At 36.9% G+C, this 72089-nt stretch overlaps 4 protein-coding genes across 13 annotated transcripts in view; 2 read left to right on the top strand and 2 right to left on the bottom strand.

Moving 5' to 3' along the window:
• LOC134530187 (uncharacterized) overlaps positions 1-6584 on the top strand; it is a 154924-nt gene extending 148340 nt beyond the window's left edge. For all 7 annotated transcript variants that reach the window (XM_063364843.1, XM_063364839.1, XM_063364842.1 and 4 more), the window contains exons 2-3: positions 1149-1395; positions 2735-6584. In XM_063364843.1, coding sequence (XP_063220913.1) covers positions 1165-1395; positions 2735-3097 — 594 coding nt within the window. In that variant the 5' untranslated portion in view covers positions 1149-1164 and the 3' untranslated portion in view covers positions 3098-6584. The remainder of the gene's footprint in view (positions 1-1148; positions 1396-2734) is intronic.
• Positions 6585-24552: 17968 nt separating this feature from the next.
• Positions 24553-51220, bottom strand: LOC134530184 (protein halfway). Of its 4 annotated transcripts, none has more exons than XM_063364835.1 (9): positions 47854-51220; positions 42328-42391; positions 40926-41151; positions 39337-39592; positions 36606-36819; positions 32466-32657; positions 28694-28852; positions 26722-26898; positions 24553-26156 (listed from the first exon to the last, which is right to left on the bottom strand). In XM_063364835.1, the coding sequence occupies exons 2-9, from the start codon at positions 42361-42363 to the stop codon at positions 25947-25949; spliced, it is 1470 nt and encodes a 489-aa protein (XP_063220905.1). In that variant the 5' UTR covers positions 42364-42391; positions 47854-51220; the 3' UTR covers positions 24553-25946. The 4 variants fall into 4 exon arrangements, with proteins under 4 accessions (XP_063220905.1, XP_063220904.1, XP_063220902.1 ...); XM_063364834.1 differs by having other exon boundaries at positions 49358-51220; XM_063364832.1 differs by having other exon boundaries at positions 49588-51220.
• LOC134530183 (alpha-aminoadipic semialdehyde dehydrogenase) lies at positions 51219-63325 on the top strand. The gene is made up of 8 exons (XM_063364831.1): positions 51219-51462; positions 52354-52570; positions 54952-55169; positions 55966-56181; positions 56927-57106; positions 57978-58160; positions 58715-58921; positions 60937-63325. The coding sequence occupies exons 1-8, from the start codon at positions 51295-51297 to the stop codon at positions 61147-61149; spliced, it is 1602 nt and encodes a 533-aa protein (XP_063220901.1). The 5' UTR covers positions 51219-51294; the 3' UTR covers positions 61150-63325.
• Positions 63326-67871: 4546 nt separating this feature from the next.
• Positions 67872-72089, bottom strand: part of LOC134530182 (protein deltex) — a 19888-nt gene continuing 15670 nt past the window's right edge. The window contains exons 8-9 of the mRNA XM_063364830.1: positions 69241-69595; positions 67872-68036 (exon numbers count right to left, since the gene is read on the bottom strand). Coding sequence (XP_063220900.1) covers positions 69244-69595 — 352 coding nt within the window. The 3' untranslated portion in view covers positions 67872-68036; positions 69241-69243. The remainder of the gene's footprint in view (positions 68037-69240; positions 69596-72089) is intronic.

The raw sequence follows: 72089 nt of genomic DNA, 5'->3' as shown, positions 1-72089 counted from the left end.
TTCATATTTCTTTATAAAGTAATGCCTCACATTTTCATCTCCATTTCTCAAGGGGTAATCCGACGAAATAACACCATTTCATCCTAAATATCACTGTATTGCTGTTTCCTTTTCGTAATAGCATAAAACTTATTCATATTAAGAAAACTTAACCATTTTGATATTTAAAAGAATAATTTCACTTCCAGCATGTAAGAGTGAAGGTGCAATTTTTTTCTTCTATTTCCCTCTATGATTATTCTTTTAAAAAAAAATTTCTATAATACCTGCCCTTACTTTGATGTTTTATATATTTTTAACACGCTTTTATTAGCTTCACTTGAAACTATGTAATCAATTCTTGTAAGTTGATTTTAATCTAATTCTAACTGTCTTATCGATTTGAAACTTTGCAAGTACATATATGTAATCCGGATGACAATATAATTTCATGACTATGACCTAAAAAGAGAAGGGGGAGGGTCACAGGGGCAAAAAAACACTACTTTCAATCTATGGGCAAAATAACATGCTATGGGCAATAACCATGCTTTTCATCTATCCATGAGGCCGGGGCATGGTGGCAAATTTGCCCCAAGTCGACTGCTCTCCTCTGGGAGTGTCAAAGCCACAAAATTTAAAAAATTTCAAAAATTGATTCTTGTTCGATTTGGAGTGTTTCCAAGCCATTCAGGGTCCTCAACCTCCCCCCTCCCCATCATCAGGGGAAAGGTCATTTACCCCTGATGGTTTGAAAGTCGGGATAATTAAAGTACGTTAGTTTTGGAGTGCTTCCTGGGCCTTTGGGGAACATAGGACCTCCTCGGCATGGTGGGGGTCAATTGCCTCAAAATGTTTGAGACTTTGAAAACTAAGTTTGCTTTAGAATTCTTTCCCTTTTGCTGGTGGGGATCAGGGGCGCAACACCGGGGGAGGGGGGGGCAAAGGTATTTTGCCCCCCCCCCCCTCCTTCTGAAACCTTGAAAGTGGGGGCAAAGAAAGTGCTGTGAAATCAATTTTTAGATGATAAAACTGCTTTAATAGCACTGTTTTCCACCTTGAAATATAAATTTTCCCGGGGGAGGACCCCCTGGACCCCCGCTTCAATAGGGGGGATGGATGATTCCCCTGGCGGGGATGATGAGCGAGCGTGTGGTCGTGTGCCGCAGGCCCCGGGAGGGCCGGATGGCGGGCCCCTCGGCGGAGGTGGCGCGGCGCTCCCAGCGGCCCTACCGCTACGGCATGATCCTGCTGTGCGTGGGCGCCCTCATCAACTGGCTGGGGCTGGCGGAGAACTACGTGGAGCCGGTGCGCTACGTGGGCGTGGCCTGCATCGTGGCGGGGGCGATGCTCATCTGCATGGCCATGTGCTGCTGGCTGCAGCGCCCCGCCTCGCTGCACTACGCCGCCCACCAGGTGCGCACAATGGCAATGTCCGTTAACCAAGTAAAAACGCTCGTGCCCGATGTTTAAAATAAAACAAAAAAACTGACCACACCTTTTTTTTCACCCCTGTTTTCGGCCGAATGTCGAAAAATATGTACGTTAATGTTGCTCAGTTTGTTACCTCCTGCTTAATTTGCTTGGAGATATAATTTATTACAATGAAAATCAACTTACTCACCCCCCTTTTCTTACCCTCACTTTTGAATATTGATACATTTTTAATATAGATATTTTGTCTTAACGAAATTTAATTCAAATAAAATATATATAATTTTTCCACAATTTGGAATTTTTATACAACACCACATAGTTACAACACCCCTTACAGTATACTCCTAAGAGCCAAACTTGTTTTAGATTTTCATTGCAAAACCTTAGACATATAAAGATCAGGTATCAATATTACATGAAAGTACTTAAGTAATAATTTAATAATAAATGTTGAAGTTTCTGTACATCCATAAACTGATACATATATTAAACTCATCAATATTTTCTAACAAATTTTTTATTAGCATCATTATCATTCAAATAATGTTTCAAAAGACTGATACATATATGTGAAACAATTTTTGCCATCCCTAACCACATTGCAACACGCAGTGCAAGTCAGACATTTGTTCACACACAAAATAAAAAAAATATATCAGTATTTCATCTGTAATTAACTAACAAATTAATCATGCCTTCAAATGATTAATGGACATGAATAAATGGATGAATAAATGGTTAAATACCCTAAAATAATTTGGACCTTAAAATGCGTTAGCGTACAAAATTAAGCAACATACTTTTCAAATTAAACATGCAATTTTCTTGAAAATGGCTTAGTTGAGCAAGTTCCATCAGATACCTATTGGTATGTGTAGCTTTTCCTAGTGAAAATGGGGTTATTGCAATCCTCTAAAAATTAAACTACTTATCATAATATTTAGAGACCGGAAAAATTCGCGAATTCATTTCGCGACAGGCTAAAATACAAATAGTTATACCTCAGTGCTGCCTCTGCTATTGGCTCACAACTCACCTGGATGACTCCGGGCCGATGAGAAACACCCAACCATAGCTTTATCGAATCACAGGCTGCTACGTTGGGACGTCTCACAAGACAGCAGCCAACGAGTGGGTGACATTTGACGGAGTGTACGTAGAACTATGGAGTTTGTCCTGCAGGTCATTGAACCCGCGAATTTTTCCGGTCTCTAGTAATATGTTCAGTTAAATTGGTTTGCAAGCCTGGCTGTGTTTTCAATTGGACGATGCGGATGCTTGTAAGCTGAAAGCGGTTGTGTCTTGTCCGTGCTTGCAGTCCGCGCTGGCGACGGACCACATCCACGTGATCGAAGTCCCATGCCCGAGCGCGGATGGCGCGGCTCAGCCCAAGCCGCCGGACTACGACAGCGTGGCGGACACCCCCCCCTGCTATGAGGAGGCCATCAAGCTGAGCCCCGGCCAGCTGCTGGCCGACAGCCGCGGGGCGTCGCCCCCACCCGCCGTCCCCAGCACGCCCCCCGCCCGCCGTCCCCAGCACGCCCCCGCCACCCTACAACCCTGTCAGATGAGTCCCCGGAGCCCGGCCGTAGCCTCCTGTGTCTGGCCCACCCTCTTGCCGCTGAGTTGCACGTCGCGTTGGGAGCGAGACAAGTTTGTACCACTCTTTGCACCACACTAAAAATATCTTGTTATTTCCCCCCCATCTCAAACACATGATAAATAACATCAACGATATCTGCGGTTCTGAATTTTCGAACCTCAAATTTTTCATTCCTCTCGAGTTCAAGATGTCGGCTGCAGACGGTGAAAGTGTACGAATCCAGACAAAGACTAAACGAACTGCCAGTTCTGAAGATTCATGTGCCGCCGAGCGCTGCAAGTCGGAAGAATAAGTTTCAGGAGCACGGGACATTCCGGGGCAAACAAATGCAAGGAAAAACTAGAAGATGGTGGTGGCCCTGACGGCTCGCATTCTGTGGATGATGCAAGCGAGACAAGTTTTGCTTTCTTTCTAGTCATGACCTTGGAACCGAAAAAAAAAAGTAAGTAGTTCTAGTGCAAAGACAAGGGCTAGTCAGGAAAAAAAAACCTCTGCAAATGTGTTGAGTACATAAAATGTTTATCAAGTGATGTACGGCGATATATGCGTAGTTATTATATACCTATGGTTGTGTAATATGTTCTACGATAGTGTGAATACTGTTAGCGAGTAGATGGTGACCTATACTACGTGCCTCACTCAACAATTTGTGTGAATATTTAAATTTAAAATGCAAGTAATGCATTGCTCATTCAACTTAGTATGAGTAACAGACAAGAATGCATCGTATCGATGCACACTACACTTATATTTATAGATTTAACTTACAGTGTGTCACATAATACAAAGGTAACTAGGAGCCGAATTAATAGTCTTGCTATAGCTGAGAACAGCACTTAAAAATAGTCTTGAGAACATAGGCAATATTATATGCACATTTTGATGTATTTTGTGAGACTTGCAGATCTACATTTCAGCAGTGTTTTTTTATTTTAATTTTTTATTTTACAATTCAGTACCTTTTCTTAAGCCTTACTTGTGCAAAGGAACATTCACTGCTTATGAACATTTGTTGTCGCTAGTTATCACTGAGTCAGAAACTTTAAATAAGTTTGTTTCAAATACTTATAGTCAGCAAGTTAATTGAGAACAAACACAAAAATTTATGTAGTACATACTTGTTTTCACAAAAATTGAGTGAGATTTCATGTTTGAATTTTAACAATTACTCTGTGATTTTTATACACTGCTTTATTTCATCAAAAATGTAAGTAAAAGAATAATATATCAGTATAAAATTGAAATACAAAGTAATAAGTTGTTAACAGAAAATGCTCTCAGCAAATAATTCATAAAAAAAATTCACACATGAAAATGTGTGGAACTATTTACAAAAATTATCAAATTCAACAACAGATAACACAAATTGTTACAACTTTTTCTCATGCAAGATTTTTTTTTAAATGAATAAACAGCATGTCACTATATTGTAAATGTTAAAAATTAAGTGCAGTGTTGGTGGACACATTCATCTGAACTATAAACAGCACTAATTATTTTCATTTCAATGATTGCACGAATACATACTGAAGTCATGATTACAAAGGATATTTCTAAGAGCAATCAGAATAATAAAACAAACAGAGAAATAATGAATAAAACAGAATATAATATATCTCAGACCTAATATGTGCAAAGGAAAGCTTGCGGCTATTTTTAACCAAGTATGTATCTAAATCTAACCATTGACGTACGCTTGTCTTATTTATGACTACAATATTTATTCAAGACTTGAGTCAAATTATACTATCTCAAGTGTAAATCTGCATACATAATGACTATTAACACGGCCCTAAAGCATTTATTTTTTTTAGAAACCCACTAATTTAATAACCAGAGTGAAAGTTTGAATGCACCCTGAGAATGATTTTCCAAGAGTAGATTTCACGTGACAGACTATGTAAAAAAATGGATCAATGTAACCTTTACATTTGTTTACAAAAACTATGCTTTAAACATTTCAAAACCCAATTATTATACCATTTCTCTCTATGTACTTAGAATTGAAGTTCTTAAATGTTCACACCAGTGTACCATTTTACTAGTCAAGTGCCTAAGTTACGGCAAGCTTGTTTGCTACTCGTAAAAGTTATGTACTATCATCTCAGGAAGCACCGCCCATACCACTAATGATTTTGATGTTTATATTCTATCCTTGTAATTCACGGTTAGGGCTAGTTATGTTTTTTTTTTTAGTAGGACTGACAATATAAGGCAACCAATTTAGAAATTTAGGCTAAGTTTGCAATGAGGGAAAAAGATCACATAATATTCAGACAGAAATTTTTTGTAGTTATGAAGATAAATTTCTTCCCTACAGCAATGTACACACAATGTATTCATTTAAATAAAATATAGCTCAATTAATTTATCCATGCCTCATAATAATTTTAACCTTACTATATGTTATAATATTAAAATACTTTTTATTTACAAGTACAATACTGCAGGATTAATTTATATAAGTTACACAAAAAAAACTTTGTTAGACTATTTTCTCGGTGACCAATTACCTCCATGTCAACTCGGTTACTAATGCTCAGCACACCTCTGGGACCACAATGCAATTGCACATTTATTTCCCGAAGCCTGTTGGTGGGCTTGAGGCGTTAATATTGGCCCAAATGCTGAAGCTTGCCATGAGCACAAATCAGATGCTGACAGAGGTTTTCAGCAAATAACAAAAAATAATAATAATAATAATAATTACGGTAAATCCGTAACCATGGAGGTTGTGGGACTAGAAAGAAAAATGTCAGGTTACCCACCACTAAATATATGTAATTCAATCAATGCTGCAAATACACGAGACCCGTGTTTTGGAAAATGCTTTTCCTTGCAAATATCACGTGATACATTATAGCTTCTGCCATGTGCCAGCATTTTTCACATTCTAATGTTGCCCATCTGGAAAAATTTATACAAAACAGATTCCTACAGCTCTGACCTAGGATATAACTATTCCATCAAACAACATATTGCCAATGAAGAGAAAAAATTTGTAATATATATTGCCTAGGTATGTGTAATCCATAGCAATTGTTTAACATTATTTATACTTTATGAATTCAAAAAAATGATTAATGTAGTATTTGGTTTAAAGTGTCTGTAGAGTTGAATCCTGCATCTAATTTTCATTCCAGTTGCATATATAACAACATGCTCAGCTTAAAAATAAAACAAAAAAATTTCCATGTCATATAACAAATTTCAGTAATTTGTCAGTAATAAAGTAGCAGAATATATCAACATTTTGAAAGAAAAAAAAAAATTGTATAGTTATATTCTAAGTATGGGCATGGAGGCTACTTTAAAGAAATGTGAATTACAAAAATAATCACAATTTATTTAAATGTAACAAAGTATTTTAAAATAATAATTTGTATATTTTATTTTGCAAAAAAAAGACTGTAACAAAAGACTTAGCACTACTTTATACTATCTATAACTAATGGTTGTTATGGAAATTTGTAATGTATTTTGTACTTCATCAACTGTAGCTTTGAGTGAAAGTTATAAATTATTTTTTCAATATTGTACTTTGCACTGAATAAACTATTCCTAAATTAAGTTTTGAAAGCCTGTTAATTTATACTTAAAAAAAACTGCAACACTGTTAATAATGTAAGGCTGAAATATTGGGAAACAGAAAACTGCCCTCAAAAATTAAAAAACTAGCACACAAGGTCCAAGGAAGTTGCAACAGTAATATCTGCTGCTTGACTTGAGATGCAAACAGTGAGTCTCTAAGGTGTTCTCCTCTCTTTTAGAAGCCGAGCACACAATCCAAACATCACGCAAGTGATTTTTAAAATATTTTACATTAATTTCAAACTATTACTTAGCCAAATAACTATGCCAGTGGTCGGCTTGAAAATCAAACCAATAAAGGTTTATCAATCACCATGCTGTTGAATTGGGCCAACACTAGAATTCAAAAAATTGCAAAATAATTTTCACTGGCAATTTATTTTGCTACCATAAACGTACAACTGTTCTTACTCAATGCTTATCAACTGTGTACTGGTATTTTCATTCACAACTCTATTATTACCAATAAACTTCCCCAATACCATTATAAAAATAAGAAATATATAAAAAAAATATTCAACAATTTTCTCATATATTTTTATAATTGATAACCAATACTGAATTTTCTTGGCACCAGGATGTATAAAATATTTTGCATGAATAAATTTGGATTCACCAATAACATTCCTAAAAAAAGTTAACAACAATTTGTTAATAACAAGGAAAGAAGTCATCATAAAATATTTCTTAAAAAATTTCTTAAAATAGTTTATAAAAAAATTTAAAATGTAACAAGTTTATTTTGGGGTCCCTTGAAATATATTCTCTCAAAAGGCAAGTTTAACCACTGTCTTTATTAACAGTATGTTCCTACAAAATATAGCAGTTTCCTTCTTTAATGAGTGTAATCACAATCGTTTCAAAAGCTGTCCAAAGAGGAGTTTGCTAAGGCATCATAGTTTCTCTTCCACAATCAAGCAAGTGTATTTATAGCCACACTAATAATTCCTGCCGACCAAACTACAAAAAAAAAAAAAAAAATTGAAACAGACAGTACTTACAGTTTGTTGCGTCGTATTTGCAAAATCGAAACTTGTAGAGCTTCATCATCGTCACCGATAATGAACTATTTAAAACGAAAGCGGCCTGTTTCACGTCCTGCAAGGCTGAGCGTTCGTGCTCCCAAGCCTTCGTCTGCCTCCACACGCACGCCGCGGCCGGTCAGCGAATCCCTCCAGCCGACCGCTCAGCTCTCTTCAAGGCGACCCGACCGCACTGCGCACGCGTCGACGTCACAGGCCAGTCCGCTGGGTCCTTCTTGCATGCAACACATCGGCCACTGAAACCCGCGCGTGTACCGGCTCCCGAGTCTGGCCGAGAGCGGGCAATCCTAGCTGCCGCGACATTTCGCAAATACACTTTTAGTGCGCTCCATCCTAGGCGCTGTCCACTCAACTGAAAGTCGCACTTACGTTAAAACTTGCCAAAAGTAACGTTCAGCCTTTTACTTTTAAAAATCTTTAGAACTTTGCTTACAAACAATGCTAACTTCAGACTTAAAATAAATCACGAAATTATAATAAAATCTAAAATCATAAATGATGGAAAATTAAATTATATTAAGGAAAAAACAAAATTCCTAATAAGCACCACACCTAGTGAACCAATTCCACAACCACAAATTTTTTCAAAAAAATTCTCTTACAACCTTTTCTATATAAAAGGGTGATATTTTTATAAAGCCAATAAGTAAATTTAAAGTAGAGCAAATATAATATGAATTAGATCTACTATTCACACTGAAACTTATCAATTTTGAATTTGGAGGGTTGAAATTGTCACAGGCAAGTTAAATGGGAATTCTCTAGCTTCTCCTGATTTCTTAAATTTTTGACCTTCGTGACCAGAAGACACCCTGCTCCCACTTAAGAGGCCTACCAGTCCCAGGCTCACTCATCACAATGCTCTTTGCCAATCACGAACACAACAAATTAAAAAACAATATATTTCATTACCACACTTCTATCAATTCTGAGTCATAGAATTGTTTTTTTTTTTGCATTAAAACAATTTATGTGCACCCATGATATGCAAAAAAAAGATGCATAGTTCTTTTTTTAAATAATATCTCAAAATTTTGTAAAATGAAGAGGAGAAACAAAGCACCAAAGTGTCTTATTGACAACAACTCTGTCCATATTGAGAGATAATTGAGGTGCATGTTTCTCTCCTTCCCAAAATGATGTAAAAAAAAACTGCCTTTTAATCTTATCTTTTAAGAGAGTTATAAATTTTGTTTTTCCTACAATGTATCTGACGATGGAGACAATAATAATTAACTCTGTATCTGTTTTAGCGTTCAATCAGAAATGATGCAAATACACAAAACAGCCTCCTCATGAGCATGTATCCTTTAGTTGAATAGTATGAGACATACGTCTCTCACATGTTCAATAGTCCAACTTGTAGGAAGCAGTTGTTGCATTAGACAGTGTCAGTGTGTCAGTCTGGTGTGAACAGGCGATCATTGTAACATTCCCACCACCACCACACTAGAGCTGGACTAGCAAACCACTGCTCTAGTTGGCTTAATGATCTCATGTTTACCACCGTTTTGTTTTTTTTTTAACCCAGGATGGCAATGTTTATAGCTTTACTGTCTCCTGCACTTCCTGAAACAACATTAATGCTATTTTCATATTTTCAATAATGAATCCTCAAGTTAACTTACTAAAACTAATTTCAATTGTACCGGTATTATCCAGCATTTTATAACATGGTCGACTTTTGAAGTCTGAATGAATTAAAGCAAGTCATTATTATATGCAAGCTATTTGCATTACATGAACAGATCTAAATGCAGATATTGTAAAAGGCATATGTAGTTATGTTCCCAAAGTAATATGTAGTTTGAAACTGAGGCAATGGAATGACATTTTCAAGAAGGATGATGAATAAAACCGAACATAATATAATAAAATATTACGCACTTACGGAGATTATGGAAGAAGCAAGACTGTAATGGCGCAGACATGTAGAGAACGCGAAGTGAAAAGTTGCCAAGAAGAAGTCCGGAGGACTTGAAATACATGTGGAAAAGTCCTCAAATTAAGTGAAGGAAGAAGTGAGAATAGGCAAACAGGAATTTGAAATAGACATTAAATTAATTTTATTTGGCATTGCTATGCCTCTTTCAATATTTTTTTAATTGGTTTGAAATAGGTACACATATACAAAGCATCTCTCTCTCTCTCTCTCTCTCTCTCTCTCTCTCTCTCTATCAATCTCTATCCATATCTCTCTATTTATGTGTTTCTATATATAGCTCATCTCACTATCTATATTTCTTTACACACACACACATATATAATATAATATATATATATATATATATATATAAATGTGTGTAAAGAAATATAGATCGTGAGATGAGCTATATATATATATATATAGAGCTCCATGCTTCTATATCTCTATATCTGTACATCCCTTTCCCTATCTTTCTATTTCTTCCTATCTACATATTTATTTTTACTAAACAGAAGACCACATAAACACTGATTGATATGTATTTGCCTTTTAAGCTGTCACAGGTGAGACATATGTATATAAAAGCACGCATGTATTAGAATGCAACATTGCGTCAAAATTTCAAAACAACAGGTAAACAACTTTTGGAGATTTAAGATTTTGAACGAATGAACGTTTACATTTTTATTCATATGGATAAATGTCTCGTTGCTGACGAGGTCGTTAAGAGACCAGGGACATTGTGGAAGGAATCACAATCAGCCATGGTCTGAGGTGTCTGAGGCGAGGAGCTATCCCAGCGTTTGCCCGGAGTGATTTCTGGGAAACTATGGAACACTGAAGTCAGGATGGCCGGACTGGCATCGAACCAGGGTCCGCTTGGAATGTGAGTCCAGTGTCTCACCACTGCGCCACCACTCTCCATTGCATACGTTGCAGATTCGGAGGAAGCAGTAGCAGTGGAACCTGACCCCGATTTGCAAACGGGCTAACCATGCAATTTGCCCAGAGCACCAGTGTTTGAGGGGCAGGAGAATTTAAGGTGTAAAAAAATAGAAGGAAAAAAAAATTGAGGGATGGAAAAAAAAAATAAGAAAAATTACTAGGCCTTAACCAATCACTTTAGAAATACATTTAAAGCTAGTTTAACAACATAAAGTGTACTATAACTCATGTTTTATTATGGTAGTTATAACAGCCGTACAATACTGTGACAACCATTCATTAATTTAAATTAGAAAAAATCCCTTTCCGCACAGCTTACAGGCATGGGTAGATTTCAAAGTAACTATTTTTCTGCTGGAAATGTTTTGGAAAATTCTGTTAACTCCTGGAATATTTTAAAAACTTTTTCTCATATTCCAAGCAGCAAAAATATTTTGAATGTTTTTAACTTAATGCATCCAGTATTGAATGTCTTAATGAATTTCAAATTATGCCTACTATGCAATTATTTTTGTCCTCCAAACATTATTTTTTATCCCTTGCACTAATACATGGTCGTATAAATTTTTTTGTATAAAGGTTTAAGGTAATATTAAGATGGTTATTAATAAATTCTGACGAATTGATACGAAAGTTTTTTTTTTTTAAATTTAAAACCCTGTTTTTATGGTAATAGTTAGTTTCATCAAAAATTGTTTGAGGCAAAAGATTCAGAAAAAGTTTAGGAGTTTTAGAATAAATAATAATATTTTTTTAAGTATATCAATTAAAAAATGAATTTTTTTTGTCTTTCTACCCTTGTTAATTTCACCCCTGCAGAAATTGATTTGTTACATAAATTTACTTCAAATAAAAGTTTTCAAAAATATTTAAAAAAGTAAAACCAAAATAAACATGTTTCATGTATTTTCTTCTTTCAAGCCCAGGTTTTATCAACAACTTGCAGTAATAGTTTATATTATCAAAAATTGTTTCAGACAAAAGATTTTAATTAAAATTACAATATTTACGAACAATATAAATGGATTTCATAGTGTACCTACTAAGGGAGTTACTGTTTTTTTTTTTAAATCCAAACACTCTTTTTTCAACCCCCCCCCCCTTTTTTTTTATTAGATAAAAATGATAATATTTACGAACAATTTGATGATTAAATTTTTTGTCCTCCAACCCGTGTTTATTTTATCCCTTGCAGTAATGGTTGGTAGCATAAAAAATTATTTCAGATGAGAGTTGTAGATAATTTAAAGTTTTACAATAAAACTGAACAGATTTAACAGTGCACATGGTACGTAAGTTGTTCTTCGCCATCGCCGCGAGAGGGAGCTGAACTCGACGTAAACCGGACGTACCGCGGAGTGTTTATTTGAGTTACCTTGTAGAGTTGGGTTCGTAAATAAGCGTGTGGACAATCTGTGTGCGCGCGCCCGTGACAGCTCAGTGCTACCACGTGCATGTTGTCCGAGTGCCGGATCACGTGTTTGCCTCCTCGACGTCTGGCGTGTGAGACGCCCTAAGAACCCACCCATCTAATCATCAGAGCGTGCCCGGCGCTGCGATCGGGCCAGGTCCAGGTGTCGCCGAGAACTGCAGCAAGGGGGTCGAGTCTCCGCCGGGTCCGTGCCCCTTGACACGGTGGCGCCCGGTAAACTCGTACGTCTCATTAACAATACCCCCGACCATGTCAAAATCTACCCATTTATTTTTTTCAACCCCCTGCAACAATGATTCGTCATATCAAAAATGGTTTCAGACAAAAGTTTGATAAAAATTATAATATAAACAAACATTTTGAACAGAATTGATCGTGTACTTACTCAGGGAGTTATGAATTTTTTTTTAAATTCTACCCCTTGTTTTTTCAACCCCTTTGCAGAAATGGTTCGTCTAATCAAAATATTTTTCAGACAAAAGTTAAGTTTAAGATAAAACTTATACTATTAATACAAAATTTACACAAATTTGAGGTTGTTTCTATGAAGAAAGTTTTTTTTTTGTCCTCAACCCTTGTTTTTCCAACCCCTTGCAGTTTTGGTTGGTTGTATCAATAACTTATTCAGATAAAAGATTTTGGTATTACTCCGAGTTATAATACGTTCAAACGAATGTGATATTTTTCCATATTATGGGAGCTACAGCAATTTTTCTGTATTTCAAAAAACCTTCCTTTTTTCTACCCATTTGGTCGGATATTGCTCATTAATGAACTCGACTGAGATTTTCCCTACTAGATTTTAGGTAGAAGTTGGGAAGTAATTTGTGAAAAATTGCGACAGTTATAGTATTCACAAAAAGTGACGCATGCACGCACACACTCTCACTCACATATACGTACATACACACACACATACTTTTGAGTTTATGATGGTTTTGGAGTCAATAGACCATGAAAAAAAAAACTGTATATATAAAAATTTTCCATAATTTGCACCATAACAGCTACAATAAGTAGTATTTCTTTGAAATTTACGGAAAAAGCCAAACAGTCTATATTTTTGAAAAACCTTAGTATTTAGTTGCATAATGTGCTGTTTTAAAACTGATAATATATAAGTTTGAATTTGTAAAATTGTATAATGTTTGGGGTGATTGGCAATGAAGGAGAGGGAGGTGAAAGAGGCAGGCTAAAGATATCTGCTCTGAAATTGGGGCCTGTGTGAAATTGTGCAAAGATAGGGACAAATTACTCGCTGACCTAGGAGTGTGATTGGAACAATGATAATTTTCTAACTTAAAGAAGAAAAAAAAAACAGGGTTCTAACATTTCTGATTAAGGATTGTCAACTTGTTAATTTTCATTCCAGAAAATAGGTAAAAATGTTTAAATATGAGCCAAAGCAATGTGTAAAGCTATACACTGTCCCGTTACTCCACCTTCATTTTCATTACACAACGTGGCCATGAATCAACGGTAAAAACCATCATGATGTCAATCATTTTCATGATTTTTTTTATTCTTTGGGCATGTAAAGTTCCGCTACTCAAGAATGCGCATATCACAGATGCAGCCCATGATACTGGAAGTAAAGACTCAAACATTAATTTTCTCAAAAAAGGAAGGCTAATTGCACAAAAGTCTGAAAATGTTTATTTCCCACAATGTAAACTGTTATAACAACATATAATCCAACATTATATAAACATGCATATAAAAACACCTTCTTGTTTGTAGAAGTTAAAACACACTTCATAATACCTATATATATACATACATACATACATACATACATACATACATACATACATGAAAACAAGAGCTACAAAGACTTTATCACATTATCACCTAGTTCAGGTATCTCACAATAGGTACATAGTTGAAAAATTCCAAAGCTAAAGAAAAATAAAATATGTATTCCATCAAAATCTAATTCTTCACTCAATGACAATAATTTAAAAAAAAAATATCATCTGCCTGAATTACTTAAAACCATCAGGAAAATATAATTTTCTATCAAACAAGAAAAAATCTTGTTGTTGCTCCCAAAATATTTTCTGAATTTTTGGGGATTCCACAAAGGCTAACAGAATAATATCTATATCTTAAAGTAATTTTAAAATTAAAAATATTATTTAAATGTTTGAACAACTTAACAAGCATGGTCAGTTAATCTGTCACAAAGGTTCTTTATTGCATTACTATTTAAATATGTTAAGAGATTATTTCACCACATTTAGCTGTAAAGCAACAAACTTAAATACGTACATAGTAGGTAATGAAAACATAATATTAGTATTTTTTTATAAAGCACCCTTAAATCTGAGCCCACACCTGTGGTAGACCTTGGAAGGAAGGAGGGAGGGAATGGAAGGATTGGAGGGTTATCTGTGGCTGGAATACCTTCCAGTAAAATATGGTGTCTAATGGGGTGTCTGAAAGTTAAGGAGAAAAAGCCTGTTATAAGTAGAAACAGGAAAAATTCGCGAATTCATTTCGCGATAGGTTAAAATACAAATAGTTATACGTACCTCAGTGCTGCCTCTGCTATTGGCTCACAGCTCACCTGGATGACTCTGGGCCAATGAGAAACACCCAACGAAAGCTGTATCGAATCAAAGGCTGCTACGTTGGGACGTCTCACAAGACAGCAGCCAATGTGTGTGTGACATTTGACCGAGTGTACGTAGAACTATGGAGTTCATCCTACAGGTCATTGAACCCGCGAATTTTTCCGGTCCATAGTTATAAGGCTATTTTAATGCATTTATGACATCAGGGTAAAAAAAGGAGTTAACCAACAGTACTAAAAAAGTAAAATAATACATTATTAAGAAAAAAACAATCCTTCACCAATTTCAAAGGTCAGGTGCGGTTTGAAGTACAAATAATTTTGTTCCTCAATCCTTTTTTTTTTTGTTCTGGAAGTTATGAGGAAAAAAGTTGAAGGGGGGGTGTCCCCACCACCTCTCATTAGACCACCACTGCCGTACGTCATACGAAGGGGTAATTTATACAAAAAAAGAATTGTGTTGTTTACTTCTTATCTATGTACATACTAATGAACAAAACAGGTTTGTATTAGAATCTGCCACTAATAAATTCTGAATTCATTGAAATAATGACAATGAGGCAGCAATGCACATACAATTAACATCTTAAGGAAATTCAGTTGAAACACGCAGCCAACATTTTCAACACTTAGAAAACAATTGAACATTAACAAACATGACATTCCCTACAATATTACAATCATCGAATCATGATAATATTAATAAACTATATCGTAACAACAGTAGTATGAAAATTTAAAATGCTCAAGTCTAATTAACATCTCTAACGAGAACATTTATTTTGCCCAAGGCAACATTCAAGGCACAACCAGCAGTTAGGAATTAAGATCAATAATAAAATTACCAATTCTGGTAGGTTTTAAAAATTAACTACAGAATGTCAAAGGACTTGTGAAGTGTTTCATCTGACATCGAATTAATAGTAAAAAAAATGCACAATTCCAGATTGCAGGTGTACAAAAAGAAAGAAACACAAAGTCCAATATAGAACCCTTATGGCCACACTGGGACTTTCGCAGGTCCAAAGAAAAGAATTGATAATCACACAAGAACTAGAGAACTATAAAACCATGGGCAAAGAAGTGAAGCAACTTGTTTCTATTTCTTCCTTTTTGATGCATGCATTACATAATAAATACATATAATAAACTAGGAACCATACTGATTCATTAAATAACTTGAAATAAAATATGCTTGTAAGATTCTTAAAACAAATTAACTAAACATAAAATGTACAATAAAATTACTTATAAACAATCTATCATATTTATAAAATGAATAAAATTTAAATCGTAAAAAAAGACAAAATTATAGAAACAAAATAATTTAGTAATCTACTACCTCCTTAAAACAACTAGAGTAGCAGATAAGCACATAATTTATTAAATCTTTGCATGTGTACATTTTTATTAAAGTGAGTCAGTTACACAGTAAAGCAATTTTTTTTTTCCAAAGGCTGTACTTGGTTCTGGTTGCATGCTTAAAACATATTGCCATACATACTTGGTGTGCTTTTTTCTACCTGGAAAGAGGAGAAGAATGGAATAAAGTGATGGAGATGGGGACAGAGGAAGATGAAGGATTTTACTTTGCTGACCTGGCTGCACGCTGGAACCAGATGATGATTGATGATAATGGATGATTATGATGATGAAAATAATGATGTACGACACAATGATGTATCAATACATTGCACTTGTCCTGTCAATGAAATACACAGAATTCACAAGTCAATAATTTCTTCCCAACAGACTGCAGTGGTTCTGATGTGTTGTACACTTTACTTTTTGGTGCATATATTAATTCTTATTTTTTTATAAAGAAATATAAAATGTAACTTTAAATATGAGAAATTATAAAAAGAACACACAAAACTTCCATGAAAACACTTTTACTTAGTTGAGGCATGTGAGTCAGCCTTGCCATCTAACAGAGGCAACTGAAACTACTCAGCCACATCCTGCTAGATAGCAACCCTTCATGTGTTACTTCAGTTTACCTAAATAGAAATTATCATCACCACAAAATTATTTTAAAGTGTAAATCACATAAACTATGTCATTAGTCTCATATGGATGTGTAGATCCTAAAAATTAAATAAATGTACTTCAGACTCAACAACGGTCCTTTCACACACACATCTACATATCCTAGGTTATGCTTTTTATTACAATTTTTCAAATGGTAGATACAACACACAAAAAAATCAAGCATATCAATTATTTTTAAAGCATGAATAAAACTATGAATAACAACATTTCTTCTAAGAGATTATAAAAAATGAATTTAGATTTTGAGTTTTTTTTGTCAACATTGAGTGCCATAACGCCAGTCTCAACAACAAAATATCTAATTACGTATGTACAATCTATTTGACATGAACACATAATTTAGTACACGTCAGTGAATGCTCGTAATCCGTACAGTTGCACCAAACTACGTTCTGTCCCTAAGCCCTTCCTACTTGCCATATAACATGACACAATGATGGTGGCAAATCCCTAGTGTCCATCCCAGATGCGTCCTATTTGATGTCAAAATATTCCCGAGATCATTCACCAAGAGCACAACTTGCATATTAAAAGCAGTTCATTTGAATGTGATCAATACTTTGACATGTTGCACTAATGTTGAGAAACTGAAGATTAAAATTTTTATTGTGAAGCAAGGAATACAGGATTAAAATTGGTATTCCCATTCTCTCTGCTGCCCATCAAAGGATGCAATACAACTTTGATACTGCTCTGACTAAAAATAAGAGTAAAAAACAACGTTATGTTGGAATCATAAATGCTCGAAAGATGTGATGCAAATAAAATAATTTTCTAACCATTCATGTTCAACATATCTATGATGTCAGAGTAACTAACTTTCAGACTTAAAAGTTATTCTATTTGTGTTGTGTTGCTGGCACTATATTTCTGAAATAAGTGTGATAATTTTTGTCCTTGAATGTTGGATGAACTGCTACATTCGTAAGACAATTTATTATTGTTATTATTATTATTATTATTATTGTATTGTTTTAATTTATTCAATAAATTGTTTTGCAAAATCTCTGAAATATGTTCCAGTACAAAAAACTTGTAAATAGTGATGGCTGTCAAATCGTCGCCTGAGAATTGGAGTGTTCTATGTCATTTGAAGTAGGAACTGAGATATAAGCATTTGAAAGTTCAAATAACTATGAGTAGCATGACGTAAGAGCAAAATAATATTGATCTTATATTAAGAACAAACATTTTTATGTGCGTAGACGTGTGTGGATATAGTACAAATGAATACTAATATTAATTTCGTGTCCATAGCATAAAAAACCTAAAAAGTGGACATAGAACACTCCAATACTCAGGCGGCGAAATGTGGGTTGCAGATTTAATGGCAAGAAACATTTTACTAAGACTAGTGGTTTGATTCTATTTGTTGCACAGTTAAAAACAGTAGGTTAACAATAAAGTTCTATTCTGACGTATTACGAACTTCTTGTCGCAGTTGTCATGTTATTGCAAAATATCTTCAAACAACAGATGCAAAATATTGTATGGCAAGCCAAACAAGTTTTCATCAGGGTGCTCAAGTGTGTATTACGTACTTACCAAATTTTGACTGACAAGTAATCAAAAATACATATCGCTCAATTATATACAAAAATCAATGTGATTTTTGACGAAGCAATTTACTGGATTAATTTTTATATATTCTACTAGTAATCTGTAGGAATCTGTGCGTATTCAAAAAATATTTAGTGTTCGTGAACACGTAATTTAATTCAACATATAAAATAAAAATTTTTTGACCAATTTTTTTTATCAATCATTTCTAATACATAGAGCAAGTAGAACACACTCAAATAAAAAAGAAATAACATGTATGAAGCTTAAAGAGGATATAATGAGATTCTGATTTGTTTTCTGCAAATTCCACTCATTAATTGTGATTGAAACTTTTAAAAATACAATTTTTTTTTTTGTTTATATCAGATGGATAAACAAAACTATTTACAAACTTAACATTTAACTGGGTTATGAAAATGCATTGGCAGGTTATTTATTTTCTTACATTTTAAACCACTCTATTACTGGTTATTAGGGATGTGCGAATCCTTGATTTTCAGTTCGTTTCGAATCAGATTCGAATCCCTGGCAATATTTGAGATATGAATCCGATTCTGAATACTAAGCACAGATTAATTAAAAATAACTGATTAATTTTAAAATAATGTGTGTTCTCTTTTTTCTAACTGTAACTACTGGCAATTATTTATTACACTGAGATTGAAATGTTTATAATTATGTAAACTTAATTAATAATAAACACTTTAAAATATGAAAACCAAAACATATTCTATTCTCTAACTCAATCGTAATAAACTGCACGCCACAGGGAAATCTCAGTTTTATAAAAGTTTCAGCAAACGAAACCATTTTTTCTCCAATAAAAAGCAAAGACTTTTTTCTTGTAGGTATGTAATTGTTTTTAGTTTATAGTTTGCTATACGACAAAATTCGTAATTATAGTTTAAGCTCTCGAAATCTCGAAATCTTTTAATGTCACTGTGTTAATTATTTAATTTACATATCTTTCTTTGATACATCATATTATAAATACTTACATAATAGTAGCCTAATTTTATTTTTCACTGCTAGTATTTTTGAGCCATATTAAATTTTTTATAACTTTTGTGAATATTCGTAATACTGTTCGAATCAATGTACGTACAATGATTCTGGGTTCGGGTAATTGTGGATTTGAACCTTACCTGAAAATATCGGGAACTCGCACATCCCTACTGGTTATATATATATAAGTAATTCTCTCCCTCTCCCTCTTTCATTTGAATGTACTGTTCAACATGGGCGTAGCCAGATTTCAGTTTTGGGGGGGGTTTACAAAATAAAATGACAAAACAATGCAACATTAATATACACGTGAATAGAAAGTGCATACTGCATACACAATTACACTTATAGAATTATTCTTCTGTTTTTCATTTTGAATATGTCCACTACTTCATCCGCATCTATTTCTGCCCCATAGTGTATATTCATAAGAGCCAAACCGTTCAGTCTGTTTTCACTGGTTGTGTTGCGTAAGTAGTTTTTCAGTCTCCTTAGGCTTGAAAACGTCCTTTCTGGGGTAGCAGTGGAAACAGGTATGGTAGCCAAAATTTGTAGCAATGTGTAAACATTTGGATATAGTTTTTGATCGCACTTATCTAGGCATTCCAAAGCAGATTTTGGAGTAGGGGAGGTGTTTGTCATCACTGCTTTCCACACATCTAGTTCTGCTTTGACTACAGATGTACTTCTTTCGGGAAGCACTGAAGAGTACATACAAACTGCCTCTTCAATTTCAGAACTGGCTGCGAAATTTGATGGCAAGATACCAGAAAGTGCAGTCACTACTTTACGGTGCTTCGTAAACCTTTCGTTCAATTGTTGAATGGTATGGTCAAGGAATGGGATGAAGAAATTTATTTTGTAATGCGAGCATGTATCAGACGCAGGAATGTTTGAGCGGTTCAACTGCCTTCCGACTATGCGTGGCATCTGCAGTATACCGCCATTTTCTTCGAGCAAAACCTTTGCTTCTTCAAAAATATGAGGATACTCGTCATCAACTTTATTCCTCAGAAGTTGCAAGGTATTAATAACATCATCCACATGGCTGAATGCTGTAATCAGGTCGGTGTTAGCTGTTTGCAGCTGTTTGGATAACGACAATGTATAGCTCATGACTTTCTCAAGAATCACTAAGGACATCACAAAATTCGAAGATCGAAGTGTGTTAAGCATTTGGACGGCTTGTTGTGATGTTTCCTTATTATGGCTAGATTGGAGTTCTTCGAGAGCATTGACAATCGCTGGATAAATTTCTTTGAATCTCATGACAGCTTCATGCTTGTTGACCCACCGTGTTTCGCACATTACAAGCAGGCTTTTTTGGTGATCGGCGGGTAACAACTCTCGAATTTTGTCTTTCAAAACAGCAGTGCGTTGAGCGGAATGTCTGAAATACGAACCGACAGACTGTACAATCCCAACACAATTTCGGATATCTGCTTGTGAACATGAGTCAGCAATTGCAAGGTTGAGAGAGTGTGCACTACAGTGTACATAAAGAGCAAGAGCACATTCTCGACGAACATAAGCTTGGGCCCCGTGCAAATACCCACTCATAGCTGCAGCCCCATCGTAACCTTGACCAACCACATGAGAACACTCAAGCCCATGCTTTTTCAGAGCTGTAATAATTAGATTTGCTAGGCCGGATCCTGTGACATCAACAGTAGGAATGTACTCGAGAAACATCTCCTTAACTTTATGATGTTCAACATCCTTCAAATCAACATATCGCAAACACAGCGAGACTTGCTCCACACGCGAGATGTCAGTAGTTTCGTCAGCGAGAATAGCAAATAATCGGGCTTTCTTTACTTCTTCGATTATCTTATGTTGAATTATTTCACCACAAATGTCTATTATTTCATTTTGGATCTGAGGGCTTGTGTAAAGAGCATTCTTCTGAGAAGTGGCCAAATGCTCAGAAAGATCTTTATCCCCAGACTCAGCTCCGTACCGCAACAGTGCCCGAAAATTACCATCATTCTGCAGTGGTTGATCAGGCTCTGGTACAATCCGCCCAGAATCTATTTTACCTCTTAATGGGATGCCTTGTTTACCGCAAAAAATTATTCCTTTTACGATAGGGATTAATTTCTTTCGGTTTTCTTCTTGCTGCCTCTTTCTCTCAGAAGACAACTGCTCACTGACTGAAAAAGCCTGCAAAGATGTTACTTTAAGAAAGTTTTCTGCAAGTTCCAAATTTCTCTTGTGATATCCTGTTTTTGCATGAGTTTCAAATATTTCTAATGCATTTTTCCACTTGCAGAATGGCTCGGTTACAAGCTGGCCAATTCGCTGATGGCTGCCTTTACCTTCAAGTGAACGTCCCATTACAACACAAATTCTGCAGAATGCTCCACTTTTATATTCAGAATATGACAACCAGGGGAATCTCTCTATCCATTTAAGTTGAAAGCGCAAATTTCGTTTTGTGGAAATGGGAAACTTATAATCTTTGGGTGGGGTCCAAGGGACTTTTAAAATTTGGACTTTTATATATTCATTCACCATTTCATCTTGATTCGAATAAAAACCAACGTCCAGTTTAGCTACAGGATGAGATGATGATGAAACAGGCAAGCTGGTCGGTTCCTGAATAAACGTAGGCTGGTTGGTCGTACCCATTAAACAGGCTGCAGGCACCACTGACTCGAATTCGTCGTTAGATACTGTAACTGAGGTCACAGGTGCCACTGACTCGACTTTGTCGTTCGATTCTGTAAATGAGGTCGAAGGCTCACTTGCCACCACAGTCTCATTACCAGCAGCGCGCAAGCTTGTTGTAGTTTCAGTAGCCAAATGTGTTTCCTTACTGGAAACCGCTTGACCACACCACTTTTTCCAGTAGTCCATACCCTTAAACTTATCGCCTTTTCTTTTTTTTCCCTCCATTTCTCGACAACATGAAACTCGTACCTAGAAAGAAAAATAAAAATTACAACTAAATAATAAGAGTTAATATTAAAATTAATGTAACTGAAATTATTCATTAAGTACATTACAGCAACAGTGCTATGTGCTAACCGCGCGAGTCGTCTGAATTGAATTATTATATCACTGAATTATCATTATTTTGTATAATACAAAGAAGGAGTAAGTTGTAAATTACATTTTTTTCGATAAATGTAACATTTATTCGCACTCGTTAATTTTAAGGTTTTTTTATTTTTGTAATAAACAATGTAAACCACGACAATGGAAACACTCGGCTCAAACGGAATGGGACACTTTTTCGTTCGTGCAGCCAGCGTTCATCGAGGTATAAGACATTATCACGTCAGAAATAACATTAAAGAACATTGCATTTGCTATGTATACTATTAATTAACATTCAATATGGAAAAAAAAAGAAACTTTTTTTACGACATCATTACAAATCTTTCTAGAATTTTCTCTACTATAATATGCATGTATAATACGGCCAAATATAGCTTACAAATATTTACGTCACCGAATCATGAAATTTCTTGCATTAATTTGTGCAGCCAAATTTCACTTAACCCGCACTGTTTTACTGTATTTTGGCATAACAAACCACTTTTCACATATTATTTGTTCAAAATTAAGCTTCCCCTAATGCGGGAGACGCTAAAAGTTTCAAAGGAACAAATCAAAACTTTTTGATGTTTTAAAGTCTCAGCATGCCATGGGCCGCGGCACTATTAAGCTGGAATCACAATGCCACGACGGGTCCGACACGACAGGCCCGACAAACCGTCGTACAGCATTGCAGCACGACAGATTTAATAGCCTAGGGTCACAATGCCACGACAATATTCAACCCGACGATTTCTGATTTGGCTGTCGGCAAATCGTTCCAAACAAATTATTTTCATAAAATAAAGTATATCTGACGTTTAAAAAAATAATTGAAAGAGAAACAGATGATGCTATTACAGCCCATGCTTTTTTCTCGCTATTTGTTAGGATAATTATGGCAGTTTTTCAACCTAATGCCTTACAAAATAGATTCAGCCTTAACTTTATTAATATTTAGTTATTCGCTAAACTCATTCATTATTAAATTCAAACTTCACCAATCTACAATAACAACTTTAACCATAAACACGATTAAATTTGTACAAACAGATGAAGGCAAGATATAAAACTCACTCGCATGTTAAACAAAATTACGAAGTAGGTAAATATTTTTGAAATTTAGTTCCGTACTGTTTCCTTTCCGTTGCCGTTTTGTTTTCTGTCGGGCCGTACGACACGACGGAATTAGAAATAAAATCTATTCGTTGCGGGCCGTCGGGGTGCGTTTTCTGACGGAGTGACGTCACGGTGACATTGCATTTCATTGGCTATTGAGCTTGTCGGACCTGTCGTGTCGGAGCCGTCGTGGTATTGTGATTCCAGCTTTATTCAAACATTTGAAATGCCGCCCGCCGCGACGAGGACCAGTCACATGCAGCGAGCCCGAAACTCCAAACAAAGCCGTTACTGATTCATAGTTTTACAAAACACAAGGTTATAAAAAACGTAATTTTACTCTTATATAATTAATATTAAAATAGAATTAGCAAAGTTTTCTAAGCGAAATCAGCAAACAAAAAAAAAATAAAAATTTGATGTAAACAAAACAACTTTCTAATCCACGATGGCTTCTCGGCGACTGGAACTGTTCACCGAATGAAGTTTCGAATTTCTCTAAAGGTGTATATGTATATTACGATAATATACCCTTACAGCCTTAACATAAGTTGAGTAGTTTAGAAGATCTAGGCGTACAGAGTTGCAAACTAACAGCTATAGAGACAACCAGACAAAAGCGGGAAGCGAATTAATTTTATAGTAAGTAAAGAAGATTACAATTTACTTACTCCTGTAATATGGCCAGTGGCCACTTAAGTTACTCGAAGTGAAATCACAGCCAGAGCAATGATCACACAAATAACTATGTCCAATTGTCCACACTTCACAGTACACGGTACACAGATTCAGTGATCGGTGGCAAGGGATCGGTGGAGACTGGCGATAGCCGAGCTGATTGCACGCAACGGATGCATGCGCGGCGCGGGTTACAACACGAAATCAAGTCTAAGGTTACCAAACGAATACGATGATGCGGGCAGTGTCATTGGATAATCGGCGGCGTGCGGCGGCAGCGCGGCATGTTCAAAACATTGTTGTAATAGTGAGCAATTACCGTGGAACAAGTGTTAATATTTCAGTATATATTAATGAGATATTTTGAATATTTCGGGGGGGGTTTGAACCCCTAAAACCCTCCCCCTGGCTACGCCCCTGCTGTTCAACAATTTTCCTTGTTTCACTGTACATACAAAAAAAAAAAAAAAAACCATGATTTGCAGAAGCCTAGTAAGCTGCGTAAGTATAAGTCCATCATGCTTTATGCCTGAAACGGGCTGGCAGTTAATAATTTTGGAATTTTGTAATGTTGTTACTATGCTAAGTCAATGCTAATATGTAGAACCACACAAGTTTTAATATCACATTTATAAAAAAAATATAGAAAAATTATCTATATTCCTGCTTGAAAGGCATCTGAAAATGTATAGTTAATTAATAAACACTTTTTATCAAAACACTGAGATCCAGTAATGGCTAGTCTTCACATTCCTTTTCGGCTGTTTTGAATAAAAAAATTACATTCGTAAACTTAAATCATTATTTCTATTTAGTATTTGTACAAAACTCTCATATTCATAACAATATTCTAAAAATATATTTTTGATATTCTCTTCGGAAGCACATCAACCTCTCATTTACCAAAACTACAAAAGTGTTACTATATATTTACACAATTACAACAGTACTAACATTGTACTTTCAACACCAATTAATCCACTATTTTAATTATATACATGGAGACTTAATGCAGTGGCATTAAAAAAAAATGCACACCAAAACATAAAATGCATGTTTGACATACATGTACTGGCAAGATACGCTAATGCATAGTGGGATAAAATTTACTTCATAAAAAAAACTACAGAGATTCATTCGCTTACAATTGTTCACTATGCAGACTGCACAGAAGTTTTTCACATTTGCTTGTGTAATCTCAGTGCCTCTGGTATTCTTATAACTTTTGTTTTGTATTTAGGTACATTGTAGACGTGCGAACAGATGAAGATAATGGCATGTAGACCTGTGCAAAGCTTTGACTAAGTGAATCAATCAAAGCTCTTTTCATCATTTTATTTGACTTCGGCAAGAAATTTGCTATTAGATTAATTTGAAGCTTCAGTTGTGATGCAAAGCTTTGCGTTTGTTGCAAAGCTTTAGAACAATAAAACCTAACCTCATTATAGTATTTAGTTCTTTTAGTGTTATAAAAACAAGGCACTCTGTTGCTTTTAAGAATGCTCATTATCAATATTATGCATGTTTATATTATAATTTTTATTGAATGATGTTATATATCGGGCCCAATTGGTTAATCACTTAATCAGTTCAAACATCACAAATGTAAAAACAATTTTAATTTTTTTTTTTACTTCAATCCTGCATTTTTAAAATAGGTGTAAAAAGCTTTGCCGAGAGCAATATCCGCAAATTGATTCAACTTCTAGAATATTTTAAATATATAATTTGATATTCGCTCCACATTCAAAAACTAGTACTCTCACAGGCCTAATAGCGTGCAATAAAAAATTGCAAGATTAGGTTTAACTGCAGGTAATGGTATTGCTATACAATGGAAGGTAGCAAGCAATTTAAAATTTTCACCCACAAAGTTAACAACTTGGCAGATCACACGAACAAACGTGATGATATATGGCACAGAGCTCCGAGGTACACTCCTACTCAGAGTGGGGTCATGTTTCGAAAACCCAGTCGCATGGCATTTTGGGCATCTTGGACGCAATCCAAGGCAGATATCCGGTGGACTTGAACACCCAGTAGTCGTAGAGAAACTTGCCGATCAAGAAGACCAACAACACAACCTGGGCTGCAATTATGTAGTATATGTAGTCTGTCCACTTGCGCTGCGTTGCACAGACCACGCTGCGATCCAGGTCTATCACCTGCGAGAGGAAATCATTAACTTTGCCACATCACTCCACAGAATGAATTCATGAAATGAGTGATTCGGACTTGAAATCCCATCGACATCGGAGACCTTAGAGACGATAAGGGGTCCGTAAGATGAGAACGGAGCATTGACGAAAAGTACCCTGAGACAACTCACGGATCACGGGAATGTCCACCACGTTCCCCACTTGTGAAAAGTACAGGTTTGATCCTGCTGGAAATACAACCTGTTTCTATTGTGTGAGGCAAGTGAACCGACCACTCAACTACAATGACACCATGACACGGTCACCTTCAAGATTAACCATGCCAATCACCTCATAGATTTAGGTCATGCCGAGGGTCAAGATCAAAACTGCAACTTATCCTCTTGAAGGTGACAGGTGAGCAATCAGGGCTATCGAGGACCCATAAAGAAAAAAATTAAAAATAAGCAATTATTTCAAATGCTCATCCTCATTTTTTCCACTTTAATATCTGAAAACAGTAATTCATGAAGAAATATAAAGTGACCATACACTGAGTTATAAAATAATTCAAGTCCCATCTGGACCTTACCTTCCCGCCGTCTTCACACTGGATATCGTTGACATCAGGAATATACTTCTTGTTGGCAACCAACCACATCTTCACAATCTGTGCCGTGGTGCAGTCACAGTGGAACTTGTTATAGCCAAGGTTGAGTTTTTTCTCATTAACACGGTCAAAAGAGTTCGACAGGATGTAAGTTGGCAACTACGGAAGAAAAATAAATTTCATAAAATGGAACTAGCAAGGTGCTAAGTTCCTACTCGTTCCTACCATACTTGAAATGGATTTCTATTATTGTATTTAAGTTTATGCAGATACTTTAAGAGACATGCCAAAAACTTAATTACAATTGGGAGTGATTTTAAACTACCTGACGGAACTATATTAATTGATTTTGTCACACAATCTTCAATCTTGTAACAGCTTTGAACAAGCCTATTATAAATTAGTATACTAATTACGTAATAATTTTTCAGGTACCCAAACTTGTAGATTTTTAACATTAATTTCATGTGAGTCAAAGGCAAATATTCAATGGAACAAATGGAACCGTCAGGATGGATAAAATACCTTTTTAATACGATTCTATACTGTTATTTGAATACATTATTTCAGCAGAATTACTGTAGTTTTCAAACAGATACACTTGACTTTTTTCCGCCTCTTAAGATAATTGGCTGGCTTCGCTTCCTCCAGGCAATCGAGCAATGGAAAGGAAGTCGAGACTTAAATCCAGACGGTGATTCATCATGGATAATTAGATTGTTTTAAAGGCTTTGAAACACTTAGATCCTACCTTATTAGCAGAAACTAGAGCTAAAATTTTACTGCTTTTATTTTTTATGAATATTGTACATGTTCTTAATATTGTGCATAAATGTATAAAATTACTTCAATATGAAATTTATCACATTTTATGTATCAAAACAAGACCCCATTTATTTGGAGTCTCTGAACTCATTTAAATTTTTCCAGTGACAAAGTAACAAGGAAGAAGGAGATGGAGGGATGGGTGAAGGAGGGAGAGAGAGAGGAAAATAGTATATTTAAATGATTATGTACGTGGCTTTAATTTTTCTGGTGTTGACATAGTTTCAAATTTGGTGTTTATACTTTATCACAGCCTTATTGTTACAATACTATTAATATGAAAACAAAAAAATCAATGTGTAATGTTGGAAGCTCAATTTCCTAATGCATTTATGTCTTTTAATGTGATGCATCAGATATTAACAGCTTCTATTTACTTAACTGATAGTTAAGTTTTTATTATTATTTTTTTCTTAATTTCTACTGTTTCAATATACATACTTAGAATAAACCATACACTGAAAACTAAATAAATAAATTTTGGTACACAGCAAATAATTAATTAATTTTTAAAATAAATTCCAAAACTAAAAGTTTACGTTGTAACATAGCACAAATGTAGTTACTGTTTAAAAATATATATATATTAACTGAAAAAGCATTCTTATTATAAAAGTGAATACAGAGGCACAGGAAAGGCCATAGTATATGAGCAATTCCAGTATCTGTTAACACATTTATTAAACTGTTTTTCAAATGAAAAAAAAAAAGAACAATTATATGTGCCTGTTTAGACTTTTGTGATTTTTTTTTCTGAAACTGTAGGAAATCATCTGTAAAACACATGTCTGCGCAAAAGCTTGCACGAGCAACCTTAAATCATTACATTTATAATTTAAGTTGGATGTTTTGCTATTAAGGACACACATATATTACTAAAACATTAATTACAATTAATACAACATTGTTACAGAAAACCAGTAAAAAAATTAAACTGCACTCTGTTGTAGCTATCTAATAAAGCAAACTGAAATCACGAAGATTCCTCCTTCTTAATGACAAAACATTAAATGGACATGATAATTACCAGTAACTGACAGTAACACTTTAAGCAGCAGTTAATTAAAAGCATAAACATACATACAAAACCCACTGCAACATCTGAAGATGACATTCAGGAGAAACTCACCGTCTTGAGGTTATTGCGCTTCAGTCCAAGGATGTCGAAACTGTTAATGAAGTTGGACCCTTCCAGGTCCATGATTGAGGAGATGTTGTTGTTGTCTGCTATAAAGATACGCACTTCCTTGTATGCTGGATTGCTCACCAAAGGCGCCAGACTCGTCACCTGAGCACAAACTCCACCTTACAAAGAAGCACGCTGGGAAACACACTGATTCCAGAAGGAACATGGATATAACAATTCTACAAATTATTTTAATCTTAAAAGTATTCTAAACAATGTTTCAATTAAAATTTTTTAACTACTATAATACAACATAATCAGTAAGTAACAAAGCTGAAGCATCATCAAGGTTGTCAAAATAATCCCAGACTTTTAGTCGACACTTCAGCCGCTCTCTTCAGGGTGGCAGTTGCCCTCTGAGCTCAGCCAACCAGGAAACATGTCCTACCCAGTCAAGGATATTTCTAGTGCTGGGCGAAGTTCGAAAATTTCGAACGGAACCGAACGTAAGGGTTCGGTTCGGTTCGGTTCGAAACCTCTTAAAATATATTCGAAAAACCAAACGTTCGTTTAAAAAAAATTACGTTTTTATGATTTTCTAACCCCCATTTGAGACCATCCACAAAGCAGCACAACAATATTCCATTACTTTTAATATTCCGACTTTTATTGCATAATCGTTGCACCAACTGTTTCAAGCGCTGACAAAATAAAAAAAAAATTCTTATTAATCATCGCATAACCCGCATAGCATTTTTTCATATAGGTGCACTTTGTTTTTTTGTTTACTGTAGAGAATTCTGTATGCATTTCTCGTACTACGTAATATAAACTATCGTACAAATGCCAAAGGTCTTGTCTCTTGTATATTATACCTTTAACTATAGTGCATGTACGAGAAGTGTTGTAAAATCACCAAAGATTGCGTACCCCATATGTTAAACTAAAGCGCATTGTACCGATACACGGCCCACATGTATACAAATGGTCAGTAGGGCATATTTAAAGACATATAAACGGTGTTTGAGGGGGCCTAAGCAACAATGGTCCGCTGTGTTGGTAAATATTTGGACGGTGCTGAGAGCCAACTTTTGAAGTAATAGTGTGACGGCACATGCGCACCAGCGCCAGACCGCCTTCTTTCCCGCCGCCCGCCGCCAGATTATTACTGTTGATATTAATTTAAAGTATTTAAATTACAGTGGAACTTATATTCAATTTACGTTTTTACGTATTTTGGACGTAATGAACTACGGAACTCCCGTTAAGAAATTGAGTTGAGAATTCGCGGCAATCGGTAACCGCCTGGACTTGAAAACGGGCCAATAGGAGAGGCCGCTGGTGACGCTCTGCGGAGGTATAAAAGAGCCGCCCGGCGTTTTCTCGGGGAGTCCGGGCTGCGGAATCGCGACATTTACGTTGAATTTTCGATATTATTAATACTGACAGCTGAACTGGAACTGTATTTATCGAATTCGCCAACGCGTCCGCGGTCCGGGAAATGACGATGCGCGCGCCGGAACTTCGCCTCGTGTGAGTGCTCTGGTGACCTAAAGTGTGTGGTGCATACTGGTGCATCTCAACGCACTCCTGGGGACAGCCGTCACGCAGACTGGAGACTGCTGAGCCAGCGCAGCATTCGCAAGGTAAGGCGTGGTCGCCTTGAGGCGGCGCCAGCGCATTGTTGGACTGCAAACTCCCCTCATCTTACACGGTGATTCCCGCTACGAGACGTTGTATAGCAGAGACTGTGCAAGCTAATAGTAACTGTCCGCGGTCCCCCCAGTGGTCCTGGGGGTAGAAATAGCCTACCGACAGAGTTATAGCCCGGAGCAAACCCCACCATTATTTAATGTGTAGACGGCATCTACGTGTTGTGTTGGAGACCAAAAACAGAGACTGTGTTTTGATTTGGACTGTTGTCAAGCCGGGTGCCCATCGTAACGTCCTGAATCTTAAATAACATTTTTGCTAGTCACATTGTGCCTGTAGAGACTTTGAGAACTTTAACAATTGTCAGAACCTGCCAGTTTATATGTAATACTAATGTTATGTTGTTGTTTTGTATTTTTTTTCCTAATATTATTAAAATCTCTCGGAACATCACCCTTTGTTATTATTTATTTGTCGTGTTAGGGACCAGATTAGGTACATTTGCACTTGTGTGTTGACAACTGTCATTTGCCATTCATGCAGTCTTGTGTTTGTAAACAAACTAAGTGTTTGTTTACGTTTGGATCCCTTCAGTATAGCATAACATGGTCGTGTCGTAGTAGCATACTGTACAGCATGTATGAGAACTCTCGTATTTGGGCAAAACTGACGTGATCAAGTTAACACAAGACAAATGCGGTAGGAAATGATTACGTAAATTATGTATTTTAAATTACTGGGATGTATTTATTTTCTTTGGCCTTTTTGGTTATAACAGTACTGAAAATATTAATTTAATCTTGTGTATTAAAAGTTCTGGTCCAGTAAATTTTACAGTACAGTACTAAGTCGACTAGTGTAGTCGCTACAGCCATAATTATTTCTCGTGTTTTCTTTTTTCCGACGCAAATTTCTATAACCACACTTCTTACGTTACGTTTACAATAATATTGTTCTTGAGGTGATTTGCGATGAGCAGGCTTACGTCGTTTAAGTTTTCCAAATTGAGAAAAGATAATGACGACCCAGATGACCCAGAACCACCCCAAAAAATGTCTAAAGTTTCTTCTGACGAGCAGCATTCTTCCAAGAAAACAGCAACTGCAGTCAGCGGGTTTTGTAATGTAGATAGGTAACACATTCAACTTTTTTTTTAATGTCTTATTAAAAAGTTTTACTTATTAAAAATGTTAGGGTATGTCTACCACAAAAATATGTTATGTGGCCTTATGCTGAATGTTCGTCATCTTTATAGTATTATATATTTTTTTAATGAAGGTTAGTGTACACTGAAAAAGGAAGATAGTTTTTTTGAAATTTAGATGGAACTTCTTCATGAATTAAAAGTTGGTGATATGATTTTCTCTAAACTGTTTTCTTTTCTTCATTATTTATTGCATAAACTTTAATTATAAAATGTTTTGCAATGTTTTAATAAAGCTAAGCTATATAATGTTTTAATTTTATATATGGCTGGAGAACCTTTCTTTCTCACCATTCAGTTAAAGAGCAAAATGCTGGTTATCGGTTCATTTTAAATCAAAACAATTATTTCTGAATGAGGTTCAGTTCGGTTCGGTTCGGTTCGGTTCGGTTCGGTTCGGTTCGGTTCGGTTCGGCTCGGCTCGGTTCGGTTCGGCTCGGCTCTGTTCGAAATTTTTTTGCTATAGTTCGATTCTGTTCGGTTCGAAACCAGAGAACTGAGGTTCGCCCAGCTCTAGATATTTCCCAGTAGGGAAATGTCACGTTCGACTGAAACATAAGCGATCAGTACTTGAAAAATGCCACAATTGAAAACCCCAAGCCTAGCCAGTTCATATACAAAACATGTACAGTGAACTCTCGTTATTTATTAGTGGAACGACTTTATAATGAACTGTTAGTAAATGTAACACCTCTAATAGGGATCTGAAAATGTTAACATTGAATGAAGTACAGTAAAGGTGTATTATATTCCAGTTCATTTAGGACTTTGGCCATGCTGGAGTAGCACTTTTGCCGGATTTTCGAACATCAAAATAGTTGGAAAGGGAATACCGAAGAAAGATTAATAAACAGCGCAATGACGATTGCTACAAGTTTATTGTCGGAGACGAAGACGTAGCCGACCGACGCCACTCACGTGGTTGTTGGTGATGTTGATGACCTCGGTGTTGGAGGGCAGGGATTCCGGCAGCTGGGTGAGGTTCCGACCGGAGCAGTCCACCTCCACGAGTAAGTGGGCCAGCTGGTTCATCTGGTTCTCCATGGTCACCAAGCGGGCGAACTTGCAGCTGCAGTTGTAGCTGTCCCCCCGCGGGCACGTCTGCTCCAGCTGCCACCAACACACAACCAGCATCAACACAACTGTGCGACACAAGTACCTGAAAGAAAGTGGCCACGAAAACAATGACATGGACGAGAAAGAAACCACCTATCAATTTGTCAATTTTATTTTTGACGTGACAACTTCTAATAAATCGATGAACGCCAGCTGCACGCACAAAAAAGTGTCCCGTTATACACATTGTCCCGTTACGGTCATTGTACGCTTGTGCCGCATCTATCTCTCTTCCACTCGATTGGAACAACCACCGATTTTACTTTTTCGAGGTACATTAAACTTCAAACACTCCCATTCGTTTCCTACTTTTCCTATCATTGTCCTATCCTTACAGAATAACACAGATTGGAAGAAGTTAAATAGCAAACATGTATAAAAGTTATAGTTAAAATAATCTCTTCGTTAAAGTAATAAACATATTTCAATTAATGAGTGCAAATAAAAGTAAATTTATCAATTAAATTGTAGATTTCATTTCACTCCTTCTTTGTATCCATACAAAATAGTTATACAGTAGAATCCCGCTGATGGGACCCCTCACGGTTTCCGGAAAAACGGACTTATAAACGGAATGGTCGCAATAGAGAATTCGGGGTGTCACCGCGTCGTCGGATACACCATGTGACTGTCGCTCGGGCAGTGTCTAGCCGAGCTCGGCGCGTCCACTATCGCATGAAAAGCCGTCTCAGCTGTCATGTTATCTTAAACCCGCCCGCACGAAAAGCCGCTGTGGTAGCTTCTGCGACAGCGTTAGAAACTCGTCCGGCCAGACTGGCGGTAGCGGCGGCTTGACGTCAAATGTGACGTGACGTGACGCTTACCTCTCCCATCCCCTGCTAATTCTTCAAGGCTCATCCCTCCCAGAGCCACAAAACATGTAAAAACACCCTCCCCCCCTTTTCCAACTAACATTTCAACACATTCCTTCCCTTATTTCAACCTTCTGCGTGAGAAACTTTCAGCATCCTCCTCCCCTCCCACACCGCGTGCGACAAAAGCCAGGTTGTACAGTCCATACTCGGTAAAATAAATATTTTTATGGGCTTATGCGACTGTCTTTCGCCATTAATAAATACTTTATAAGTTATTATGATACAATTTGTTTATTAGTCACACAGCACTTTCTGCTGAAAAATCACTAATACCTCGAATTTTATTGAATAGAAAAATTTTGCAGGGCCGTAAATATATTTATTTTACTGCATAGTTACTGTACCGTCTGCATTCCAACGATTTTTTTTTTAGTTTTTTTTTTTACGCTGTGTGAAGGGACATGGAAAAGATAATTGCTTGAGCTGTCACAATAAACATCGCTGATGGCAACGGCGGGAGTGCATCCTGTCGGTCTGTCGCTGTGATTATCTACTCCATAAACATGTCACAGCATTTCGGGATAGCATTGTTCTTATATCTTTAGTTTATAGCCGAAGGTTTTCTATCTGATCCACACAAGTTCCTTCGCCACGTTTTGAACGAAAATAACCACCAGCCGGCTAGCATAGCCAAACTCGCGTGACGCGAATTCACGTAGCGCAAGTATTTATCGGAACCCATTGTTCGGGATATGCGAGTCCGAGGTGTATAGCATAATTCCACACATTTTTTTTGTTTATCTGCGCATGTGCGAAGTCAGCGATGTTATAGAAAAATAGCAGAGAACCAAACACCTGGCGACGTCGTTAACACAGTGAACACAGCTGTGTGTGGCCAGTGACACCTGAGATGCAGCTGGCAAGATCACACTAACCAGTCGCAAGACAAGGGCACGGGACCGGGACGGCAATAAGATGCTATCAGGTGATGCGCGCAGATTACCGGTATTGGCTAGCGTGGATAGTCTAGAGGGGTGGTATCTATTTTTAGCAGTCTTTTGTATGCCTACCTGCTTACAGTACAGCGCTCGCCAAGATAAACGTGAACACATAGCGCCCAACAAAGTGTAACAGAATTGTTTTTCAGCAGATTTTACTCAAATTTTCGACTTTCTCTGCTCAAATTTTTCACGGTTTCTCAAAAAAAGGTCGTATAAACGGAATGGACGCATCAGAGGGGGGTTGCATCGGCGGGATTCTACTGTAATTCAATAAAAATTATTCATAAAAGTATGCAATCATTTCATCAAAGTTTTGTTATGACGTCACGTTAAACTATCATCCGTAAACCGACTTTACAGACAACCAATTTTTTATGCAGTGTTTGGAAAAAACTTACAAATTGTAACTTGGCTCAATTTCAAAAACCACTTTCATATTTTCTTAAATACAAGTACAAATTACTGACATAAATTAAAATGTAATAAATTTAGGTAAATGTTTACTAGGTTACAATCACGAATAATTCTAACAATGGTAATAACATTTCAACGAGAGTGGCAGTTAACAAAAAAATAAATACAGTAGAACCCTGTTATAATGTTCCTGCATATAATGTTTTCCTGCTTATAATGTCATATTTTTAAAGTCCCAATATTTCCCCCATAAGGACAATGTATTTATTTCCTGCATATAACGTTCATAAATAGTGTAATTTCCTGCTTATAATGTTTGCTTTCTAACATTCAATAAATGGGGAAAAAATGTTTTAAAACCAAATTATTCCAACACTTACGATAAAAAGTTTCCTTTATGTATGTTAATGTTTACAATCACTGCCATACAATACATGAAGTTTGTTAAAATACAATTTTATGCAATATACTGAAGGTACACAATGTTCATAGTTACGTGTCAGTTGGCACCCTTAGTCAACTCTTCTCTTCCTTGCCATTACAGTGGGTATTCAGATGCACGTACATAGTCCTACGATATTTAAGTTGCCAACCATTGAGCGAGGGCATAACTAATTTTTTTTTTCTATTGCTTACAAATAATTTTTTTTTTCATTCATACGTAGGAATCCCAAAATTAAACATTTTCAGGTGGCGAAGGAGTAGACGTTCTCACTCTTAATGTTGTCATCATGAATCGTGAGACAATTTTACAAAAAATGTGGCAGTGTTTCTTTAAAGACAAACAAAATTTAACCAGGGAACAAGACGAAGTTGAAAAATTGTTGGCTTGTTTCAGAAAATTTATGTATCAAGTATACTATCTTTTGTTTTAACACTAAAGTTGTTTACATAGCTTGGTGAGTCCATTGGTACAAAGCTCGAACATTGTTAAGTGCTAAATTGAGATTTCCTGCTTATAACGTTTTCCTGCTTATAATGTTTTTTTCTTGTGCTCCCTTGAAAAACATTATAACAGGGTTCTACTGTACTTTTTTTTTAGCTTAAACACTTAACATACCAGTTTGTTTTGACACATAGGCCTATATAAAAAATTACTATTTACACAGTGTACATTAGTTTACTTTGTAAAACACAAAGCACTTTATTAAAAATAAAGGAAAAAAACATTCAGAATTGGAAGAAAAAAAATTTGAGGGGAAAAAATTTAAATTCACGTGCAGTTCATATAGCAACATTTTTTATGTATTATGAAAAATACATAGTTGCATATAGAACACAGTCCCTTTGGTGAGCCTCGCTAACTGAAACATATTTTTTTCTTATTCTATAAAGGGTTTTAACTGGTGTGTTTGGTGGGAGTACAAACTTTAATTTTATCTAAGGATTCTGGAATAATTGATTTTTGAGTTTAGAGTCTGCTGACACTTTCACAATAACTGGTTTCATGGCTTTTTGTTGCGATTTTAATAATTTAATCTCATTATTTACTACTGTATCGAACATCGCCACACATTGCAGTAACGATATTACTCTGAGGTTTAGTAATGTGTTTTTTCTTTGAGTAGCAATCTCGAGTAACGTTACAAACAGCGAGGGGCAGTTGACCGATGACGAACGCTTCAGTCGCACACAGCCGGGACACACCAAAACAGTGCAGTGTTACGCTCTCACGGACTGCCGACCCGCAGCGCCCCGAGGGGCACACGAACCCTGCCGATGAGCTCGATGGTGGTGAGCGACAGGTGGTCGGTGGAGTTGAACCAGTTGAAGTAGCGCTCTGCGGAGCACTTGGTCTCCCCCCGCCGCTGGAACTGCAGGTTGTTGCTCTGCTCCATCTTCTCCTTCACGTGATGGCACACCACGTCGTCATTGTCGAACATGTCCACCCCCAGCGTGCCGTTGGTCTCGGGCATGTAGGGCAGCCTGCATCAACCAGCAATCCCACCAACCTCCGCTACTTATCCACACGCATCAAACACATTGGGCTGACAACATTTTCCTACACTGTTTTAAATTTGAATTTTGTATTAGCCCCACCTGAAGTAAAATACACGTAAGCACTAAGCATGAGATATCCAACACAAAAACAGAAAAAAAATTGTGAGTCTTTCAGTACTCACCACAGATGTGTAACATCTAACCTCTGCACGGAGCTAAATCATGTGTTCTCATGTTGCAAATACACTTATATAATACGAAACTCGGACACCAAATTTAACATAGAATACTTTAAAATAATGACAATGGGTGATAAATATAAGCAAACTGTGTTTTCAAATAAATTTCTGGGTGCGAATCACATGTAGTTTCTGCACCCACCGCTAGAATTCGCTGCCGGAGCAGCTATGTCATCTATAGAATCATTTGATTTGCAGAGCGAAATGTTAAATAATATAATTTGAAATTCTATTTATGGAACTGATAGTGAGAAAATGGAAAGTATTCAAACTAAACTTATTAATTTTATCAAACTTAAGCATTTTTCTCTACCAGTCTTAATATCTCTTTTAGATCATAGAGCATACCTTGATGTGATTTTTATTAAAAACTATTATGACTCTAACATTCTTTGTCAATATGTTATTGAAAATACCAGGATTACAATAACTCAATTCGATCGACCTTATGTACATACATTGTAAAACAAGAATGACATTATTTACAGATTCATTTCCAATTTTAACAAACAACAAACTTGAAATTTTACCCAGCAAACTTGTGTAGTAAATGAGTAAAAATTATTCCTATTTAAAACTGTTCCTCTCTACTTGTAACTCTTTGTTGCATTTTATAAGTTATATGCACAAGTTCTCTTATTTATATATATATATATATAAATATATAATATAATAATAAATAATAAATATATAATATATATATAAAAAATACATACTTTTCCCACAAATTGCCCCCCCCCCCCCTCCCTCCCTCAGGCCATCAGCTGGCGACGCCCTTGACTGTGGTAAAAAATTTTCATTCCATGAGACCCTTTCCCTGCACAAAATTTCTCCTACCAAATGCAGTGTATTGAGAACTAAGATGTTGCACATCAAAAATTAAGCTACAGGAGTGGTCAGATTACCACCCTATTTTAAATTACTGACTGATTTACTTTATGTCAACCAACTACACACACTACTAGAATTCATTCCAGGAAACTAGAGCACTAATCAAAACAGCGCTAATCAAATACTTTTTTTCCATAAGAAAGAATGATAATCAAAATATTTAGTCTTCCAGCTACTCAAGAGTGTTTGTTGACAACAATTTCAATCAACACACTACTCCCGTTAAAATAAAAAAATCAGTCTTAATTAATGATGGGTAAAAACACTAAAAACCTGATTTTCTTTAATCCAAATCTCGAATTTGAACCTCAAATGAGTACCTCGAATATACCCCTTGAATCCAAAGCTAGGTCTTAAGGATCTAAAATAATAAAATGTACGAGAAATTACAAATATTAACTATAATGTTGAAACATTCAACCTTTTAAATGTTCGTTTCATAAACTAACTTTTCAGAATCAATACATATACATATTAAGATTATTTATAAATTACATGTTTAACATAATGTACAATATCTTGGGAAATGGTAACAGAATAGGTTTGAAGGAAAAAAAAAATCTAGTAAACTTCAGAGTTTGTTTTTGTTGAATTTTTTTAATTTACTTTATTTTCTATAATATTTTTCTTCCAATCTTTTTCCACAAATATTTACTCATTCCTAAGGATTTGATGGTATTTAAGTATTTGAGGATTTTATTGGCCTATCCCCAAGTCTTAATTATCATTTAAATACATTCAAACAAACTTTTAAGTTACATTTTGGAAATAAAATTTAAAAAGAATCAACAGATAAAAAAAAATAATCACAGGCCACATGGTGTAATTTGTAAATCTGAGTTTCAATGAAGTAAGATTTATATATTTGGTGGCTAGTGCTTTTAAATATGTAAGTACTATGTCAAATATCTTCTTCATATTTAATTTTAAAAAAAGAAGAAAAAAGAGAAAAAAAAAGAGGGAGTCTGTTGGAGGCCTATCGCTAGAGACCCGGAAATTTCGCGGATTCTTCTGGCCTCAGGATAGAATTCAAAGTTATAGGTGTGCTCGACCCATGTTTACTTTCCCATTGGTTGATTTCTTAGCGAGAACATTTTTATCCTTGTTATTTGGCACTACCTGATTCGCTTACTTCTCTCCTAGCTGGACATCGTTGGCTCACGGTCGTAGAGGGGCGTGTCCAAACAACTGCGTGCCAATCATGAACACAGTGCGAGAGTGTGGAGGTTTGCAATCTAGCTTGCGACTAAATGAATCCGCGAGATTTCCGAGTCTCTACCTATTGCTTTATTTACAAAAGCCAAATCGGACAGCTGCGTGAGCAGTCAGTTCGCACGAGACAAGGACGAGAGGAGCAGGGGCCAGCCCTCACCGGCTCAGGCTGTTGCTGGACAGGTCCAGGAACCCGAGCGAGAGGAGCCCCAGCAGCATGCCCGGCTCGACGGTGGCCAGCGCGTTGCTGGAGAGGTTCAGGCAGGCCAGGGAGTCCAGCCCCAGCTGGCCCGTCAGCCTGCCCAGGCCGCTGCTGTCCGTTATCGCCAGCGACACCAGCGACTGGTTTTTCAGGAAGGTTATGTCCAACGTCTCCAGGGACAGGTTTCGAATGTGAAGCGCAGTTATGTTCTTGTCTGGGAGGGGAAAAAAATTAATTATAAACTACACATTTTCACATGTACCTAGATAATTACACATTTTATTTCCCTACAATATTTTATCTGTTTATTCAAATTTGGCAGCACTAAAATTGACAAACTGATTAGTACCTTGGTGCAGTGTATTTAAATGTCACAACAGACAACACTAAAAATAGCATAAAACTTTGTAAGCCAGAAAAATTGTACACTATAGTTTTTTCTGCAGATGCACATACATTTAGCCAACATTAAAATATCAAATAATTCAACAATTCACACCTAATCATAAGGGCCTCTGTAATTCATACTTTCCACAGACCAATCTAGTAGGCATTTTAATACAGATGTTGATACACAAACTAAATAATACCTAAGGGTTGGATCCTCTGCTGACTATCAAGTTTACGAGTCAGATTCTGGTCCAATGACAGGGATCCATCATAATCTTGTGTGCCTGACACTAGGTATTAGGTTTATACAAGCGACTGGCGCATGCCTGCATGTATGCATGGTTTACAGTCACACATGCAGTTTAGCTCATGTGTTTGAGTTGGTCAATTACCACTCCAGAACATGCATATGACTGTTTACCACACTTAGGTTTACACACACACTTGCACGAGTACCTGAATTGTGCTGATAGGACTAATGTGAAGACAGCTTATGAATACCACCAGTATTGTTCTGAAGACCAACAAATGGGCAACTAGCAAGGCTGGCTACCAGAACATTTGATTCTGTCGATGTAAATTTTTATTAAGTTCTTAAATAATTCCACAAATCAGGCTGTATGCACTGAATAGTATTTTAAAAATAGTTAGCTGACAGTAAAAATTAATTTTACTCCACAAAATGTCAGAGACGGTCCACATTGTTCTTTGGTAATGATTCCGAAATAAGATAATTTCATCAACACGTACTTCCCTACAATGAATACTGAGAAAAGCCAAACAAAGCAAAAGCTTTAAGGTTTGGCTTCAACTGCTTTGTTCATTTCATTGGATCAGATTAATTTCACAATTTTATGAAGAGAAATATTTTAAGAAAGAGACTATGTAACATATTCTGTATCTGTTATTCGTTTGTGGAAGCACAGAAAATTAAGTTCTAGTGAGCGAACATTACATGATTAGCTGAGTAAAAATGTTACTTAAGAAGTTTTGCCAAAATCATTTACAACTAGCAGATAACTCATGTCGAATATATACAGGAACAAAATTTGTAACAGAACAAAAAAAATGCAATTTTTATATACTGGAGCGTTAATATAAATTGCCCCAGACGTAAAAGTAATATGCGATAATGATAGCCAACATGGGCTGCCTACCTGCGAGGAGAATGGTCGACACCCTCTCCTTCAGGATGAACCTGGAGCGCATGTTGCAGCAGAGGAGGGCGTGGTCCCCATCCGGGAGCTCCATGGTGCGGCAGCCCACCTCCGGGAGAGGCAGGCAGTCCTCGGGACCGTAGTGGACACACGGGCGGGTCAAGTTCTCCCCTTCAGCTGCAACCACGGTGGTCAGCAGGCTCGCCAACACCACCACCGCCGCCGCCTGCCCACACAGCCACACACAGTGTCAGGCGGCCTAGTCAGTTGACATTTCATCTCGCTTAACCGCCAACAAAATTTTCGAGTTTTTAATTATTTCAATATTCAACGAGGAAATATTAATTAATTGACATATCCATCAAGCTACAAATATTTGAACACTAAGCTTGCATATTTTTAGCACACAGAAACACAAAAGACAAAAAAGAGAAAATCTGTTTGTGTGTTTACTCCCCAATCACACCAAAGAAAAGCTTAAGATTTTAACATTTTATGTGGACTAACATATGGGGAATATATATATATATATATATATATATATATAATTTTTTTTAATGCTCAATTTGTTTCCACTGTCAAAGGCAATATTATTTTTTCTTCAATATAACTGGCTCAGATCTACTTACATTTGAAATTAAAACTGCTGTTAAGTGAAATAAAAATGCTAATTATTAATTGTAGTCATTTCAGCTACTCAAAACTCATGTGAAATATTATGCCGCATACAAACAAAAATAATTTCAGGGTTCAGTAATTTGGAAGCGTACCATGTGCTAGATGGTCTGATAGGTTTGAGTAGATCAAGGGAATATTTTTTACATGTACAGGCTGGTAAATCATAATGGAATTTAAGCAGCATGCCTATATCAAGCAAGGACCCAGTTACTTATTCATCAAAAAAAATTATCCAAGCATAAATTTTAATGAAATATAAAATAGAATTCTCAAAGCAAAAAGCTAACCTTAGCCTGGATAGATTAGGTCTTCTTAACAAGGTGTAACAACACTATAAATGAAAATTATTGATTTGGGAAAATTAAAATTAAGTAAATGTAGGCTGCTGGTATTTACATTCAAACAGAATTCACATCTGCAAACATTTAAATAATAATGCTTAAAACTGAAATAATTTCATGTTTTGAAGTAAAACCTGCTGCAGCTTCAACCAGAGATAACAAGTGTTATCCAACAACACATAGATGACAAACAGTGGCCAGACAGTAGTAGAAGTGTAAAAGTCCTCTTTAACTATTTATAAATAGCTGTGAATCATCACAATGTACATTGTAGCGACCAAAAACCATTTTTATCAGTGCTGCTATTCTAAACTTAAAAACAAATAGGAATCGCATTGTTCTCGGAACAATTGCATGATTGACTGCCATTACAAAGCACTCACCTCGCTCACGCACACTCCCTTTGTGTGTTTGCGCATGGCTCCCGAATGTCATCCGCACGACAGCCTACAGATTCAGAATGCAAACAGCAGTTAGTTCCTGAAAAAACCACGGGTCTAAAATCTACAACTCAAACATGTTTGCTCAACCCATTCTTGATGGCAAATACACTACTGTACCTTCAGACACGTAAACACACTATGTGCTTACATCATTATCACAATTTTTCTGGCAAACGACAATAATTACTTACTTGGTACTACAGAAGACATTCAAACTGACAGCGGCAAGAGCAAAAAAGACAAAGGTAAAGATAAGACTTTTACATTGATTGTCAGGCACAGAGCAATGAGACCACTGTGATTAAAGAGCGTTCCAAACCACTTGGAAACAAAATCCATCAGGCCTGTGCCAATACTAGTTCTTTGATGCAAAGTGAATATCAACTGGAATGTATAAAATATTCACTAAGTCAAATTGAATTGTGAATATTTTTCTGAGTGAAGCTGTATTACACTAGACTTGCTTCATAAAATACAGAATTGAAGTAAAAAAATAATAATAATGGTTTAACATTTGTAATGTTTGAAGTGATTAACCAATTGGGCCCTAAGTATAAATAACATAATTCAATAAAAATTATAAAATAACCATGCATAATATTAATATTGAGCATTGATAAAAGCAAACAGTGTGCTACCTATTGATTTTTTTAAGTAACAAACTTTACTTAAGGGGCCCGCCTACCTGGTCACACACACGGTGTGCAGAGCTTCAGGAAAAACAATGCGATTTCAAAACTACTCAATATATCCGAGTGGGGTATGTTTACGAAAAGCATTTAAGAGTTCGCTGAGGCCCGCAAAGTACTTTTAATTTTGGATCATGTTTTTAAACTGTATTTCTAGAAGAGTTAAAATGGCTGAAACGCATGTTTTCAGAGTAATTTTTAGGTGTAAAACAAGTGGTACAGATTCTTGAAAGCACTTAAGGGGCTTGCATTACACCTTTATCTTCATTTCCCCGTAATATTAAAATACGGTCACCGCACAAATTTCACAGTCATCAATTGACGACGAGAAGACTGCGCGCCAGCTCAGAGGCGACACCGCGCTAGAAATACCATCGAGCGTCGTGCTTATCATCCCGCCTCACTAACACACATACACCCCTGATGAGGCAGGTCCCTTAAACAAAACATTTACAACACAATGTTTTAAAGTTTTGCAACAAGTGCATAGCTTTGCTTTGCTAAACCGAAGTTTAAAATAAATCAAATAGCAAATTTCCTGGCGAAGTCAAATCAAACGTTGAAAAGAGCTTTGAATGATTTTCTTTGTTGAAGCTTCACACAGGCCTAAACTCCATGCTTATACACCCATATCAGGAGTTGGGTTCGAACCCATGAACCACACACAAGAGTATGATGCCTCGGTGAAGAGTAGATTTAATTACCACATGTAATGTATATAAATATGATGTCTAATAGAATCACACTCGCTTTTATAACAGAAAATTCCAGTTGAATTAAATATGATACTAAGTAAATAAAAGAAAGTGTTCCAAGGGTACTAATAAATTTATTTATTTTATTCTAAAAAATTGCATTGTCACTCAAAAAACTTGATATCAGAGAATTTTCAAGCAGTAAATGCCCACTGTATTTTTTTTTCCTTCTACGGAGCACTTATTGTAATATACCATTTTAGTATATATTAATTTTTCTTTGATACACCTATTTTCCTCGAGTCATCAAACATGCATGACTGTGGTTTCAAATGTGCTGGATTAAAGAGCTTTTGTGCATAGCATGAAATCAACATTATAGAATCATTGCAAATATTAATGGTCCAATTTGCAATCAGATGAATTATTATGCTATTAGTAAATATAAAATGTTACAGAAAATCTTTAACTATCCTACTAATCATCATGTATCCAAACACTTAAAATGAATTAAAAAATTGTATATGCTCACAAATAAGATTTTAAACAGTCTGTTGAAACCCTTGCTTGAAAACTTTAATATCTAGATTTATATTTCTTTTGTGATATGTTCACACACAATTCATATGTTAATTTTAAACATTAAAACTTTTCCGGGAACTAACACTTCACTTTTTGTCAGGTTTTGAGTAATTTTTATTAGTATGGCCTTTAAAATACATTTTGAACTGAGTTTAATAGAACTGAACCTTACTACTATTAGGCATCAACACAGTACTTTCCTCCTGAATCGTACTATATTTCTTGCCAACACTTGCCCCTCCTCTAAGTTATCTCCTATTTACATTCTCCTTCTCTCTGAAAACTTTTCCGTAGTTCTCCCTCCAAATCCTATATTTTCCTCTCTCATCCCTCTCCCCATCCACCCACTACATTCAATAATCGGTACGGCCTAACTAACTTGTCTGTTCGCCTTGCCCTTTACCTTTCAGACTCTTCCAAACCATTTCTTCCCTAAACGCTGATGGGTTAGTTAATTCTCTCCTTTTTCATCCCTTCTAATTCTCCTCCACCTGGTTGCTCTCCTCTGCACTCCCTTCAGCACTGCTGTGTATGGATCCCACACTGCTGCAGCATAAGCCAGCATGGTGATGTATGCCTTCTCCTCCTTCAGTACTCTTCCCATACCAGGCCTGCCTGCTCTTCTTCACCACTTTCTCCACTTGCTCCCCTCACCGCATGTTCCCTTGTGGCCTCTCCCCTCCACTGGTACACCCTCTTATTTCTATTCTTAGAAAACCTGATCATCCTTGTCTTGCCCACGTTTATATGCATATTATTCCCTCCCACGCATGATACCAATCTATCCTAATACTCCTGCAATCATTCCTTCTCTACTTCTCCATATGCCACACAGTCATCCGCAAAAACATGCATGTCTCCTATGCCTTTTTATATGTCGTTGACCATGATGGAAAAAAAATTTGGACCCGGTACATTGCCCTGCAGCACCCCCCTGCACTTGATCCTGCCCTCCTCCAATAATGTGTTCTCCACTCGAACTCTCTGTTTTCTGTTGGAAAGGAAATTCTCCCGTCCAATTCACCCCCCCCCCCCTCCCTTTTTTTTTTTCCCCATCAACATCAGACCTGCATGTGGCACTCTGTCAAATGCCTTCTCGAAATCAATGAAGCACGCATCAACCTGCTTTTCCTCATCGACTCCCTGTACCAAATCCTGCAGTAACCCTGCCCCAGCCGTGTTTCACATGAATGAACCCTTCTGATTCCGTGCTGCCGACCATCCAGCCAGTGTTTCCTTCCCATTGCTTTTAGCACGTGCCTGTGCACTATCCTCTCCGTCACCTCCCATCACTGACGCGAGTCCTGCGGCCTGTGGCTTGCTGGATTCTCTCTAACCCCCCACCCCCTTTTTATTTCTCTTTTTCTTCTTTTTTATATGTACTGGTGAAAACATTTCTTCTCACATCTGTTTATGATTTCATGATACTTTAGTTATATTGTAAAATAAATTAGTTTTTCATACTTCTCAGTAATTGATTCAAAATTGATCAAAATTTATTGATATTACTGAATTAAAAAATCTACTACCAAAATTTTACAAAAAGCTTATTAAAAATTTCATACTAACTAACTGTGTTACAATTTTAAATAAATATCTTGACAGCAATTCAAATGATCACATTTATTTTCTAATTTTTTTTATTCACTGCCAGTGTGGCGATAAGCTTGTGATAGGCCTACTTCGAGAGTTCAAGGCAGGAAATAGGGGACAAATGTAGCAACAACTTTCTAGGCTGATGTAATATTACAATTTTTTATCACACTTACTGAACACAACTTAAATTTAGAATCTATTTTATTTGGCCACAACTGCCCTTGCGGATATAAAAGGTCAGTTGCTGACTCATCTGCAAACACTTTCATGGTCACTATTAGTTCATTGCGGTAATGTTTGTGTCAGAACAGTACCTACACAGACTGTCATTTAATTTAATTTGTTCATGGAAAACCACCAGTCAAATAAAACTACCAAACCTGTTTTTAAAAAAATATATATATTTTCCAACTTTCCCTCATGAAAAAGTAATTTCATCCAGTGAATTAAGTCAGAGGTAGGAGGGGGTGGGGTTGCCCTCAGCCGCTCAAATCACCCCTTTATCTGCCAGTGATCCCACCCTCTTGAAATGGTTAACCCACCATTTCTTGAAAACTTGTGCTGAAAATATAAAAAAATAAATAAATAAACAGAGGTGCCCCCCCCCCCCCCCAAACACTATGACTCACCCCCCCCCCCAACCTAATGACGCGCCCCCCCCCCCTCCCCGAAATTTTTTAAGCCACTTTCTCAATGATTTACTCAATTATTTTATAATATTATACTTTTTTAGTATTATATTTCATCACATTTTACATTAATTAAAACTGATTTTCTAATAATAATTTTGGTCATATCAGGTAATATTTCCATCCTGAACCGACAGATGCCAAACTGCTTTTGTTGAGGAAAGTGCGGGGTTTGCCAATTTGATTTACAAGATCCCTTTCAATTATCAAAGCACCAGAAACGTATTTTCACATTAGAAGCTATAATTATGTAAATAATATATACATTTTTCTCGTCTTTTAACCACCCCCCCCCCCCCCCTGAAATTTTAATGATGCAGTCTGCTTCGTTACCCCCCCCTTGTGGGCACCCCTGAAATAAAAAACTGGATTAAAATGGAAATGGGATTTCTAGTTCTCAATAGCCATTAAAATAATATTAAGGATGATGATTATAGCCAACAAAATTTCTACAATGATTCACACCTCCTCAATGCAAACTGTTGTTGCATTTTCTAGGAAATCCCTTTGATTTTTTAAAAGCTACTTTATTCCTTGCCTTATCCCAAAATTTGATGATGTCAGTTTTACAGCACTGGGTAAAAAATATATAATTAAACAGAGATCCCATTAAATTATGTTTAGTATCCAACCTTTGAATATTATGATTCAAAACCAATTTTTAAAAAATAAAATAATTTAGAAACTACAAAAAAATTATAAACTAAAAATATTTTTCACTTTTTTACCACTAAAACCATCCAATAACTATGCACAGGTAAATAATCCATATTTTTCTTAAATTTTAATGGTCAAAAATCAGATCAATCAGAATTTCATTACGTCAAAAAAAAAAAAAATAATAACTTCTGCAATACGGCAGGAGTTTCAGGACATATTTTTTTTAGAAAGTTCTTGTGCAACTCAAAATATTCTTTTAGGAAAATGCCAAAGACTCTGTAGTTTACTCAGCGTGTAACAGCTGCAATGCTCCAGGTGTTCATAGAGTGTTTGGGTGCCAATGGCCAAAGAGGGTAAAATAAATAAATGTTTGTGATAGAGACCCTGAAAACTACACCTTGGAGGCCCTGAGAGGCCCTTGTGGACTCGTACGGTATATTTCCCTCCAATTATATTTTTAATTGATAGTATACACATGTAGGAAGGTTTATATATACACCAGCTATCTCATATTCTATTGAATTAATATAATTATGTTGATGTAAATTTCCGTACTTGCGTGAAATGACTTAGGCCGTTGTTGTTCCAAGTGCGCTGCAGTATGACGCACCCGGGCGGCCGGATAGAGCCAGCGGATAGAGCGAACTTCAGCACAGATATATATGTGGGCGTTAGTTATGCCCCCAAACAACCACATTAAATCCAGTTCTTGCATTAAAAATGTCTGCATTTACCATATCGGTTTTAACTTTTAAACTAAGACTGATATTATATATTTATTATAAACTTATAATTGTATTTGGTTACAATAACAGTCACAAATTATTATTTTTTTTATAATTATTTTAAATGAAAACCCCTTGAAATTAATCTGGCCTACAGTTGTATTGGAGGCATGCACAACATTTAGTGAATTAGCATGAGTTTTTAATTCCGAAATATGTAAAATAGCTATATTATTCATACCTAATCAGTGTGTCATCATGAATGGGAAACAAGCAAATAAAGAAAGCTTCTGAATCAAAACTTAACAAAGAATTAACTATTTGTACACTATTAAGTCTTGAATGATATGACAGATTGTAGTAAATGGATGATTCCAGTTTAAACAATTTTGACTATTGATACAAATAAAATTTAAGTGACTGCCATACTAAACCAATCAAAGTGTTGAAAAAATTTTGGAAATTATCTTTTAGGTGTTTTAATTATTAAAAGGTTCTATAAATGCAGCATTGCATTATTGGAATTGTTTATACAGTAATAAAAAAAATAATAAAAACACACATTTTTACTATACCTATAGTAAAGGAATATTAGAAGATTAAAAATATTTCAGATTTTTTTATTTCTCCAAATAATCCACGTCTAGGAAATTACCAAAATAATAGATCTGAGAAGCTTGCAACATATTTCAAGCTATCATGTTTGATACATAGCCAACTACAAACAGCTAGAAAAGTTTTTTAATAGGGTACCAAGTTCACCATTTTCCATACTCTACCAAAATCAAGACCCATGTTAAATGGGATATGAATTGAACCAAATCACGAACCAAATTTTTCAGTAAAACATAACCTAACTTAAAAACGAATTTTTAACTTTGACCTCAACAGAAAGTGTGCAAGGCTAACGACATGGAAGTAAAATACCGTTTAACATTAGAGGAACTACTGTCCTAAAATATTTGCAAACAATGTGAAACGTATTTAAAGAAAAAGACCAGGGACTTCAGACACACAGTTCACAGGAAGTTATATTTAATTTAGAATATTTCAAACGACCCAATCGGCGTTTTTCATATAAGGAAATAAAGGCTCGGACACCAACAGATATTTCAATAATTCATCATTTTCTGCTACAAAAAAACAGCATACATACACAAGCAAAATTTCATTTGAGTTTGTAAACAATGACAACTAACGCAACAGGCAACAGACAGATGATGTTCGTTCTCAATATGGACATCACAAACCCAAGGTGTTGACATTTTCTAAATATTGACATTTGACGATAATGCAACAGGAAATTAGTTAACTATTTTACCAACATTACTTACGGATCAGAGCTGACAGACCGGCAAAACTTATAATAAATTGCAGCCGAGATACTTTACAAAAATAATAATATTCATTTATTTGTTAAGTTTATTAAAATAATAAAACAAAATACGACGATAGCATGTCTCAAACAAAGAATAGTTTGTGAATATTATATACTATCTTTTCAAGCTCTTCTTCCCGCGTGGAAAGTTTTGTCACAAATATCGCTAACACTTTTACACTTTACCTGTCTGCCGAAATTATCCTCCAACTAAATTCTTTCACTTTTCACACGGAATTTATTTACGTTATTGACTGTTCTTTGTTTCGCGCAGGCCCTCACAGAGTCCAAGGTCAATAGCCATGTGCTATTTGCGGCATTTTCCTGCTGTTTGTGGAGAGTGGTGTGGTTAGAAAAGTGGATGTGAAGAAGGGGGGAGGGGGAGGGGAGACAAGTTAATAACCAAGATACATTACATCTCGCTTATCACTAAATAAACGGTTCGTAGGTTTAAACACATCTTTAGGGCTTGAAACTGCAAAACGGCATGTGATTATTAAAATAATATGGAACTTTCACAAAAAAAAAAATATTAGCTCTAATCTCTAAACCACAAACACTCATTCATACACAAAATGAATAATGTTATTAAGGGTGGCACACATTTAAAAGTTGACGACCAATTATTAAAATTTAAATACAAGCAAGCCAAAACATAATGTACCTATTTTATTAACAAACACCCCTTTTTATCTGTTAATGTGTTGTAGTCACATTTTGATTTGAAATGGACCATGAGCCCAATTAAATAAGCATTAAATAAATTAGTAACATCACAGCTTTCGTGTACAGCAATCATTAAGTATAACTTACACACTGAAATACTTCAAGAATATGGTCTTATTTTAATATTTAGCTACAATTTATTTAGCAGAGTAGTGATTAATGTTAGTGTTGCGGACCATTGCCAAAGCCTTGGCAGGTTGAAAATAGCATGCATGCGACCAATGAAAACAAAAATCCTATCTCACACAGGTATGTGAGGCAACTCACTTTGCTTGTCATTTAGAACACATCTAGCCTTAAGAGAACCTGTCCACGCCTGTAACAAAATCTACTCCTGTCTAAACACATTGAGGCCAGCCGTGTGTCTATGCCTCTATGGGCGGGCTTTGCCAAGACACTCAAGGGGCTTTTCCGGGGTTCCTGAGGGGGTATATAATATTGCCCAGGCCCTCCCTAGGAAAATTAAAAAAAAAAAAAACCTTTCCAACGACATTCTTTCAAGTCAATCTGGAACTTAAATTTCAACAATGGTTTCACTCATTTATCTCGAGAATTTTTTTTGTATTTTCTCTTGATAAAATTTTCTCAGATTGGTTACATAAATTCTTACGATCAAATTCCGGTACATCTTATCATTATGTGAGGCACTAAAAATCTTAGAAATTATTACTTATACAAAGCATTTTAAATTGCATGTTAGTAAAAATTAAATTTTTTTCACAATAAAACCCATATTTTTAACAAAAAAAAAAATGAAATGAGCCAATGTGGGGCCCAAATGGATGTGAGGCCCCATGCGATTGTCCAATTCGTTCGCCGCTGGAGCCCCTCCTGCATTTAAAAAACTACACAAGAATATTCATAGTTCATTAATATAACATATAACTACACAAACACACAAAACACAAGTTAGTGTTTCCCATGTGTACAAGGGATAGTTTTAGGTAGGTCTTGTCGTCCACAGTTGCCGAGGAGGGTCTCCACCAGATGGTCTCTTTGCGTAAGCGAGCTCCAATCTTTCTGCTGTGATAAGAGATAAAGTCTACCAAAGGTCAGGTCGCAGCGACAACCTCTGATCCCGACAGTCAGAGGCAGCGTCGCGGGGTGAGCCGGCGTCACGTCTCCAGCAGACCAGGCGTCACGTCTCCGGCAGACCAGCGCCCAGCCATGATCCACGGCACGGTGAGGGTGGCGATACGGGTCGCCAGAGACGTGGGCAGGCGAGGCGTGGCCTCCTACCTCGTCGACGACCCCAAGTACTCCTTCCTCAAGGACCTGGGGCTGGACCGCAGCAACCCCGGGGCCTACAACGGCAAGTGGCTCGGCTCGGGGAAGGTGAGGCTCGCACGATCGTGGACAGCATCCAGTTTGCTGGATGAGGAATTCCTTTCCAGCTACCCGCGTTTGCGTCACAAATCTGCTCGGATAACTTTTCATTCAGGCTTCCTGCCGTTGGCTGGTTGTCTAGAATAATCATTAGAATGGGCTTGTACTGTCAGCCTTCTTCGAGAAATGGATGATTCAATACTTGGAAATGATATTTGTGTACCATTTTTAGAATTAAACTTCCCACAATGATCTGACCATAATAAAGCAATAAGATGAACAAAAAATATATAAATTTATAGTGGACACAAAGTGAATGTTTGGGGGAAATTTAATTTTTTTTTAATCATGGCTTCAGTGGGTGTTGCCAACAGTCTTGAGTTAAATACAGCATTTTCAGGCAAACAGCATAAAAAGTGTTCAATAACCTCCCCCTACCCCTTTTTTCCCCTGAAAAAAAAAATGAAATTTTGCGTAAGCTCCTTTGAAGAGTGGGCCTCACAGCTGGCTGGACAACACCGAGCTTTCAAAAACAAGCATTTCCTGGGCTTCGACACCCCTTAGCTGAACGTCACATGTCAATGGAAGAGTAAACTATTCTTGACCACAAACTGACCCTTTACTTAACTGAGAATTTATAATCATTATATACAGAAATTTATTCTTGACAAAAGAACTCAAATTCAGCTGTGGACCAAACTGGCACGGTGGTAAAATAAAGGACTTACATTCCAAAGGACGCAGGTTCGAATCCCAGTCGGGACATCTCAAATCCGATTTTTCGTGATTTCCCAAGATCACTCCAGGCAACCACCAGGATGGTTCCTTACATCAGGTTACTGCCGATTACTTCCCCACTCGCCCTGGCTTGTGTAGTTGTGTGTCATCGTCATGTGGCAGGTGGTGACCGCGGTGGACCCGGCCACCGGCTGCCCGATCGCAGACGTGGTGTCGGGCAACCTGAGCGACTACGAGTCGTGCGTGAAGGCAGCGCAGGAGGCGTGGCAGGTGTGGGCGGACCTGCCGGCTCCCGCACGGGGCAGCGTGGTGCGTGAGATGGGGGACGCCATCAGGGACAACATACAGCCGCTGGGGAAGCTCATTTCTCTGGAAGCCGGTGAGGGCTCCTGTTCCTTTACTCAAAGTGTAGCATTTGAAGGTACTTTGTGGTAAATTATGTCTAAATCAACAGTGTTATTTTGTTGTCATATGTTCAGTTTTATTCACAATTTTATAACACTTAAATATAATGGATAAATTCTTACGCCCAGAAAGATTCCATGTTCCAGTAAGTTGCATTGGTATAGAACATTAAAAAATTTTTGTGAGTGATTGCAAATAAAAGGATGATGATAAATTAGAAATTTATTAATAAGTTATAAATAAAGTCTCTTTTATGTTTGATAATTAGCCAGCTAGCAAAATTTAAAATGATAAAACCATGAGATGTGGTATTGAGTAATCATGTTTCAATTATGACGCTGTCTATCGTCCTGGAAAGAATAAAGCTGTGGCAGATGCCTTTTCTAGGATTTGTGGTCTTCATCGGGCAGCAATACTTAGTAGATCAGAGTCATCCTAGTGTGACACGCCATGTCTCATTTTGTGAGGTGTTGAAACTTAGCATACTCAGTATCAAGTATCTCCTACGTTCTAGTTCCCTAGGTGTACAGTAATTCCTCTATTTACGTCGTACCAATTTACATTGTTTCAGATTAACGTCGCTAATGTTTGAGTACTCATGTTTCAATTTAAGTTGTCCCCGATTCACAATAACGTCGTTTACAATGACCGTAAATCTTTATTTTAACCAAAACACCGTATATAATTCGTTTATAATTATTTGTTTCCTTCGGTAGTTAATTTATGCTATGTAGCGTAAGCTACACGTTCACCGCCTTATCTTATCATACATCATGAGGGACGCTTCCTGCTCTCCGCTGCTCTCCGCGCGGTGATGCAATACTACCAGCCCGCCCGCTCGGCCACCCACGTATCTCGCACGTAGAAGTGTTATCTACTTCCCGCAACGACACAGCATTTTCTCCTACCCCTTTTCGTCCAACTCCTTGGCACTTCAGTCGCTATGATATCATTGAGTTGGCCGGAGTTTTAAACGTGCCATTGTTAACTTTATCGTGATTAAATGTGTTTGTAGTAGGCCTACAGTATCAGCTCACTGCAATTTATGATTTTTTCTTCATAAGATGTCTTCCAAACGACTAAATTTATCTTCAAACGTAATTTCAAAAAATAAGAACAGAACACATTTTTCATTAGCCACGAAAATGGAAGTTTTGAGACGTTTCGATTTGGGCGAGAGGGCTGTTGAGATTAGTTATATTACGTACAGTATGTACTATATATCTGTTTTTATATTTCAATCAATAAAGGTAATAAAGCAGCTGGTTAAATAACCATTCTATAAAGCTGAGAAGTACTAGTTGGACTTGTTTCCCACGCTGTCGGTTGTCATTTGCTGATAAAATTGCCCGTTGTCACGTCTGTATGCCAGCGCTTCCGGCCGACCTTGGGCCGTGGCCGGCCGGTGGCATGAAACATGGCTCATTTTGCGTCGTTTCTATTTACGTCGCGGTTTTCAGGAACGTAACCCCGACGTAAACCGAGGACTTACTGTACTTTTCTCTTGTGGCTTCTATTGGCTGGATTTACGAGTATAGTACAGATATTCAGAATTACTGCACTTCCTCGGCTGCCAATAGGCATCACTGACTCCGTCATCATGCCACTGTTGCAAATAGTATTACAAATTGAAACAATTATTAAACTTGTTTGACCGGAAGCTTCTCCTCTAACACATGTTTGCTTGTAATTTTTTATTAAGACACCATTTTAACTAAAACTTCTGGAATCATTTCAAGTCATCAGTAATAAATCTACAACCAAAGAAGAATTTAATAAGAACCGTGCATGCCTCCACTTTCTTACAGAGATGTTGCTGGGAGGTGTAGGGCTGGAGAGTGGGGGAAAGAATGGAAAGGGAAAAACACTTAACATTTTTTTTTTTCACCCCTCCCTTGAAATTTTACTGAATAGAGGCAAATTATGCTTTTGAGTTTACACTACAAATACATACTTTTGTGTTGAGAAGTGAAGTTCAAAAATTAATAACCCCCCTTGAACCAAAATTTTGGCTATGCCCCTGGTTTGTTGTAATTATCACAACCAATGAAGAAATGGCAACCGCTCAAATACTCACATAGACGGAAAGGTCTACAAACTCTCTAATCGCCCTCATCCTTACTCAGTATTCAGTAAACCATACATGTTGAGGGTTGCTGTGTACTTTTTTAATTGTGCGACTTGGTGCCTTCTTGCACCACCTGTTGGACCTCGGGACAGTGCTGGGATCTTCGGGCTAAATGAGCAGTTACGCATCATCATGGCGTCGGTTCGAATGATGATGTATGTGCTCGAACAATAAAAGTAGGTAACTGTGTGAAGGTGTGCAGCATCCGCGTGCTGATTGGCCCGCAGGCAAGATCTACCCGGAGGGGGTGGGCGAGGTCCAGGAGTACGTTGACGTGTGCGAGTACGCGGTGGGGCTGTCCCGCACCCTGGAGGGGAAGTACCTTCCGACTGAGCGGCCGGGGCACGCGCTCCTCGAAGTGTGGAACCCGCTGGGCGTCGTCGGCGTCATCACCGCGTTCAACTTCCCCATGGCCGTGTACGGCTGGAACAGCGCCATCGCCTTGGTGAGGACGCGCTTCAGCCGACCGTCCGTGCTGACGTGTACTTGTCCCCCACGTGATGAACTATCAAGGTGACTTTGCGTTCTGCAAACTTGGACCCGACAGTGATTTCATTTGGCTGCTGGAAGTGCTGAAAGTTTGAGCGTATCTCTTCTACCAGTTTAAACCATGCACTCACAAGAAAATTAAATGGTCTGTTATCTGATCATTGGGTGAGAAACTTGTGCCTTAAATTCAAAGCTTTCATTTTCTTCCAAGAGAACACTTCACTGTCGATTTCATTCAGCCACCAGCGACCTTAGACTTTGCAAGGCCCTGGGGGCTTTTTTTTTGTGGGTCCCTAATATTTTGAATAAGGGTTTTACTGGTGCAGGGGCTGGAGGGAATGTGTAGGTATTTGAGGGCACTACTCCACAAAATTTTGAAAAATAAACTCTTTAAAAAAACATTTTTAATCCATCCAAGAACTTAAATTTAGACATTGGTTTTGCTAGCTCATCTGAAGAAATTTTGTTATACTTATAAAAATTAGAATAAATTACATTCACTTGATAGAATGAATATGGGTCTGAAAATGAATGACAAACATTTTAAATTACTAAAGTGTCTGCTAAAGAAGGACTAGCCCGGGACCCTGGCCGACGGGCCGGCTTGCCTGGTCCTGGAACCATCCTGTATTGAGCTACCACAAAATGCAGGACATGGTCAGTAAACTATGATAACAGCTGTAAACTCGGTGACAGAATCAGCAGTAAGAACCAGAAGCAGCTCCCGCACCGACGCAAGTGCGTGTTGCCAGGTGTGTGGAGACGTGATGCTGTGGAAGGGAGCTCCCACGACTCCCCTCATTGCCGTGGCAACCACCAAGATCCTGGCGCAAGTGCTGGAGAGGCACAGCCTCCCAGGGGCCATATGCGCTCTGTGCCAGGGCGGGACAGACATCGGGGAGGCCATGGCTCGGGACGAGAGACTGCCGCTCATCTCCTTCACCGGGAGCTGCGCCGCCGGCCACAAGGTACATCTCGCTCACACAGGGAACAAGAGGTTCAACCGTTAAATGTTTGTAATATGATTTGCTTAGGTATATAAAACATGGCACACTAAAGGTACACCATGGTACACTAAAGAAGGATTTCACCGTCAGCCTACCAAGCTGAAAGTATTGCTTTCTGTCGATGAATCGTGTAAGTTACCCAATGTGTTTAGAATCTAAAAAAAGGAATGAGATAGTACAGCAGATTAGTAAAATAAATGTTTTAGACAACAGCACAACTGTTGATGACTACTGCACAGAACCTTTGTTTTCCCACAAATACGTACTTATAAAAACTACGCATAAAAATTATTTTTGAAAAAAAAAATAATAATTTTAATGAAACACGAATTATATGTGTAAAACAAGAATATCAGTTCGTTTTGCTGAAGTGTGTTCAGCACTCAATGAAAGCTTGCTTAAAATTTAATTTTTTTTAATCAGTGCCAAAGAAACACGTGTACTGTTTTTAGCCAGCTGAAACAAGCATTCTTGGAGCTGATGGTAGGCTACTGACAAGCAGACACACGCAGTAACTACTTCTTACACAAAATATCACACTCACTACTACCTTAAACAAAAACATTAAACAAACAATGTTTACTAATCGGCACTTACTAAAAAAATTTCAGAACTACCTTTCGTGTATTGAAGGGGTACATTGAAGCTGGCTTTATTACTCTAGGTTGTAGAACGCGCTCTGAGAAGCAGAGTGGCTTGCCCGTAGGTGGGCACCGTGGTCCAGGAGCGCTTCGGGAGGCACATCTTGGAGCTGGGCGGCAACAACGCCATCATAGTGGCGGAGGACGCGGATCTGGACCTCGCCGTGCAGTCGGCCGTGTTCGCCAACGTCGCCACCGCGGGCCAGCGCTGCACCGGCCTCCGGAGGCTCATCCTGCACACCAAGGTCTCTGCCCCCTGCTGGCAGCACGTTCCGCTCCAACCGCCCTTTTTCAGGTTCCCCGAACCGAGATAGAGATGTTAAGAGTGTTGCTTGAGCCTAGCTACAATGAAGGTGAAAAAAATTAAGGAATTCATTTAATTAGTCACTTAAGAAACAACACCACCTATGTGACAAAAAGCAAAATTTTCAGGAGAGCTTAGTAAATTTATGCACCATGCCGGAATTGAATGATAGTTGGTGCTATGAAAAAGACCATAACAGTGCATTCTACTGGATTTTTGGTGAAATGCATCTTGAGATGCCAAATCCTTACGTTTCCATGATGGAGAAACGAAAAACTAATTCTCAAAAAAAAAAAGTTACTTAAAAGTGTTTCTTAAGCAAAGAATTATTTAAACAAAATTGACATGCTCATGGAGGGTTCAAAGAATCAGTGAAAATAATTTTCCAGGTAATTGATCTTGTACTAAATTTTTTTTAAATTTTAGTTAAACATTGTCTAGTGGGGGTTATTATAGACTGTCACAACACAAAACAGGCGAAATATGGTGTAAACCATAAACAGCCTCTGATAAGAAACCATCTCAGGATTTGCCTGGAGAAATTTTAGGAAGGCATGGAAAATCAATTTCAGGATGGCATCTTCTTCAATGTGAGTCCGATAAGAGCCAAATTAAACATTTTGACTTTCCATGTTTTATAGTGAATGTGTCAGTACCTACAAGAAATATTTATATGTATGATGATTTAAATGTTAGTACTATGTGATGAATTTGAGTTGACAACTCCTTGTGCACAGGGATGAGGCAGCTGATGCACGTGACAGACCGCAACTACTTGCAACAGTGTGAGGAGCGGGCGCGATGTGTCGCAGGTGTACGACGAGGTGCTGCGCCGGCTGAAGCTGGCGTACGGCCAGATGGTGTCCCGCGTCGGGCACCCGCTGGAGGAGGGCACCCTGCTGGCGCCCCTGCACTCCGCCGCCGCGGTCCAGGCGTACAGGACCGCCGTGGAGCAGGCGGTGCAGGAGGGGGGCAGAATCGAGTTCGGCGGGAAGGTACGGCGCCGTGATTCCCTCCAAGTCATGTGAGACACGGTTAAAACATTCTTCAAGATTCCCAAGTGTGGGTTTAATGCTTAGTGGAGCGGCACAGAGCACTAAACGAGAGGGGGCGGGGTCCATTAAATGGTGGTTCCTAGCATATTCTAAATTAAGTATAGCTGAAATGTAGAACAAAAAAATAATAACACAGAAAATTATTATTATTACTAGACTACACATAAAGAAATTTTAAGAATAAATTTTAGGTAAAGAACAAACAAAAACTTAAAAAAAAAACTAATAATATTAATACTGTTACAATGCAAATTCAGATCAGTACAAATTTATCCCCTCTCATCAATAAATACATATGTCTGTACATCTGCAACACTAGGACACTCCTACATATTGTACTTTCAGCACCCTTCGAAAATGCTTATAGTTGCCCAATTGAATCAAACCAGAGATCTCTTATGTGCAAGTTCCCAGGCTGACCCTCAAGCCAAATATCACACACAAACATAGAACTTGCTAGAGTAAGAGTCCGGCAATGTCTCCTGTCCCGGCAGGTGATGGACAGGAAGGGCAACTACGTTGAGCCGACGATAATCACGGGTCTGTCTCCGTACTCCAGCCTCGTGCAGAGAGAGACCTTCGCGCCCATCGTGTACCTCCTGAAGGTCGACAGTGTGGAGGAGGGTATCAGAGTGAACAACAGCGTGAAGCAGGGTCTGTCCTCCAGCCTGTTCACGCGCGACCTCGGCAAAATCTTCAAGGTCAGTTGGAAGCCTTCCCTGGTCCTAGTCAGGAGTGTTCGTGTTAGTAGGCGGGATGACAAGTGTGACGCTCACTTGTACTTCTAGCGTAGTATCGCCTCTAAGTGCAAGGTGCACAGTCGTCTCGTTGTGCATAGAGTAGCCACGTGATCTGAGCAGGAGCAATAACATTATATGGCGGAGAAATAAAGATGGAGTAATGCAAGTCACTCAAGTGCTTTCAAGAATCTCTACTGGATGTTTCAAAACTAAAAATTATTCTGATACAATTTATTTTAACCATTTTCACTCTTCTAAAAACACAGTTTAAAAACCAAATACAGAAACAGAACTATTCATAAATCCTCAGGGTATCCTTACATGCTTTATGTAAACAGAACCCACTCAGATATCTTAGCAGTTTTCAAATCGGAAGCATTCTTCCGAAGATCTGCACACCCTATGTGTGCCCAGATAGGTGGGGCCCTTAAAGGCATTGTGCATAAAAATCTTTGAGCCAATGGATGTAGGTACTGATCACAGTGGCCTCCAAATTTAAATCTTGAAATTTTTTATCAATCAAAATGGTGGTTATTCTGACACTGTGAGTTTCTGGATCAAGTAAACAATGCACACACAAGCCACTTCTGATTGTAAATTTGGGCTTATTTTCAGTAAGGCAAAATGCATTAATGCATCAAAATTTTTTTGACACACCAAAGACACGTCTTGAATCTTCGTGATTTTAAACTCTACACGTCATGAACACTTTGACATAGTAACCACAGAGTGATTGTGTACTTTTCAACATATCTTGGCTTCTGAGTTAAGTCATACCTCATACCTGTTGATACAATATAATTTTTTTTTATATTGTTTTGAGGTTGTAGCAAATTTTGTGATGGAAAGGATATCACACAACAGGGCAAAGTCAAAGATGCAAAATATGCCATGTTTGGAAGAGCTTAGAAATGTTGCTGCCATACATGAATTTTTTCTCATCGGATAATATATGGGAGCTGTGTAAAATAGGCGAAGCTACAATTCTCTAATAAAATTTAAGTCAGTGGTTTTTTTAGTGCTATTTTACATGCTATGTTCACTGCCCACATTTACTACTAAATAATTAACAACATTTTTGATATGTTTTGTTAAATTAATAGGTATTTAGTCTTGTCTATGAGGCTCCTCAATGTGGCAACTGGGAATATATATTTAAATTTAAATGTTTGCTAATGAACATAATGCTCGAATCACTATAGCACAATGGCTAATGCGACAGCAAAATATCTAGTTATTGTGAAGATACAGTGTTTACCAGCATGACGTGCCAAAAATAAACGATTGTATATAAAATGTTTCTTGCTGTTACATTGTAACAATAATACAACAGCCTTCAATGCTTGCATTTTTTTTTTATTTGATGAGTTTGAGAGAAATTTGTTTAGTTCAAATTAGCATTCAATTGTAAAAAACACTATACGTAAACACATTTCAGAGATCTCACAGATAAATTTAGCTAAAAAAAAAAACCTTACAAATTCAATAATAATAGAATCACCAATGCACCAGTTTAACCATCTTTCGCAAACAAAATTCTGATACACATTTTAGTAACGCCATGCACGTGACATAATGGAATAGATCATATTTCATATAAGGAAGTCTGTCTCATCCACCATTTTTGTCATGCTGATGTCATTGATGTGTCGACTAGAGAAATAGATATCTTTGCATCGCTGCCGTCATGCTATTGCGATTCCTGCATAACTAATATGTAAGAAATACATTTAAGACTTAATATTGAAGAAACACCCACAAAATTTTCTCAGTTTTATATGAGGAACAAGTTGGCCACATGTTTGTTAACTGCCAAAAAGAAATCTATTTTTTTTATAATTTTACCTACAACCCGTTGAACGAGACATTTTTCCAGACAACATAGCAGCAGCTTGACATAAATGAATGGTCGGAAACCTGAAGGCTGGCATGAAGCGAAGGTACGTGATATTACACACGTGCGCATGGTGTTGCAGTGGATTGGACCCAAAGGATCGGACTGCGGAGTGGTCAACATCAACATCCCCACCAACGGCGCTGAAATCGGCGGAGCGTTTGGTGGGGAGAAGCACACAGGGGGGGGTCGCGAGTCCGGCTCCGACTCGTGGAAGCAGTACATGCGGCGGGCAACAGTCACCCTCAACTACGGCAAAACCCTGCCTTTGGCACAGGGTCTCAAATTTGAATGAGCCTTGAATCATCACCCATTTCAATTCCATACCTGATGGTGGTCACATTCACCCTTGCCTACAAATTTTTTTACTAACTTAACTTTGCATAAGTCAGTGTCAAATTATGTAACACAAGAAACTATTTTTTTTACGTAACAGTGAAATATATACATTTTATTAAGAAATCAGCTATGTGTAGTGTGTACCTTCAATGCTCCTCTTATGACCAATGGTAAAGGCAAATTACAACAGTAAAACAAGTTCTTTTGAATTTTAACATCTTGCCGTATTGGTATAACAAACACATAAAATTTATATTGAATTAATAGTACATACTTAATTCCTAAAATATTTTAGCTAAGCACTAATAAAAATAATAAATAATATATCATCAAAAAATTTTATGCATTAGGTATGATTCTTACCCCAAAGTGAGCAAAAGAAAAGCAGAATTTTTTTTACTTTGCTTTGAAATATTTCTATATAAAATGCTACCAAATATTTTTTTTAGATTGCATGTCGATAATATTGTTCTATGTTCATGACCAGTAAAAAATGACCTCACGTCTTATATGAGGACGATCATTTATTTTCCCATTTTCATTACTGAAAATCTGACCTCTACTTATATGCTGTGTCATCTTAATACATCAGTACATTCTGCAATATCTTGGGTGGGTATATAATAAACCATAACAGAAAATAAGAAATGTTGAAAAAACCAAACTAAATTAATGCATATTTATCTGAAAAAGGTTTTGATGGACATACAATCAGCATTCAAATACTGTATGTTTCAAGTTGTGTTTGATAAAATCAAATTTTTTAGCTGTATTTTTTAATGCTTATTGCATTCGTTTCAAAGTCACAACACACACTTTTCTTGAAATGGTACTTACTTTCCGGAAACGCCTCGTAGCAATCTAATCGATTCATTGTCTTTTTTTTTTAGATAATTGTATAGTGTTTGTTGCAAAGTGTTAACAGCATTGACAGAAGCAACCAAAGCCTTGAAGCCTGGTTTAACAACATTGCTGTGAAATATGGCTCTTGCCTCTGATATAAAGGAAAGTGTGCCTTCAGTCCAAACAGAAATGCCCTACAAAATGTGACACCAGACCCAACTTCACAAGCATGAGTTTCAGAGTAGTAATTCAAAAAGTTCTGAATTGAAAACTAAACTGGACTAACCATTAAAGCTGTAGGTGTTCTTTCTACAGAAAGTTCTACTGTGACTTCATTCAGTGATTTAAGAATTTTTACGTAACATTGGTAAGAACTGGTTTGTTTTTAAGTAGCCTGTCAAGCTTGTACTATCTTATATTAATCCAAAACTGTATTGTCCCATTTCTTTGTGAATTTTGTGAAATGTGCAAGACCGATCGCTAATGGCATGTGGCTCTGGAAAATTAACACTGCCAATACAGTACTTTAGAAGAGTGAAGTTTTTGACAAAATAACACGTTAATGCCAAGAAAGCATCTTCACTGAGTGATGTCCGTAAGTTACAAGTAAATGACATAGACTCAACTTAAGCAATTGCTTGAGAAAGTTCCTCAGAGATTCTCGTTTGTACAGAAGTACATATACAGGTTTGGAATTTCATTTCTGGAGAATGTAGTTCAGGATGGTACTGTGTACAATGGTTAAGCTGACTGCATGAGTTTCTGGAAATGTTGATTTTCTACTACACTGTACGGCAGCATTGAATCAGCTAACCATTCAGCAATTTTCTTGTCATTAGATTTTCCTTTGGATGGTAAGAAGAGAAGACCAGTGGTAGGTGTCTTCAATACATTTTTGTTTTGAAGGGCCTTGTAGTGAAGCATCACTCGTAATAGTTCTTGCTGCATATTATATTCTAACTTAACAGTTGCATGTTGTTTCAAATGTCTTGTGAGACCTGACCTGCTACCAGAGTTTAAGTTTTTTTTTTGCACATCTTGCACTTGGCACTTAGTTTTATCATTGCTTTGTGCCAAGTAGTTCCTGATATGTGTCTTTTCATCAGCCATGTTATACATATACTAAAGAAACAATATCATAGAACATGACCTAAATATTAAATATTGCCAAATTTTGGTGAATATTAATACTTTTACTTGCACATGTAAAAATCCCCAATTTTATGGACATCAAATTACCCTCGGAAATACAAACTATTAAATTTAATTATATCTTGTCTGCCAAAATGTAAACCCCCATCCCCCCCTGTTTCACACGTGCCAATTGCAGCTGTCCTTGAAGAGTTTATTCATGTTTTCTTTCCTGATTTTTCAGTCAAACATAAATTCAGACTTTGTAACTCTATTTCATTCAAGTAAACACAAAAATTAATGCCAATGTATAAGTCCAATACACACGCTATACAATACAAACAGAAAATGCCAATAAAATGGCAAACTATTAATATTTAATAACGTCTCATTCAGTGCTGTATTTCAGACTGATTCATTGACTGTTCATTAGTAAATTTTGACGATAGTTGTCTGTTTTTAGGCTGTAAGCCAAATCGTCCGTTTTTGATGCCGATAAAAGCTTTAATTATTCAAACCTAAAAAAATGATTTTATTTTTGAAAAAACCTATGGGGAAAAAAGTAATTGCCTCCTGAAATTTTTCCCAAAAGTCTGGGTCCATCACACCCCTGTAAATTTTGCAATGACTTGACTATGCATTAAAACACAGAAAAAATAAAACATAATTCTCTACAATAAATAATAGGTCATACAAAAATTTGAAGCCCAAGTGATATGATTATACACACAAAAAACATAAACAGTTATGTTGGATACAATATATTTTATTCATAGTAGAAAAAATTCATCAAACATTTATAGCATTATCATAACAAAAAATAATTCATAGTAAAAAAGTACAGTAAAGCAAATACAGTAATAGTAAGTTCTCTCAGAAAAAAGCTTAAAGAGCTGAACCAGCACATTAAGTATGTGCATAAAGTGATGCTTACAATTTAAGATTACCAAATGTAAACTTTTCTCAAATATGCACTTATGTATTTGAGCCCCAGCTATAGAACACTAAAAATATTTGGGATGAAGTCTTAATTGGCTAAAGAAAAACAGTAATTACCTTTAAAGTTATGGTTTCTTTCATTGATTGAAAAAAGGCTACATTTTAAGGTTGGGCAAACAAACATTATGAAAGTAAAAGTAAACGAAAAAGATTAATTCACACTGATTTTTGTACCTTCGCATAAAATTAAAATGCCACTTACTTAAAGTTAAATATTATTTAAAAATACATAATATGATAATATATTATTTAACTATATAAATAATACATTATATTATTTTAATGGGAATAAAATCTGTAGTTAAAAATTAATAAAACCTTGCATTGTTGTTCATAAACATGCTATGGAAAATTGAGCTAAAGATTTTCTAACCAATTAAAGGAAAAAAAAAACCCACACAAGACAGGACTGATGTAAGCCACAGATTTTAAATCAAAATAAGTTTTATTGTTTAGCAAATTATAGAACAAACTAGAGAAGTTTAAAATTTCTAATAGACATTTTTAATGGATGTCAAAAAATCACTTGCATAACACAGAATATCATTTTCACAATCACACAATTTTTAAAATGCTATAAAAATAATGGACTGCAAAATTTATGAATTTTTGTAAAATACTAACACAGCAAACAATTAAAAACTTCTTCCTTATGACAGGTAATATAATACGCGTACTTTTAATAAATTATTAAAATCAAATAATACTAAATAAAACATGTACATGGATTATTTATGAGGTCTCCTCCCTATTCTTTTATTATTATGAATTGCATAAATCATAATTTAATTAAATTAGATTTTTTTTTTTAAATTTAACTAAAAAGATCAACAGCCAGATGGAATCAATCACTGAATGATTAAATCGTTTTTCTCACACAATGTCTATCTATTGTCTAGAGCTGGGTGGGATGAATAATTTTGGTGTGGAAAATTACAGGCGGGTAAAAGAAATTTCCAACTGGAAACAAAACGGGTTTGGGAATTATCTGAAGTTACCAATTCCCAAAATATTATATACTTTCATGAAGAATAATTGAGTCATTTATATTTTGTACATCCAAATCTAGAGATTATAAATTGATAGAGGCCGGTAATATTCATGAGCCGCAAAATACCACAAAAGGCTTCATTCATTTAATTTTATGATAAGACAGAAATCAAAACACAAAGCCTCATATGCGACATAGTGACAAAATTAGCTCATATTTACACTTTTATTAACTAAAGCTATTCAATCGTTTTAGTTTTTTGCATTGGCCACATAGCTACTCAGCTTTATTAAAAACACATTTACAACCAAACATCCACTATAATCTGGGACTTTAATTTACATTTAAATTGGTTTACTCTTTACTTTACTTTCAAGTCTTGAGTTGCAACGTCAATAGGGTCTGAGGTAAAGGTAAATGGTTGTAGATTTATAGTTATTATAAATTTAAACATTGTTTCAACTAACATGTTCACATTTTATCCACAGCGTAACAGTTCCTGTGTTTTCGTACATTTTGTCTATTGTAGTATACAATTTTTTTTCTTCCAAATACCGGTAAATGATACAAAATAAATAATTTTTTATTATATATAAATGATTAGTCATCTTATTAGTGCTATTTGTGGGATTAGAAAATATTAAATTTTAATTATTTTAGTATGACACACTAATGTTATATATTTATTTATTTTCTCATCAAAAGTAGTTGCTAATTAATATAAAGTGGTTTAATATACATTGGCGTAGCTGTGTTCATAAAGTTGGGGGGGACAAATAATGATTTTGATGTCATGTAAACCCATTCCCCGGGGGTCCTCCACCGGAAAATTTTGATTTTAAAAGTGCAAAATAGCACTTTTTAAGTAGTTTTTGTATCTAACCATTGGATACATCGATGTTAAAAAATTATTATTGTTTCCTTAAAATAAAATATGATGCGTGAAGAAATTACAAATAAAGTTGGGCAGAATAATATTATAAAATAAAAATATCACGGTCTAGAAAGTTGGGGGGGACAGTCCCCTCCACCCAAAAAGTTCAGGGGGACACGTCCCCCCTGTCCCCCCCGGTTCCTACGCCCCTGTTAATAGACCATTACTTTCTTTCAGTCATCTGATGATTTTATTGTGTCTGTATTTTCAATTGTGGACACAATTTTTTCTGCTACTGTTTCGTGACAGTATTGAAATAACTAAGATTGATTATTTGTTATATGTTTCAAAGGCTGAATAAAGTGCTCGTTTATGATCGTGTCTGTTATTGTTTTTATGTCACCATTAAAATTTTTGAGTTCTTTTTGCTTAAAATGGTGTTTTTCCATTGCATACATGCATTAAGTTACCGTATTTAATCGCATAATGTCCGCCATTGCATAATGTCCGCACATTTCTTTTTAAATACTTGAAATGGAATTTTTAAAAATCCGCATAAAGTCCGCACTAGACAAAGCAACCTTGGCCACCTCTGAAAGGCACAGTAACGGGATGGAAATTTACCGACGCTGTCAACAATGCTTTGACCTTGAATTTTTCATTTCTCCGGAGCGGTCGCTGAGAGGGTTTGTAGCGTGGTGAAATCGTTCGTACTCAGAAACTCGCACTCTACTGCGCAGCTGCCTGCGACGTCACGCGAGTTGCAAGGGGATGGGCTATATATAGCACAAGCCAGTACACGTCCCGCGCGCAGACGCGCGGACAAAGCAGCTGCAACTCACACTACGTCACAAAGTAAGATATGATACGCAACGTAAAGAAAACGTCAGCTGTAACAGAATGGACATACATAAATTTTTACATGTCAGGAAGACAAGGCTCTGCTTTGTTTTTGTAAAAAAAATTCCTGCTCAGCCTTTCCCACGCTCTGCACTCCTTCCCCCGCTTCAGTCAAGCAGGGCAGGAGGGGACTCGCTTGCACTGTCTGCCGGTAACTTCTTTTATACACACAGTGGGCAAGGGACATGGAGGGAGGCTCGCCGGCGCTGGCTAATGCAGACATTAGACATCTGCCCTGTGCCGTTAGTGGTTATCTCAATGAAAGATTAAAAAAATATCTTTTCACGCAAAGCGTTTATTTTGTGTAGGCTGGCTACGGCTTCTGAACGTAAGAGTGCACACGCGAGTGCGAGAAGAAAAAAAAATGAGTGGCGTCTTCCACTAATCGCCGGCACCCAATTATCTCGTCACCTGTCACATTTCTCAAGTCCGCTGCGGAGGGTCGCCAGTCACCAGCGCTCTGCGAAGTAGTGTGCCGCCGTTCATATTTTTCAACATCAGGGTACTAATAAACTAATTATGAGAGAACAATTTTTTTACTCTACATAAAACATGTAAAATTTTGAGGAAAAATTTTTTTTTTCGGACTTCACCTCATAATGTCCGCACCCCATTTTTTTGTCAAAAATGTAGTCAAATTACTGCGGACATTATGCGAGTAAATACGGTACGTTAAAGTGCAGGAAAAAAATTTGTTGAGTACATATTTTGGCACATGACTACGTATACTATCACAATAAAATCGGGAAATGGAATAAGTAATTTCCCGCCCAACATTTTGGGATTGATACATTTCTGATTTTCCTTGAACAATTGGGATTCCACCCAGCTCTACTATTAACAAAATTATGTGTGTCTCAATATGAGAGACAGATATGAAATTAATATCTACATTAAATACCTATTTATAACACATAGACACAATAAAGAATATATAATATATGTATATTAAAGGCTATAATTTAATGAGCTAACTAATCATCTTCATCAAGTACACACTATAGATATATAAATAAAAATTTTTAAACATAAACACACACTAGATATACTTGATATTGGCACATAATGGCAAGATAATTTGTACGTTCCACTTCAAACTTGAAACCTGCAAAAATAAAACAGCTGTATTTCAGAAAATAATTATGTTTTACTTTGTAGTGACTACTGACTAACAACAATAAAGAGGTCAAAATTAATTCAGAAAAACATGGCTGAATGGATGTAAATGTTTTTACATGTTGACAAAAATGATTTTAATGAACACTTACAAAAACTTAATACATATCAGGTGGGGAAAAAGGTTAGTATGTTACTAAAATTATAATGATAGTTTTAAAAAGTTACACATAATTGTTTCATGGTTCAAGTTGCTTCACTGAACAGCGAGATAATTACCTATATGCTATACTGCATTTCGGTTGATCACATTTTGTTCTCTGTGATAATATTACAGATGGGAAAAGTAAATATTGTGCAGCTTAAATACTTGTGTATAAGGCGAGTCACAGTGTGATAAAATGAGAGACTACCTAAGCTTGACCAGTCTCTTAATGACTATCTGAGAAAGTCACACAAAATAGCTAAGTAACAAATTGCAATCTGGGGTAAAAGTAGAACCTCAAGAGACCACCTTACACACAACTACTGTATCCCAAGGAGCAAACTTGATTTACAGGATTTGAAAGATACATTTCACATGAGAGGAAAAGACGAGAAAAGAAAAAGAAGAAAAAAAGTGTTTGCTAATTATTACGTGAAAAATAAACAGAATCACACATTTTCACAACTCACAGCCTGGTATTGATAGAAAGACACATAAAGAAAGAAAATCATCACTATCTTGTAATGTCCAAAGAAGCTGTACCAGAGCAACATCAAAGCGGCACAAAAGGGGTTTTCCGCCCAAAATGTGTTCTCCAAGTTGTGACTGCGTGAGGGTCTTAAGTCCAGCAGTCTACGGTTTGGCTCTTTCTTGTGATCCAGCACCCATCCAGCCACTCGCGTTCAAGATTTTTTCCGGGTCCGTTCCGGCTGTCGACCTTGGCCGCCAATTCACGTCATCGCGCTGCCAGCATTTTTAGTTCGCTCAGAGTTTATCGTTACCATCCGTTTAAATTTCAGTACAGAGTTTCCTGTTTCCTAGAAGGTTAAATCTCACAGTTCGCCATTTTCACATTCGGTAAATACATTAAAACTATATTGAAGTCTAATTATCTGGCAAACAGAACGTACCACATTCAAGAGCTTTCATTCTACCAGCCGGTGACTGGTTGCGTCAGACTGAGCTACGGACATGCTCGCAGGCTCACCCGCTAGCACAGCTCCTGGTAGACCCCGCCCAGGTCGCCCTCCGTCACCCCGTGGGCCGCCAGCTCGGCCAGGCAGTTGTCCAGGTAGCCCGGGTCGGGGTAGCCGTGGCCCCCGTGGCTGGTCCCGGGCTCCGTCTTGTGGTGGATCTCGTTCCACGTGACCACGTCCTCGCGCCCCGTCGTCACGCTCCGCCCCACCGTGAATACCAGGCGGCGCTGGAACGCCACTCCCAGCAGCTTCAGCACGCGCCGCCCCTTCTCCGTGTCGGGCAGGTAGCACGTCCGCGGGAAGCCCACCGCGTAGTAGGGCCGGCCCGGGCTGGGGTGCTCCGGGCCCTGGATCCCCGACGCGAAGCTGCCGGCAGTCCGCGCACAGACACGTACTCACACTCGCTTAAAGGCTGCCTCACGCTCACACCTACTTTCACACATGTATGAGTTGTCTCATTGCTAGAGAAGATGAAAAATAGCATTTAAAAAGCTACTTTATAGCATTTATTTTTTGTTCTGTAGCATTTATTAGCGTTTATAATTTTTTTTAAGTCCAGTAGTGTGTGATGTTCAAAAAATGCTTTTTTAAAAATATAGGAATATAATAGAACAATACTGACATTGTAATTACATATAGTAATAAACTAATAAAGAATTGAATCAAAATACAAATAACAAATACAGCTACATGGGACAATCAATCATACAAATTTTTGTTTCTAACCACTAGTCACAACATACTGTAGCAGAGAAATTTGACACACTAAAAAAATTACACATCATGTTCATGATAATTAATGATTAAATGAAAGCATTGAACATGTTTCAATGGTATTCTCAGTCATCCTTGTCCTCCTTGTCCAATGAACGTGGGTGGTTTGTTGTGACCCACGACGGGAGGAGGGTGGAGAGGCGGAGGGTGGCTTGTTGAATGATGGATGGCGAGGGGTGTGAGAGACTTTTTTTTTTTTTTTTTGCTCGTAAGGAATACGAGGGGGGAAGGGAAGTTTGAGGGTGGCATGTTGAATGATGGAAGATGAGGGGTGGGAGAGACCTTTTTTTTTTTGCTCGTAAGGAATGCGAGGGGGGAAGGGAAGTACAGTTACCGGGTAGTGTTTATGAGGAAAATAAAAAGTTACACGGCTGAGTTCAAACAGAAAGCTGTGAAGTATGCTGAATGAAACGGAAAAAAAGTGGCAGCGAGAAAATAAGATACAGCAGCAACCAATGTCAAGTACTGACTGGTGCAGCCAAACATAACTCCAGAAGGCGCGGAAAGATAAGCGAGCATTTCGAAGGATGAAACAAGGAAAATATCCAGAAATAGAAGCGGCCGTGACCGTGAGTGACAGGCAAAGAGATACGGTACGCTAATTTATTGTACACATCGCCCGGGACACGAGTTGTGTTTACAGCACTTAAGTTGCAGACTGTACTGGTTGGCCTTGAAGACTTCCGCTGGCTTATTGCAGCACGCACACATGCACGCACACACACACACGCACACACACGCAAACACACAAAAGCCTTGCCTTGCCGGTTGCCGCTTGGAAACAAAACATGTGCTCTGACGGGAAAAAAAGTCCAGTACCTAGCTCAAAATAACACAATGGTAGTTTAGTATGTAGCGCAAATTCGCAAGTTTGTTAGTTTATCGCATTTTATCGCTGGTAAACGGGTTTGTCGCATTTATTCGCGGCTATATCGTTAAAACGATTTTTCATCCTCTCTACTCATTGCAAACACCATCAGTGTGGGTTGAGCCAAACATCTCGTCGAAATTGAGGTTGTCGTTCGAGGCTATGAATGGTGATGAGATGCTAATGGAGTATTGATGATATGACTAGGTGGGGAAACTAGAGCACCTTGAGAAAACCCACAACGTCTCCCATCTTTCCACAATTGAGGCGGTCTACGTAAAACGGGCGTATGGGTCCATACGCCCTTTTTACGCAGATCGCTTTATTTGATCCGCCATTTCGTGTAGAATTCAGTGGTGCAAGTTTCATCGCAATATCTTGAAAATTGAAGTTGGTACACCTGTTTTTGTGAGGTGATGTCAGCTGGTGTTCTGGCTAAAAAGGGCGTATAACATGGCAAACATTTTTTATTTATTAAAAAAAACACATTCGTTTGATTTGTTTTAAACTCATTGACTGTGTTTTCATATAGATCTAGTATCTATATTAAATTTAAATTACAGGAATAATGATTACTATGACAACAGGAGAAAGCAATGACATATTCTTTTTGTGTTTTCTCAAAACATCATTTTTGCTTATACGCCCGTTTTACGTAGACCGCCTCAATTGGGGAAAAATCTGGAAGGCACCTTGTTGAGAACCAAACACCAATTATTGCATTGGTGGGAGGTGAGTTTTGATGCAGAGAGATAAAATACATCCAGACACAAACCAATAAAAATTAATGTTGAAAATGTTAGAAAATTCAAGGCACCATGCATCAGTAGGCTATATACCTGGCACATAATAGTTTCTTTTAATTAACTGCTGAAAAAATTTTTTTTTTAATATAATATACATAATTTTATTTTAAAACAATGTTGTTCCAATTATAATTGTATCTCAGCACATTACATATATGATAAAAACAAAAGTGAGAAATATGTACATCAATATAATGATTCAGTGTTACATTTTGCACTAGACAGAACAGTGTTTCACTGTTGTCAAATTATAGCAACAAAACATAAGTTAAAAAAACCAGTGAATGACTAAAATCATGACAGAAAACAAGTTACTAGCAGATGACCACGAGCAGTTGGCAAAAGTTATTGTTATTGCATACAAACAGGAAGGTATCCAAGCTTACATCTACACACCTGTTAAAACCATTTG

Source organism: Bacillus rossius, chromosome 3, assembly GCF_032445375.1.
Source record: "Bacillus rossius redtenbacheri isolate Brsri chromosome 3, Brsri_v3, whole genome shotgun sequence".
NCBI lineage: Eukaryota > Metazoa > Arthropoda > Insecta > Phasmatodea > Bacillidae > Bacillus > Bacillus rossius.
This window is presented reverse-complemented; position numbering and strand designations above follow the sequence as displayed.

Excerpts from the sequence above, each read along its gene's own strand:
- LOC134530184 (XM_063364835.1), bottom strand. The coding sequence starts at position 42,363 with ATGCGCAAACACACAAAGGGAGTGTGCGTGAGCGAG. Across the intron at positions 41,152-42,327 it reads AGGGAGTGTGCGTGAGCGAG|GCGGCGGCGGTGGTGGTGTT; the intron begins GTGAGTGCTTTG and ends CTGTGTGGGCAG. Across the intron at positions 26,899-28,693 it reads AGCGCAATAACCTCAAGACG|TTGCCAACTTACATCCTGTC; the intron begins GTGAGTTTCTCC and ends TTTCTTCCGTAG.
- LOC134530183 (XM_063364831.1), top strand. The coding sequence starts at position 51,295 with ATGATCCACGGCACGGTGAGGGTGGCGATACGGGTCGCCAGAGACGTG. Across the intron at positions 56,182-56,926 it reads GCTGCGCCGCCGGCCACAAG|GTGGGCACCGTGGTCCAGGA; the intron begins GTACATCTCGCT and ends GCTTGCCCGTAG. Across the intron at positions 57,107-57,977 it reads GGCTCATCCTGCACACCAAG|GTGTACGACGAGGTGCTGCG; the intron begins GTCTCTGCCCCC and ends GATGTGTCGCAG.